Source organism: Bos indicus, chromosome 15 (assembly GCF_029378745.1).
Source record: "Bos indicus isolate NIAB-ARS_2022 breed Sahiwal x Tharparkar chromosome 15, NIAB-ARS_B.indTharparkar_mat_pri_1.0, whole genome shotgun sequence".
NCBI lineage: Eukaryota > Metazoa > Chordata > Mammalia > Artiodactyla > Bovidae > Bos > Bos indicus.
The window spans coordinates 49,609,620-49,681,708 of record NC_091774.1 but is presented as its reverse complement, the minus strand read 5'-3'; the positions used below and the strand labels follow the sequence as shown (position 1 = coordinate 49,681,708).

Here is a 72,089-nt window from a genome sequence, read left to right as displayed (position 1 = left end):
GATGTTCCTTTGAAAACATTTTAAACTTATCATAAATCTTTTAAACACATTGAATTTTAGACAACTTACATGTAAAATGTGCTCTTCTTCAAAGGTGTTTTTTAAAAATATTAAGTGTAATTTTTGCAGAGTCTTACAAATAGTAGGAGCACCTCAATAATTGGTAGTTGATATTGCTATTTTCACTATTATCCATACCTTATTTTATAATATTCATGACTAAATACTAATGAATGAATCCATTTAATTTTTAAAGTAATTTTTAATATTTTGTTATAAATTTTGATGAATCCATATGCTTTTTGAAATGTTATTATCCATCCTGTGTATTAAGCCTTGTGTTGCCATTCAATCAAGTGGAATTCATGTCCATAACTGTATTTAGTGGAGAAGGCAATGGCATCCCACTCCATTACTCTTGCCTGGAAAATCCCATGGATGGAGGAGCCTGGTAGGCTGCAGTCCATGGGGATGCTAAGTTGGAAATGACTGAGCAACTTCACTTTCACCTTTCGCTTTCATGCATTGGAGAAGGAAATGGCAACCCACTCCAGTGTTCTTGCCTGGAGAATCCCAGGGTCAGGGGAGCCTGGTGGACTGCCGTCTATGGGGTAGCACAGAGTCAGACAAGACTGAATTGACTTAGCATAGCATAACTGTATTTAGAGATTGCAGAATTTTTAAATGGTCAAAATGAGGGTTGTCTGTTGGTGATGACTGTGATAATGAGAGAAGGTAGCTAATGAAGTATTCTTATACTACCTTTAGGTCGTCAAAGCTACAGAAAACTATCTGGTGGCCTATAGACTGTGTGAGTCTACAGTTCTGAAGACATATGCATTGTCCAGCAGGATGTCCCCTCCCAATGATACCCAGTTTCACCCCTCCTTCTTCTTGTTGCTGGGAATCCCAGGACTGGAAACTCTCCATATCTGGATTGGCTTCCCCTTCTGTGCTGTGTACCTGACAGCACTGATAGGGAATTTCACTATCCTATTTGTGATCCAGGCTGAGAGCAGTCTACACCAGCCTATGTTCTACTTCCTGGCCATGTTGGCTACCATTGACTTGGGTCTCTCCACAGCTACCATCCCTAAGATGCTTGGGATCTTCTGGTTTTGTCTCAAGGAGATCCTCTTTGAAGCATGTCTCTCCCAGATGTTTTTCATTCACAGCTTCACACTTATGGAGTCAGCAGTCCTCTTGGCAATGGCTTTTGACCGCTATGTAGCCATCTGCAACCCCCTCCAATATAGCAGCATCCTCACCAACAGGGTTGTTTCTGAGATTGGCCTTGCTGTTTTAGGGAGGGCATTTATTTTTGTGATTCCATTTGTATTTCTCATTTTGCGATTACCATTCTGTGGGAGTTATGTCATCCCTCATACATATTGTGAACACATGGGTCTTGCTCGCCTATCTTGTGCCAGTATCAAGATCAATATTATTTATGGCTTATGTGCAATTTGTAATCTAGTGTTTGACATCACAGCCATTGCCCTTTCTTATGTTCAGATACTCCGTGCTGTTTTTCGTCTTCCTTCCCATGAAGCCAGACTCAAGTCCCTCAGCACCTGTGGTTCTCACGTTTTTGTGATTCTTGCTTTCTATACACCAGCCCTCTTTTCCTTCATGACACATCGCTTTGGACAAAATGTTCCCCGCTATATCCATATACTCCTGGCCAATCTTTATGTCATAGTACCTCCAGTGCTCAACCCTGTCATATATGGAGTCAGAACTAAGCAGATCTATGACCATGTAAAGAAAATATTAAAGCTGAAACAAAGAAAAAAGAATGACATCTAAATCTTATGAAGCTAAATATGCAATTTCATGAGATGTAGAAAAATAATTTTTTCATAAAAATTATGCTAAATATGCATCTATATTGGGTCTCTTTTGTAAATATTTAACTGCCATGAAATTAAAAGATGCTTGTTTCTTCGAAGAAAAGCTATGACCAATCTAGACAACATACCAAAAAGCAGAGAAGTTACTTTGCCTATAAAGGTCCATCTAGTCAAAGCTATGGTTTTTCCAGGAATCATGTATGGATGAGAGAGCTGGACTATAAAGAAAGCTGAGCACAGAAGAATTGATGCTTTTGAACTGTGGTGTTGGAGAGGACTCTTGAGCGTCCCTTGTACAGGGAGGAGATCAAACCAGTCAATCCTAAAGGAAATCAGACCTGAATATTCACTGGAAGAACTGATGCTGAAGCTGAAGCTCCAATATTTTGGCCACCTGATGTGAAGAACTGACTCTTTGGAAAAGACCCTGATGCTGGGAAGATTGAGGGCAGGAGGAGAAGGGGATGACAGAGGATAAGATGGTTGGATGGCACCACTGACTCGATGAACATGCGTTTGAGTAAGCTCCAGGCGTTGGTGATGGACAGGGAAGCCTGGCATGCTTCAGTCCGTGGGGTCACAAAGAGTCGGACACGACTGAGTGACTGAACTAAACTGAACTGAATTGCGTTTAATTTCCATCAGCTCTTCAGACCACTCATCAGCATTCAGTGCTGCATGTTCTTTGTCCCTTGTAGTTGCATCAAGTAGATTATATCATTTTTCTTTATTTTTCTCAATATCTGGTTGATATGTTTATGTCAGAAGTTTTTAATGTATCCATTTTTGGTGGGCCATTTGGTGTTTTACTGAGCTTCTTTCTTCTCTCAATATAATTATAATCACTTTGCGTGTCTATTTTCATAACTACCGGGAATAAAATGGTGACTGTGTCACTTTCTATGACTGTGGAACTTGTAGAGTTTAAAATTAGTCATAAAAACTCATTTAGTCATCCTTTTTCTTTCAGCCTTTTAATGTCCTGATAATTGTTTCATTTTTCACACATGAAACAATTTATATTTAAACCAGTCTGGCAATTTTAGTATCTTAAGTATGCTACTATTTCAAGCACATTTGACACAATTACAGCTATTTGTTTTGTTAAATTATTATCTTATGTTTGCTATTATTACTTCAACCTGAACTATAAATCTTTCACAGCAAAACTTTTGCTCTCTGAATTATGTTTATTACTATCGTAAGTCTCATTTGTATTTATTTTGTAAATAACTTTAAAATTACTTTAGCCATTGCCCTACAAATGCCCAAATAACTTATCAAATCTTAATATAAATGAATAATCTTATCACTTTCTGTTTAGTAAATGATCTTAGAAAAAATTTAGTCCATGTATGTGCTTTCTGACATATACTATTGTTGGTTTAAGTTACTTCTTATAAAATTTAAAATTCATATACATATAAGTAGGTAGGACAGTAAATTTCCATTTAAATGTTCCCAATATCTACTGTTTCTACTGGTATGTGTTCCTTCTTACATAAACTTAGGCCTTATTTCCTTTATGCAGTTCTGTTGGTGGTGAGTTTTTGTTTTTCTTTGCTAAAAATAATTTTACCCCACTTTATTTTTAAGGCTATCTGGAGGATATCAAATTCTAAATTAACTCAGGCTATCCAGCTTTATGAAAGTATGCTTGAAAAATAAAAATTGTCTGTATTTAGCTTATACAATGTGATTTTTATATGTATGCATGTGATGATATTATATATGTACACATTGTGAATGATTACCAAAGTCAAGTAAATTAGCACATTCATCAGTTTGTATTGATGTTGTTCAGTCGCTCAGTCATGTCCATCTCTTTGTGATCTCATGGACTGCAGCACTACAGGTTTCCCTGTCCTTCACTGTCTCCTGGAGTTTGCTCAAACTCATGTCCATTAAGTCTTTAATGCCATCCAACCACTTCATCCTCTGTTGCCCCTTCTCCTCCTGCCCTCAATATTTCCCAGCATCAGGGTCTTTTCCTATGATTCAGCTCTTCACATCAGGTAGCCAAAGCATTGGAGCTTCAGCTTCAACATCAGTTCTTCCAATGAATATTCAGGGATGATTCCTTTAGGATTGACTGGTTTGATCTTCTTGAAGTCCAAGGGAGTCTTCACTAGCACCACAGTTTGAAACATCAATTCTTCGGCACCTAGCCTTTTTCTTTATGTTCCAACTCTCACATCTGTACATGATTGTTGAAAAAACCATAGCTTTGATTATATGAACCTTTGTCAGCAAAGTGATGTCTCTGCTTTTTAATATGCTATCTAGATTAATCATAGCTTTTCTTCCAAGGAGCAAGTGTCTTTTCATTTCATGGTTGCAGTCACCATCCTAAGTGATTTTGGAGCCCAGGAAAATCAAGTCTCTTACTGTTTCCATTGTTTCCCCTTTTATTTGCCAAGAAATAATGGGAGTGGGTGCCATGATCTTCATTTTTCTGAATGTTGAGTTTTAAGCCAACTTTAAGCGTCTTTCACCTTCATCGAGAGGCTCTGTTTTTCCTCTTTCACTTTCTGCCATTAGGGTGGTGTTGATATCTGAGGTTGTTGATATTTCTCCCAGCAATCTTGATCCCAGCTTGAGCTTCATCCAGCCTGGCATTTCACATGATGTACTCTGCACATAAGTTAAATAAGCAGGATGACAATAGACAGGCTTGATGAACTCCTTCACCAATTTTAAACTAGTTCATTGTTCCATGTCTAGTTCTAACTGTTGTTTCTTGAACTGCACACAGGTTTCTCTGGAGGCAGGTAAGGTGGTCTGGTATTCCCATCTCTTTAAGAATTTTCCACAGTTTGTTGTGATCTACATAATCAAAGACTTTAGTGTAGTCAATGAAGCAGAAATAGATGTTTTTCTGGAATTCCTTTGCTTTTTATGTGATCCAGTGGATGTTGGCAATTTGATCTTTGATTCCTCTGCCTTTTCTAAATCTAGCTTCAACATCTACAAGTTCTCAGTTCAGGTACTGTTGAAGCCCGGCTTGGAGAATTTTGAGCATTACTTGGCTAGCATGTGAAATGAGATAAACTGTATAAGAAATATTTTAATGAGATGGATATGTATTTAATTTTAAACATACAGAATTTCTAGTATTTATAGAAGTGAATTTTTCATTTACTTGACTGCTTTCCTTTACTTATACTTCCTGTGTCTAATTACTCTACTAACCCAATTAGTCAACTACTCATTAAAACCAATAAGAAAAAAGTTGTTTGTACTTTGAGTGTAAATGAAATGGAGAACTAAATTAGGTTAGGAAGAGGTGGGTAAGGCAGAGAGAGAGAGAGAGCTATAGTAAGACATATTGAAAAAGGCTGAAGAAAATTTTCACACTCTTCATGGTGTTCTCAAGGCAAGAAGAGGTTTGCCATTGCCTCAGCATTCAAAAAACTAAAATTATGGCATCTGGTCCCATTACTGCATGGCAAATAGATAGGGAAACACCAGAAACAGTGACAGACTTTATTTTGAGGGGCTCTAAAATCACTGCAGACGGTGACTGCAGTTATGAAATTAAGACACTTGCTCCTTGGAAGAAAAACTATGACCAACCTAGACAGCATATTAAAAAGCAGACACATTATTCTGCCAACAAAGGTCCATCTAGTAAAAGCTGTTGTTTTTCCAGTAGTCATGTATGGATGTGAGAGTTGGACCATAAAGAAGACTGGGCGCCGAACTGTGTTGAACTGTGTTGAACTATGTTGTTGGTGGAGACTCTTGAGAGTCCCTTGAACAGGGAGGAGATCAAACCAATCAATCCTATAAGAAATCAGTCCTGAATATTCTTTGCAAGGACTGATGTTGAAGCTGAAATTCCAATACTTTGGCCACCTGATGTGAAGAACTGACTCATTGAAAGAGACTCTGATGCTGGGAAAGATTTAAGGTAAGAGAGAAGGAGACAACAGAGGATGAGATGGTTGGATGGCATCACCGACTCAGTGGACGTGAGTTTGAGCAAGCCCCGGGAGTTGGTGATGGACAGGGAAGCCTGGTGTGCTGCAGTCCATGCGGTTGCAAAGAGTTGGACAAAACTCAGTGACTGAACTGAACTGACTGACAGAAATTTGGACAATAGAGGAAAACAGTAAAGATGAGCATCAGAAGAAGGAAGAGGAGAAAGAAAAGAAGAAAGAGAATAAAGAGCAAGCTAGACTGAGGTAAAGCAAAATCTTTTTTTTTTTTTCTTCAAATTCTGACATTGGGGACAGTGAAATTGTTTATAGCTTCCACAATTAATTCAAAACACCTCTTAAAATTTCATCCTGTATCTAGAAAAAATTTTGCTTTTCCAATCAGGAACTTTAGTTTCATAAAAAGAACCAGGAAGTGAAAATGATGTATAAAGGTTTTTTTCAAACTTCTCAACCCAGAGTTTATGTCCCAATCATCATGATGCTGAAAGACTTCAGAAATATGTGACTCTGTGTTTAAATCAAGTACCTGACCTCAGAAAGATGAGTGATCAAACCTACTTACCATATGATTATTAGGGCAACTAGTTTAAAAAGAAATTACAAGGTCAGTTGACCCAAGGATGAGCAGTATTTTTGCTCAGTCACTTCAGTCATGTCCAACTCTTTGTGACCTATGGACTGTAGCCCACCATGCTTCTCTGTCCATGGGATTCTCCAGGCAAGATTACTGGAGTGGGTCTCTATGCTCTCCTTCAGGGGATCTTTCCAACCCAGGAATTGAACCTATATCTCTGATGTCTTTAGCCACCTGGGAATCCCATTAGCACAGCAAGACCCCCTAAACCTTGTTCTTTCATTAGCTCATGGTATCAGAATATGGAGAGGCAAGCCTACAGATCTGTCTCCTGACTACCTTCATGAGGCATGTAAACTGGTCTGTTATCAACTGCACATGCCTCCTGAATGCATGGTTCCTCCAGCACTGCCAAGCCCCTTAAACTGCGGCTGTAACTGACATATGCAGTAAGCAAGGGCACCAGTATAAAGACAAACACTAATTGAATAGTGTCGGAGCAGCATGTCACATACTCCCATCAAGTACAGGATATGAAGTGAAGAACAGCACCAGGAGAAATCATGTCCTACAGCAGGGCTGGTAGTGTCCTATGCACTAGCAGGAAGCCAAGAGAAGCACTCCATATCATGTTTCTACCAAGAAATGGGAAGAATGGGGTCTGACAGCAAAATATTCTATCCCTAAATAAAAGCAGAGCATAGTTCATGGACTCTGAATGCACATTAATGGCATAAAAGAATTTCAATTCTCTGTTTTCATAAAACAAAAATCTCAAGTCTTCATGATTGAGATTCACATTAACTGGCAGTATTATTATTGAGCTTCAAATCCCAGCTAATAATCATAACCTTGTAGTTAAGTTAGTGTTTGGGAAACGGCATGCTCTTGCAGAATGTCAAAACTTTTAGGGTATAAATAGTTGTGAGTATACTATCTTTCATCTTTGATTCCTTAACCTTTTGTTCTTAGAGTATTTGTCTTCAGGGCTGGGTTAAGAATTTTAGAAGATCCAAATACTAAAGTGATTAGGATGGCAACCCCATATGTAATTTATTTTTTTTCTTTTATTTTTTTAAATATTATTTTATTTTTAAACTTTACAATATTGTGTTAGTTTTGCCAAATATTGAAATGAATCTGCCACAGGTATACATGTGTTCCCCATCCTGAACCCTCCTCCCTCCTCCCTCACCATACCATCCCTCTGGGTCCTCCCAGTGCACCAGCCCCAAGCATCCAGTATCATGCATCGAACCTGGAATGGCAACTCGTTTCACACATGATATTCTACATGTTTCAATGCCATTCTCCCAAATCTTCCCACCCTCTCCCTCTCCCACAGAGTCCATAAGACTGTTCCATACATCAGTGTCTCTTTTGCTGTCTCATACACAGGGTTATTGTTACCATCTTTCTAAATTCCATATATATGCATTAGTATACTGTACTGGTGTTTTTCCTTCTGGCTTACTTCACTCTGTATAATAGGCTCCAGTTTCATCCACCTCATTAGAACTGATTCAAATGTATTCTTTTTAATGGCTGAGTAATACTCCATTGTGTATATGTACCACTGCTTTCTTATCCATTCATCTGCTGATGGGCATCTAGGTTGCTTCCATGTCCTGGCTATTATAAACAGTGCTGCGATGAACATTGGGGTACACATGTCCCTTCGCCTTCTGGTTTCCTCAGTGTGTATGCCCAGCAGTGGGATTGCTGGATTATAAGGCAGTTCTATTTCCAGTTTTTTAAGGAATCTCCACACTGTTCTCCATAGTGGCTGTACTAGTTTGCATTCCCACCAACAGTGTAAGAGGGTTCCCTTTTCTCTACACCCTGTCCAGAATTTATTGCTTGTAGACTTTTGGATCACAGCCATTCTGACTGGTGTGAAACAGTACCTCATAGTGGTTTTGATTTGCATTTCTCTGATAATGAGTGCTGTTGAGCATCTTTTCATGTGTTTGTTAGCCCTCTGTATGTCTTCTTTGGAGAAATGTCTATTTAGTTCTTTGGCCCATTTTTTGATTGGGTCATTTATTTTTCTGGAGTTGAACTGTAGGAGTTGCTTATATATTTTTGAGATTATTTATTTGTCAGTTGCTTCATTTGCTATTATTTTCTCCCATTCTGAAGGCTGCCTTTTCACCTTGCTAATATTTTCTTTTGATGTGCAGAAGCTTTTAAGTTTAATTAGGTCCCATTTGTTTATTTTTGCTTTTATTTCCAATATTCTGGGAGGTGGGTCATAGAGGATCCTGCTGTGATATATGTCAGAGAGTGTTTTGCCTATGTTCTCCTCTAGGAGTTTTATAGTTTCTGGTCTTAGGTTTAGATCTTTAATCCATTTTGAGTTTATTTTTGTGTATGGTGTTAGAAAGTGTTCTAGTTTCATTCTTTTACAAGTGTTTGACCAGATTTCCCAGCACCACTTGTTAAAGAGATTGTCTTTAATGCATTGTATATTCTTGCCTCCTTTGTCAAAGATAAGGTGTCCATATGTGCGTGGATTTATCTCTGGGCTTTCTATTTTGTTCCATTGATCTATATTTCTGTCTTTGTGCCAGTACCATACTGTCTTGAAAACTGTGGCTTTGTAGTAGAGCCTGAAGTCAGGTAGGTTGATTCTTCCAGTTCCATTCTTCTTTCTCAAGATAGCTTTGGCTATTCGAGGTTTTTTGTATTTCCATACAAATTGTGAAATTATTTGTTCTAGCTCTGTGAAGAATACCGTTGGTAGCTTGATAGGGATTGCACTGAATCTATAAATTGCTTTGGGTAGTATACTCATTTTCACTATATTGATTCTTCCACTCCACGAACATGGTATATTTCTCCATCTATTAGTGTCCTCTTTGATTTCTTTCACCAGTGTTTTATAGTTTTCTATATATAGGTCTTTAGTTTCTTTAGGTAGATATATTCCTAAGTATTTTATTTTTTCCGTTGCAATGGTGAATGGAATTCTTTCCTTAATTTCTCTTTCAGTTTTCTCATTATTAGTGTATAGGAATGCAAGGGATTTCTGTGTGTTGATTTTATATCCTGCAACTTTACTATAATCATTGATTAGTTCTAGTAATTTTCTGGTGGAGTCTTTAGGGTTTTCTATGTAGAGGATCATGTCATCTGCAAATAGTGAGAGTTTTACTTCTTCTTTTCCAATTTGGATTCCTTTTATTTTTTTTCCTGCTCTGATTGCTATGGCCAAAACTTCCAAACTATGTTGAATAGTAATGGTGAAAGTGGGCACCCTTGTCTTGTTCCTGACTTTAGAGGAAATGCTTTTAATTTTTCACCATTGAGGATAATGTTTGCTGTGGGTTTGTCATACATAGCTTTTATTATGTTGAGGTATGTTCCTTCTTTTCCTGCTTTCTTAAGAGTTTTTATCAGATAAAATAGACTTTAAAACAAAGGCTGTGAAAAGAGACAAAGATGGTCTCTACATAATGATCAAAGGATCAATCCAAGAAGAAGATATAACAATTATAAATATATATGCACCCAACACAGAAGCACTGCAATATGTGAGACAAATGCTAACAAGTATGAAAGGAGAAATTAACAATAACACAATAATGGTGGGAGACTTTAATACCCCACTCACACTATGGATAGATCAACTAAACAGAAAATTAACAAGGAAACACAAACTTTACATGATACAATAGACCAGTTAGACCTAATTGATATCTATAGGACATTTCATCCCAAAACAATGAATTTCACCTTTTTCTCAAGCGCACATGGAACCTTCTCCAGGATAGATCATATCCTGGGCCATAAATCTAGCCTTGGTAAATTCAAAAAAAATTAAATCATTCCAAGCATCTTTTCTGACCACAATGCAGTAAGATTAGATCTCAATTACAAGAGAAAAACTATTAAAAATTCCAACATATGGAGGCTGAACAACACGCTGCTGAATAACCAACAAATCACAGAAGAAATCAAAAAAGAAATCAAAATTTGCATATAAATGAATGAAAATGAAAACACAACAACCCAAAACCTGTGGGACATGGTAAAAGCAGTCCTAAGGGGAAAGTTCATAGCAATACAGGCATACCTAAAGAAACAAGAAAAAAGTCAAATAAATAACCTAACTCTACACCTAAAGCAACTAGAAAAGGAAGACATGAAGAACCCCAGGGTTAGTAGAAGGAAAGAAATCTTAAAAATTAGAGCAGAAATAAATGCAAAAGAAACAAAAGAGACCATAGCAAAAATCAACAAAGCCAAAAGCTGGTTCTTTGAAAGGATAAATAAAATTGACAAACCATTAGCCAGACTCATCAAGAAACAAAGGGAGAAAAATCAAATCAATAAAATTAGAAATGAAAATGGAGAGATCACAACAGACAACACAGAAATATAAAGGATCATAAAAGACTACTATCAACAATTATATGCCAATAAAATGGACAACATGGAAGAAATGGACAAATTCTTAGAAAAGTACAACTTCCAAAACTCAACCAGGAAGAAATCGAAAATCTTAACAGACCCATCACAAGCACGGAAATTGAAACTGTAATCAAAAATCTTCCAGAAAACAAAAGCCCCGGTCCAGACGGCTTCACAGCTGAATTCTACCAAAAATTTAGAGAAGAGCTAACACCTATCCTGCTCAAACTCTTCCAGAAAATTGCAGAGGAAGGTAAACTTCCAAACTCATTCTATGAGGCCACCATCACCGTAATACAAAGAACTGACAAAGATCCCACAAAAAAAGAAAACTTCAGGCCAATATCACTGATGAACATAGATGCAAAAATCCTTAACAAAATTCTAGCAATCAGAATCCAACAACACATTAAAAAGATCATACACCATGACCAAGTGGGCTTTATCCCAGGGATGCAAGGATTCTTCAATATCTGCAAATCAATCAATGTAATACACCACATTAACAAATTGAAAAATAAAAGCCATATGATTATCTCAATAGATGCAGAGAAAGCCTTTGACAAAATTCAACATCCATATGTAATTTAAAAGAAAATTTATTTTTTCAAGAGGTCATAAACTCACTTGAATACTTAAATTAAAATGACTTTTTCTAGGGAAAAAAAAGAGGTAGAGAGAAAAAGGAAGAGGAGAGGAAGAGGAATACCTGGTACCCATAGTGAAAATAGAAAAATATCTTCTGTTATTTGACCTAGTCACAAAAGACATGATGTATATCTTGGAAAACATGAACATATCTCTCTTGTCCACCTTCCAATAATCATATAGAATGTTCACTCACTCACACTATTTAGAATTCAAAGGTTATTGTCTCACTCCCTAAATAGATGAGATCCACATTTAAAAGACATCCTTTCCAGTAAGTAATCATGGCTGCACCTATTTGCCATTTTCAAGGCCTCTCTTCATTTCTCAGATGTATACATGTTAACATTTAATCTTTTGGACCAAAACTGGAGGTATTCATTTGCTATTTATTTTGGGATGAATATTCTGAGCACTCTTTCATGAATCTGCTTGGTCCTAACTCCATAGATGACAGGGTTAAGCATTGATGGAATAACCACATAGAGATTGGCCAGAAGAATATGGATGTATCAGGGAACATTTCAGCCAAACCAATGTGTCATAAAAGAGAAGAGGGTTGGGGTACAAAAGGTTAGACTTATGCATACATGGGAACCACGGGTGCTGAGAGACTTGAGTCTTACCTCACAGGAGGAGAGATGGAAAACAGCATGAAGAATTTGAACATAGGAGAGAGCAATGGCCATTATGTCAAATCCCAGGAGACCAATGGTCCCCAGACCATATATGGTGTTGACCCTGATCCTTGCACAGGCCAGATGAACAAGACCCATGTGCTCACAGTACATGTGGGGGATGACTTGGTGTCCACAAAAGGGCAGTTGCAAGATGAGGAATACAAAAGGAAATACACAGAGGACTGACCTCCCTATCACCCCCAAACCAATAAGAGATACTATCATGTTAGTAAGGATTGTGCTGTAATGAACAAGTGAACAAGTGAAGGTGCTCAGTCATGTCCGACTATTTGCAACCCCATGGACCAGAGTCTACCAGTCTCCTCCATCCATGGAATTTTCCAGGCAAGAGTACTGGAGTGGGTTGCCATTTCCTTCTCCAGGGGATCTTCCCAACCCAGGGATTGAACCCAGGTCTCCTGCATTATAGGCAGATGCTTTACTGACTGAGCCACCAGGGAAGACCAGTCAGAAATGGTGTAATGAAGGTTACAAATAGCTACATAACGACCATAAGTCATGGCAAGAAGGACTCCATGTCAGTAAAGATGTGAATGAAAAACTTTTGAGTGAGGCAGACATCAAAAATTATCTCCCTGCAGCTGAACCAGAATATGCCCAGCATCTTAGGGATGGTGGCTGTGGACAGCCACACGTCAATGGTAGCCAGAATAGCCAGGAAGCAGCACATAGGCTGGTGATTGTTGTGCTCAGTCTGAATGACAAACAGGATGGTGAAGTTGCCTATGAGTGTGATCAGATACACAGCACAAAAAGGAAAGCCAATCCAGATGTGAATGTTTCTCAGTCCTGGGATTCCCAGCAACAGGAAGGAGGAGGGGTGAAACTCGGTGCCATTGGAAAGAGGTATCTTGCTTGTGGTTTCATATAATGCGTTCATTGCAAATGTATGCTGATCCATGTTGGGAGGTCCCAGTCTGTTACCATGATGTTTACCAGTACTGGAAAGAAGCAATTATCTGTTTATCCCAAAAAAAAAAAAACTCTTCAGTAAACTTTTTGTTGTTGCTATTGTTTTACCAGATTGACTGAAATCTTCTACTTTAAGAAAACTTATATTAAAGATTTAAACGTAAGACCAGAAACTATAAAACTCCTAGAGGAGAACATAGGCAAAACACTCTCTGACATACATCACAGCAGGATCCTCTATGATCCACCTCCCAGAATATTGGAAATAAAAGCAAAAATAAACAAATGGGAACTAATTAACCTTAAAAGCTTCTGCACATCAAAGGAAACTATTAGCAAGTTGAAAAGACAGCCTTCAGAATGGGAGAAAATAATAGCAAATGAAGCAACTGACAAACAACTAATCTCAAAAATATACAAGCAACTCCTACAGCTCAACTCTAGAAAAATAAATGACCCAATCAAAAAATGGGCCAAAGAACTAAATAGACATTTCTCCAAAGAAGACATACAGATGGCTAACAAACACATGAAAAGATGCTCAACATCACTCATTATCAGAGAAATGCAAATCAAAACCACTATGAGGTACCATTTCACACCAGTCAGAATGGCTGTGATCCAAAAGTCTACAAGCAATAAATTCTGGAGAGGGTGTGGAGAAAAGGGAACCCTCTTACACTGTTGGTGGGAATGCAAACTAGTACAGCCACTATGGAGAACAGGGTGGAGATTCCTTAAAAAACTGGAAATAGAACTGCCTTATGATCTAGCAATCCCAGTGCTGGGCATACACACTGAGGAAACCAGAAGGGAAAGAGACACGTGTACCCCAATGTTCATCGCAGCACTGTTTATAATAGCCAGGACATGGAAGCAACCTAGATGCCCATCAGCAGATGAATGGATAAGAAAGCAGTGGTACATATACATAATGGAGTATTACTCAGCCATTAAAAAGAATTCATTTGAATCAGTTCTAATGAGGTGGATGAAACTGGAACCTATTATACAGAGTGAAGTAAGCCAGAAAGAAAAACACCAATACAGTATACTAACGCATATATATGGAATTTAGAAAGATGGTAACAACAACCCTGTGTATGAGACAGCAAAAGAGACACTGATGTATGGAACAGTCTTATGGACTCTGTGGGAGAGGGAGAGGGTGGGAAGATTTGGGAGAATGGCATTGAAACATGTAGAATATCATGTGTGAAATGAGATGCCTGTCCAGGTTCGATGCACGATACTGGATGCTTGGGGCTAGTGCACTGGGAGGACCCAGAGGGATGGTATGGGGAGGGAGGAAGGAGGAGGGTTCAGGGTGGGGAACACATGTATATCTGTGGTGGATTCATTTTGATATTTGGCAAAACTAATACAATTATGTAAAGTTAAAAATAAAATTAAATTTAAAAAAAAGAAAACTTATAATTGGAGTTTAAAGAAAACTGAATTTTATTACTCTAAATCTTTGTTTCATAGAAACAAGAGAGGGAGGGAAGGAAGACGAGACTGAAAAGTAGGATATTGAATAATCTTGAGAATAATTCTACTAGAATTTCTTCTTTGTGACACATCATTGATTATGCCCCATGGCTTTAAAATGTGTGCTTTCTGCCAAGAGCATGGAGAGCTAAGAAAGGAGGCTGGAGGACTAAAAATGCAATCATTGTTGGGCAGAAAAAGTTACGGGAGTGGCAACCAAACATTGTTTCTTATCAAATAACTCCTTGTTTAGTCTCAAATATCTTCTTTATAACTGAATAGATATGTATGCAGAAGTTATATGATGTTGTAAACAGTGAGATCTTCCAATTTTCTCTCTCAATATGTGTGTATATATATAAATAGAAGCAACTTAATGTGTTTAAAACTATCCTGTACCCACACAACCATTGTTTTTCACTTTCAGTTTAGTATTCAATAAATTATATAAGATATTCAACATATTGTTACAAAAAACACTTTGTCTTAGATGATTTTGTCCAACTGTAGGCTAATGTAACTGTGTGCTGAGTTGGTTTAAGGTAGGCTAAGCCCCACTATGATGTTTGGTAGGTTAGATGTATTAAATGCATTTTTGACTTATGATGGATTTATCGAGAGGTATGGCTAGCTGAAGATTTGTATATATACATATATATATGAAATACATAACTGTATAACAGTATACATAAATATATATATATAATTATATAACACTCTTTCTCTCTCTATGTAGATAGATACATATGTATACACAGCTAACTATATTTGACCCTTGAACAATGCATATGTTAGGGGCACTGACTCCCATGCAGTCAAAATTCCATATGTGACACATAGCACTCTGCAGTCAACCATATGTATCTTTGATTCTGCACCTGTGAATTCATAGGTGGTGTAGTACTATAGCACATATGTATTGAAAACTATCCAGAAATAAGTGACCGTGTTGAAATCCATGTTGTTCAAGGGTCAACTATATGCACTCATAGACAAACACATATATGCTGTGGTAAAATTTACTTACATTTGCAAATGGTAAAATAAATACAAATAGTTTTTACATAAATTATTGTTAAGGAATATTTTTTCTGATGTTTAAGGAAAATCTGTATTAGTCTAAATTCTGGGGAATAATAAACGACAGCAAAAGTGAATCTCCCATCTCTCATAGATATGGTCTAGAGCGGTTTACAATAATTTTTTTAAAGGTAAGAGAAAAGTAATTCAGAAAGATTCAGAAGTAGATTTAGGTAAATAGAAAAAAAGGAGTAAATATCTTATAAATTCAGAGAGACAGGAAGAGATACAGTACTGAGCCTGGCATATGGGTTAGTGAATTTTAAATACATATTTTAAGGAATTTTTTTGAATGGTGAACTTAAAGTGCAATTTAGGAATTATTTTAATTGAGATTTTTGTATTCTGTTGTTTAAATAAGTAATAAACAAAATATAAGTACTCTATAAGATTTCTTTGATAAAAAGAAAGATATACCTTTAATATTTAGTTTCCTGAAAGAGTTTTAAGTTTTGAGTGACGGAGATAATTATGAAGTAGACCCAAGGTTTACTGCCTGTTTCAGGAATTTTAACTCATGTGGGGAATTCCTTATGATTTCAGGAAATCATTAGTTTTCTGATATACAATACCTGCCCGTCCAAGGAACTAGAACATGAAAACTCTGGACCCCAGTAGTGTCAAAAGCCAAGAGTGTACAGGGAAATACATTAGCAAAACCTTATGACTTTGGAGACATAATTTTTGTTTGTTGTTTTTCCCCTCTAGTATCCATACATGCTGGGAACTGTTTATACAGCACAATATTCTTTGAATATGGGGTTGATCCTTCATTTGCCTGGCACATGGCAGTGATCAGAAAGAAATGCACCAGACTATTTCTCTATTTCTACTGTTGAGTTATATATGTGTGTGTGTGTGTGTGTGTGTGTATATATATAGAGAGAGAGAGAGACACACACACACACGAGTGAGTGAGTGACTGAGTGAAAGTCACTCTGCTGCTGCTGCTGCTAAGTCGCTTCAGTTGTGTCCGACTCTGTGAAACCCCATAGACGGCAGCCCACCAGGCTCCCCCGTCCCTGGGATTCTCCAGGCAAGAACACTGGAGTGGGTTGCCATTTCCTTCTCCAAATAACCCAGCATAGAAGACCTCATTTTCAGCCCTAGCTCTCTCTGGCCTCCTTCACTGACCAGGTGTTTTGGGTTCATTGAATGCTTAGCTTCAGGGATTCCAATCTGTGGGTCTTTGCTCCCACTATCTTCTGTCCATGACTGCTTTCTTTTTACAGTGATCCATATGTATATCACAAAGGCCATAGAGAAGTGGTAAAAACAGTCAATCCTGAACTGACCTGACTCACTTCAAATACTGGACTTCCCATGTACCAGCTATATCACCATGAGTGATTTATTAGTTATATCTTAGTTTTCTCAACTGTATAATTAGGGATGATAATAATACCAATTGCCTAGAGGTATTTTGAAGAGTAAATTAAGTAGTAGATATCAGATATCAGGCATTTAGTATAATACCTAGCTTGTTTTTTAATTAATTAATTAATTTTTGGCTGCACTGGATCTTCCTTACTGCACTGGCTTTCTCTAGTTGCAGCGAGCAGAGGCTGCTTTCTAACTGAAGCACATGAGCTCAGTACTTGTGGGGTCCAGGCTTTGTTGCCCTGCAGCATGTAGAATCTTCCTGCACCAGTTATTGAATCCAAGTCCCTGCGTTGGTAGGCAGATTTCCAACCAATGAACCGCCTGGGAAGTCTGATACCTGGCATATTTTAAATGATTAATTAAAATAAGAGCTAGCTCACAAAACCACCTTCATAAACTTGGACCTATATAAACTATACTGAGAAATCGCTCATGCCACAAAATCTGTTACATTTGATCTGACAGTTTTCATTTATTTTAAACAATTTTTCATTAGTTTTGAATTGAATGTACACATAGTTATTATTCTCACTGGAATACATTTATTTTGAGTGCAAAAATTATATCTCTTTACGTTTAAGGAGACATTTTTGATAATATTTAAGAAAAAAACATCAGGCTTAAGATATAAAGCAGATGATATAAAGGCTGCAAATATAAAGCATGGAATTAAATATTTCTTTTGATTCTTATCTTTCCAGTTATATCATGCAAACCTTAAAGTTGACTGTTATGAAATTTAAAATTTCATACATAATATGAAGTGTAAAAATATTCACTCAGTTGTGTCCAACTCTTTGCAGCCTCATGAACTGTAGCCCATCAAGCTCCTCTCTCCAAGGAATTCTCCAGGCAAGAATATTGGAGTAGGTAGTCATTTCCTTCTCCAGGGCATCTTCTTGACCCAGGGATCTAAACCAGGTCTCCTTCATTGCAAGCAGATTCTTTACCATCTGAGCCACCAGGGAACTCTCTCTCTCTCTCTCTCTCTCTCTCTCTCTCTCTCTATATATATATATATATATATATATATATGTATGTATATGTGTGTATATATCTCTATAAATATATGTTCTAAAATAGTTTAGTATGTGTATATTCAAACATAGCATTTTCTTTGAGATCATGGGCATGTAACTGATAAGTTCAGTCCCAATTACTCTTTGAACATAAGCTGAGGAATATTAGGGAAGTTCATACCCCTTTTTCTGCTAGTTGGGAATGAAGAAGCATCTATTTTGAGGAGTTGCTGGTTAGATGTTTTAGAATCATGACAAGAGCAACCTTAGACATAAGCGAGTCACAGAATGTCAGCTCTGAAATACTTTAAAAAATGTATTGCCTAGTTATCAAAAAATATCAGAACAACATCTTCTTGGTGACAAGGAACTCAGACCAATATTTTTATTGTACTTTGTTTTAAGGTGAGAGAAAAATTTCCCTTAATATTTAAGTAAGTTAAGTAAGATTAGTGGGGGTTTTGTTTGTTTTTTTTTTTTTTTTACTTATAATTCAAAATTATGTAAAGATACATACTTAAGTATTTTTTTTAGTACCAATAAGTTTTTATTCATATTATACATGTTTCAATGCCATTCTCCCAAATCATCCCACCCTCACCCTCTCCCACAGAGTCCAAAAGACTATTCTATACATCTATGTCTCTTTTGTTGTTTCACATACAGGGTTATCGTTACCATCTTTCTAAATTCCATATATATGCGTTAGTATACTGTATTGGTGTTTTTCTTTCTGGCTTACTTCACTCTGCATAATAGGCTCCAGTTTCATCCACCTCATTAGAACTGATTCAAATGTATTCTTTTTAATGGCTGAGTAATACTCCATTGTGTATAAGTACCACGGCTTTCTTATCCATTCATCTGCTGATGGACATCTAGGTTGCTTCCATGTCCTGGCTATCATAAACAGTGCTGCAGTGAACATTGGGGTACACATATTTCTTTCAGTTCTGGTTTCCTTGGTGTGTATGCCCAGCAGTGGGATTGTTGGGTCATATGGCAGTTCTATTTCCAGTTTTTTAAGGAATCTCTACACTGTTCTCCACAGTGGCTGTATTAGTTTGCATTCTCACCAACAGTGTAAGAGGGTTCCCTTTTCTCCACACCCTCTCCAGCATTTATTGCTTGTAGACTTTTGGATCGCAGCCATTCTGACTGGTGTGAAATGGTACCTCATTGTGGTTTTGATTTGCATTTCTCTGATAATGAGTGATGTTGAGCATCTTTTCATGTGTTAGCCATCTGTATGTCTTCTCTGGAGAAATGTCTGTTTAGGTCTTTGGCCCATTTTTTGATTGGGTTGTTTATTTTTCTGGAATTGAGCTGCAGGAGTTGCTTGTATATTTTTGAAATTAATTCTCTGTCAGTTGCTTCACTTGCTATTATTTTCTCCCATTCTGAAGGCTGTCTTTTCACCTTGCTTATAATTTCCTTTGATGTGCAGAAGCTTTTAAGGTTAATTAGGTCCCATTTGTTTATTTTTGCTTTTATTTCCAATATTCTGGGAGGTGGGTCATAGAGGATCCTGCTGTGATTTATGTCAGAGAGTGTTTTGCCTATGTTCTCCTCTAGTAGTTTTATAGTTTCTGGTCTTACATTTAGATCTTAATCCATTTTGAGTTTGTTTTTGTGTATGGTGTTAGAAAGTGTTCTAGTTTCCTTCTTTTACAAGTGGTTGACCAGTTTTCCCAGCACCACTTGTTAAAGAGATTGTCTTTTCTCCATCGTATATTCTTGCCTACTTTGTCAAAGATAAGGTGTCCATAGGTGTGTAGATTTATCTCTGGGCTTTCTATTTTGTTCCATTGATCATACTTAAGTATTTTTTCCCCCATGAGACCTTTCTATTTGAAACCTTTATCACAGTGTTATAGTTAGCACTGATATTACTTAATGTGGTTTTAGGTAAGAGATATTTTCAAAGTGTATTTTACTTTCTTAGTGTCTTTAGTCTTTGAAACAACCCTACAACATAGATCAGATCAGATCAGTCGCTCAGTCATGTCAGACTCTGTCTGACAGAATCGCAGCATGCCAGGCCTCCCTGTCCATCACCAACTCCCGGAGTTCACTCAGACTCACCTCCATCGAGTCGGTGATGCCATCCAGACATCTCATCCTCTGTCGTCCCCTTCTCTTCCTGCCCCCAATCCCTCCCAGCATCAGAGTCCTTTCCAATGAGTCAACTCTTCTCATGAGGTGGCTAAAGTACTGGAGTTTCAGCTTCAGCATCATTCCTTCCAAAGAAATCCCAGGGCTGATCGCCTTCAGAATGGACTGGTTGGATCTCCTTGCAGTCCAAGGGACTCTCAAGAGTCTTCTCCAACACCACAGTTCAAAAGCATCAATTCTTCGGCGCTCAGCCTTCTTCACAGTCCAACTCTCACACCCATACATGACCACAGGAAAAACCATAGCCTTGACTAGACGAACCTTTGTTGGAAAAGTAATGTCTCCACTTTTGAATATGCTATCTAGGTTGGTCATAACTTTCCTTCCAAGGAGTAAGGGTCTTTTAATTTCATGGCTGCAGTCACCATCTGCACTGATTTTGGAGCCCAGAAAAATAAAGTCTGACACTGTTTCCACTGATACCATGTTTATTTCCATTATCCATATGGAAAACTTGAGCTATATAATTTTAGCAACAACAAAGAATTTGAACCCAAATGTGTTATTCAAAAATCTATATTATTATTCAATATATTATACTGCCTTCTTTCTCTGTATTTAGATCTTGAGCTTATTTCATGTCTCAATAAGCATGTTAAAGTTTACTGAAGTGTATTATAAGGTCTTCACTTATACCTTTGCATCTAACTACATACACGGACTTCCCTGTGGCTCAGATAGTAAAGCGTCTGTCTACAGTGCGGGAGTCCAGGGTTCAATCCCTGGGATGGGAAGATCCCCTGGAGAAGGAAATGGCAATCCACTCCAGTACTAACACCTGAAAATACATATATGAGGGGTAGGAAGTGCTTCTTCAGAATGCCTACTAAGAACACACCTCATACCTACCTTTCATTTCAGTGTATGGGTCTCTCTAACCATAAGAATAATCTTGGTTTCTAATTTTTAGATATAGCTGCCAGGCTGAGGAGTTGATATCCACAAAATCAATTTGTTTGCATGGTTCTGCTTTAAGCTGATATCTGACTCGTGATGTGTGGGTATCTCTTTTTCATGTTCTCACTTATTGGGTACAGAAGACAATTCCAGGCTTTTTACTCTGATACTACCTGAAGTCAAGCCACCTTGTTCTATACTGCCACCACTTCTTATTTAGAATAGGAACATCTGGAACTTGTGGCAAAGTATTATGGAAAAATGAATGAGAATTACTTATATAGTGATAACTAAAATTTCTCACTTGAAAAAATTGATGGAATGTCCATGTTAAGTGAAGTGTTATTTTTTCAACCAGCCAAACCTTCTGATTCTCACTCTGGCTTTACTACTGAGATCAAATGCTAGACTGAAGACAGTGCTGCTTCTAGGTCAGGAAAGGAGTTCCAAGGGAGTCCAATGCACTATGCTAACCTGCTGGAATGACAATTCCTAAAGTCAAACCACGGGAAAAAATCAAAGAAGCCTAACATTTTTGTTTTGTTTAGAGTAGGGTGAATGTGAGAGTTGGACTGTGAAGAAAGCTGAGCACCGAAGAATTGATGCTTTTGAACTGTGGTGTTGGAGAAGACTCTTGAGAGTCCCTTGGACTGCAAGGAGATCCAACCACTCCATTCTGAAGGAGATCGGTCCTGGGTGTTCTTTGGAAGGAATGATGCTGAAGCTGAAACTCCAGTACTTTGGCCACCTCATGCGAAGAGTTGACTCATTGGAAAAGACTCTGATGCTGGGAGGGATTGAGGGCAGGAGGAGAAGGGGACGACAGAGGATGAGATGTCTGGATGGCATCACGGACTCGATGGAGGTGAGTTTGAGTGAACTCCGGGAGTTGGTGATGGACAGGGAGGCCTGGCGTGCTGCAATTCATGGAGTTGCAAAGAGACGGACACAACTGAGCAACTGAACTGAACTGAACTGAACTACAAACCATTGTACTTAGAAAATGAATGCTTAATTAACTAATCTTTGGAAAGTTAAATCAGAAAGCATAAAAATGTGAAAAAAAGAAAGTATTGAAAATGTGAAATTTTTAAAAAGTGATCAAAAGCAAAGATCAAGAAAGCAGAATTATGTTATAATTGATTACAATCCTTCTACCCAATAATTTTATACTAAATTATACAACCTGGATAAATGATCTAAAAATGTACCAAGAAGAAAATGAAAGCATAGGTAGTATATTTCTACTTAAAAATGAATATCATTATCTATTCATAGAGGAATATGTAAATAAAATCAATGCTACTTAAAAAATACATAGTAAGGTTTCTAACTAAATTAACATGATCTAACTAAAATAGTGTAATTGGTTATAAAGCAAAAAATTCACATACTGTAATGTCAAAAAACACACCATAAAATTTGCCTCTGGAAAAATAGGAGAGATCTATTGGAACAGTGTTAAAGATGATTTAAACTTTAATTTAATAAGTATTACCTTTGAGATTACTGCAGTGTTAAAATTCATTAATTCATGAGTTGTAGGAAGAAAATATATTTATTATATTTTTACTTTAATTTTTTTAAAGTCTGAAGAAGAAAATAATTTGTTAACGATAGAAAATAATGTGACAAGTCGGATGCTGCAAAACCCCATTGTTTGGTCTAAGGAAATCTTATTGTAGAATCGTTGAAAGTCCTTGGTCATGACGACGTTGAGTAATCATCGATTGATTGGATAACTTGAATGTTAATCAGGAAGGCACTAGAAATAGATCATGGGTTTAAGATGAGAAGTCTTGGACTTGAGGATGGAGTATTTTATGATGAAGTGTAGACTGAGAGAACAGCCAGTGAAGTGATAAAGACCAGCATGTATCACATAGATAGAAATGCTATGTGTAATTTAACTACAATACCACCCTTATATTATGGGTCTGAGTATAGACAGAAGTTCACTGAAATGACATGGATGGTATTAGTGAGAAAACTGTTGAAATTTTATGTTTGTTTTGGCTACCAATTCTCTGAATCTTACATAGTTGGCTGACCTGTCCACTTCAGCTACAAATTTAGTAATGATTTTATTTTGAACTGGACAGAGCATATGCGATCAGTAGTCCTGGCCACGTGCAGTATGAGTCAGTCATCCTCTGGTGATCACCTCTCTCCTTCCTTAGCTCATAGGTTGCCAAAGCCCATGAACTTGGCTTTTTTTAAGGGCGCAAGAGAATGCAAGCTCCATAAGAACAGACGTTCATTTTATTTTGGTTCATTTATCATCCTTAATGATAAGAATCATGGAATCAGTGGACATGAACTTGGGAAAACTCTGGGAGATAGTGAGGGACAAGGAGGCCTGGCATGATGCAGTCTATAGGGTCACAAAGAGTCGGACACAACTTGGCGACTGAACAACAATGATAAGAATGATTCAATACATACAATAAACATAAAATGAATGTAAATTAAGAGAATAAAAAATATGAATGAGTGAGTGAATGGACACAGGCTACTGGGTCAAAGTCCCAGTACCACATTTCTCTAATTAAAGAGCTAAAAACACACCATTTATACATTCTTTGCCTAGAAAAGAAGTAGTTTCATGCTATCAAGAACAAAGTACAATGACATACAAATAGAGACCACAACAGCTTCCTTTCAAGTTAGCCTATTAACCTTTGAACTGAAGCTCCAATAAAGTTTCCACAAGTCCTAGAACCCATTAGTCAGCAGTTAGGAATAAATCAACTTGTGTTGCAATCTGGCAGCAATAGATCAGGACCAGGAGATATTTGTTAAAGCAAGAATACGCATATCTTCCTTGAGAGATCAAAATCCTTAATAAAACAATATGGTAAGTGTCTTATTTTTTAATAAAGGCACGGAGCACAGGCTCCCATATCTGTTTGGTCTTTATACCATAAATGATGGGGTTGAGTGAGGGTGGGATAATCAAATAGAGGTTGGCAACAAGAATATGAATATAGCGAGGTATTTTGTGTCCAAATCGGTGGGTAAGGAAGGAGAAGACTGAAGGGATACAGAAAATACATATGACCCCAATATGGGACACACATGTGCTTAGGGCTTTTAGTCGTGCATCTTGGGATGGGAGACAGAAGACAGCCCTGAGAATATAAACATAGGAGATGCCAATAAGGACTAGGTTTAGGAAAAAGAAGGAAACAACAAAAAGTCCATAGATATCATTAATTCGGATATTTCCACAGGACAGTTTTGCAATTCCCATGTGTTCACAGTAGGAATGAGGTATTATATAAGCCTGGCAAAATGGTAGGCGATAGACGAGATAAATCATGGGAAGTGTAAGCAGAACTGGACGAATTACAATGCACATGCTGATGCCCATGAGCACCCGGGATGTCAAAATGGTCGTGTAGTGGAGTGGAGCACAGATCGCCACATAGCGGTCAAAGGCCATCGCCAGCAAGACTTCAGCTTCCATGCCAGTAAAAGCATGGATCAGGAACATCTGGGCCACACAAGCTCCAAAACTAATCTCGTGAGCATCAAACCAGAAGATACCCAGCATACGGGGTACTGAGGTTGTTGAAAGGGCCAAATCAATTGTTGAAAGGATGGCCAGGAAGTAGAACATGGGCTCCTGGAGGGTCTTCTCTGTCTTGATGACCAGCAAAATTGTGACATTTCCCAGTAAAGCCACAAGGTAAACAGAGCAGAAAGGCAGGGAGATCCAGCCATGGACCTCTTCCAGACCTGGGATTCCAATGAGGAAAAATGTGGTTGGGTGAAAAATGCTACTATTGTGATAAAACATCCCTCCAAGTCACAGAGTAGAAGAAGTTGTCACTCCTAGAGGGAGGAAGAAAAAAAGAAATTTCAGTAAGAACTGGTTATGAAAATGATTAGCTTAGTGTTTCAATATATTGTGAAATGAAAACTTTTGCTTTGGAGGATCTATTAATTCTTTTTCATATTCTAAATCAAGTCATACTCGTTTGAATGGTCCAGTCTCAAAATAGGTAATCCTTATAAACACTTAATCCTGTTTTGTTTTTTTTGTTTTTTTTTTTATCATCTAAGGTTTATCATCAAGCCCTGGGCAGAATAGAAAACATAAATCATAGCATGAAGTATGGAATCATTTAATATTCTCTGTATCTTTTTTGAAATCCCATACTGAAAAGGGACACATGAAAAGCCAAGGATACACATATGAGAATGCAGACATAACCCAAAAAGAGAGAGGCAGATGAGAAAGTAGTCATAGGCATGAATGCACACAACACTTCCATAATTAGAAAAGGCAGAATTTCTCTAAAGATTTATTTATCATTTTGACATACAGAAAATTCCAAGATCAAACAGTTTTCTGTAAAATGACAGAAGCAAAATATCAGAGATATATATTATTATAAGAAAAAAAAAAATACAGACATTCTGAGATACCTGGCCAAGAGCAGACTCGGGTGGATACATACCTCTGTACTTGAAAGATCCCTGAAAGAAAGATAATAATAAAAAGATAATAAACTTCTGTAGATTTTCATTGATGTCTCTATTTTCTCAGTCATTTCATTTAATAGTGTTCATTTTCGATTGTTATGAATATATTGGTTTCTAGTTGTATGTGACAAATTCTGCATTCACTGTTCACTCTACATCAGCTCCTCTGAGAAAACCTGATAATTTTATCACTGCTTCAGAACTGGCATGTACTCTATTCACTCCTTCTGCCTGGCTAAAACATTGGAAGTGTGGGTAGAGTACAGCCTGAAAGGCTTCAGGTCGTTATGGATCTGTGGAAGGTATTTTTGAGCATCACAAAAAGTCTGGAACAACAAAATCTAATAGAAGAGAGAATTGCTTTTCATCATTGTCTAAAGGAAATAGGAGCACTTTTGCAATGCCTTGAAGCAATCAGGAGAAACCCTGTAAACTCAAATAATGAAGCTAAGACACTTTCTCTGGGTTCCCAACTTGAGGCAGAGTTCTTTAAGTTCAAGATAAAGTAGCATAGACCCTGTTTTTAACCTTAGTATAACTCCATATTTCCATGGGAAATATATCAGGTTGAATGAATAAAATAAATGTTGTATACATTCTGAAGTTGGTGTGTGTCTTTGTGAGAGAAAGAAAAAAAGATGGAGAGATAGAGAACAGCTGTATTTTGCAATGCTCCTTTATGTGTGTGTGTGTGTGTGTGTGTGTGTGTGTGTGTGTGTTTTAAATGGAAACTTCCAGTAATTGCCAGTGGCCCCTGTCAGGGTACAGGTGAAGAGCAAAACTTCTAGATATTGTGATGCCTACTTAGGGTTTATCTCTATAAATAAATGCTCAATAACATGCCACTGTTCACCTCAGACTTTCATCCTGCTTCATAAATGCATTTCATTCGATCCCTATAACCTATTCCAGATGCAGAAATTTTACTTTATCAACCAACTAAATAACCAGTCTTGTAAGTTGATCTTTTAAATATTTTTAAAGATACCCAATCTCTATTTAAAAGTTGCAAGATTTCCCACCTGAAATGGATTACTGCATCAAGCATATCATATCAAAGTAGTAGTTCTCAACCACGTTGGATGGGTCATGCCTCTTTCCTTTGAGTTCAGTACACACTTAAATAAAAAAGAAAATTCATGCATGATGCTTCATTTTTCCTTAGAAAGAGAGACACATGATAAATATCAAACAGTAAAACTTTATGTATGTTTTTTCATACAGTCTAGAGAGAGAAGTTTTATATTAAGGATGTAGCTGCTTATAGGTTTGGAAAAAAATGAGTTAATTCAGCTTTCTCTTATAAATAGGGCTCTGAGATTAACTCCTCTGAGATTGCTGACAAAACCCTCAGACTATGATTTAGAAAAAGAGAAACCCAAGAGAAAGTAACATGGTTAGGGATTTATAGAAAGTTATGAATGTGGGACAAAAACACAGATATTATCATTTGTATATGCCATAGAAAGAAGTATTCTCTCTAGGGAATATACATGTTCCTCTAGGGAAGATTCTGTTGTCGAATTCTATGGGTTGCTGTTTTCTAGACAAAATGGCACCTAATGCATATTCTAAGTTCAAGCATAATATGCTAGCATTGAAGACTCCATTTTCAGCCTTAGCTCTCCCTGTCTCCCTTCACTGACCAGGTATCTTAGTTCATTGAATGCTTAGTTTTAGGGGTCTTTGGACCCACTATCCTCTGTCCATGATTGTTCCCCTTTTACAGTTGTTCATATATATGTCACAGAGGCCATAGAGACAAATGGTTAAAATAGCCAACCCTGGGATTGATCTGACTCAGTTCAAACACTGGACTCCCATGTATGGCTATATCACCATGAGTGATTTACTAATTATCTCTATGTCTCAGTTTCCTCAACTGGAAAATTAGGGATGATAATTGGATCAAGAGCATAAGGCATTTTAAAGATAAATTAAGTACTAGATATCAGGCACTTGGTATAATTCCTGGCATATGCTCACAGCACCACCTTTGTAAACACTGGACCTATGTAAACTATACTGAGAAATCTCTTATGCCACCAGTCTGTAACATTTGGTGAAAGTTCTAATTTATTGTAACATTTATCCATTAGTGCTGAGTCAAATGTACATATAGTTCTTATTCTGATGGAATGTATTTGAGTGCAAAAATTGAATCTCTTTAGATTTAAGCAGATATCTTAGATAATACTTTAAAAAGAGCATGATCAGGTTTAAGATATAAAGAATAGACTATGAAGAATTTTTTTTAAGTTAAATGTGTCTTTTAACTCTTGTCTTTCAGTTATATCATACAAATCTTAAAGTTAAATCTCTGGAAATATAAAACTTCATACATGATATGAAGTGCAAACATATATATGTATCTGCATGTGCATACTTAAGTATATATATATGTCTACATATATATATATATATTCTAAGTCACTTTCATATACATAACTTAACTTATACTCAGGGTACATTATGTGAAATGCTGGGCTGGAAGAAGCACAAGCTGGAATCAAGATTGCCGGGAGAAATATCAATAACCTCAGATATGCAGATGACACCACCTGTATGGCAGAAAGAGGAACTAAAAAGCCTCTTGATGAAGGTGAAAGAGGAGAGTGAAAAAGTTGGCTTAAAACTCAGCATTCAGAAAACTAAGATCATGGCATCTGGTCCCATCACTTCATGGGAAATAGATGGGAAAACAGTGGAAACAGTGTCAGACTTTATTTTTTTGGGCTCCAAAATCACTGCAGATGGTGATTGCAGCCATGAAATTAAAAGATGCTTACTCCTTGGAAGAAAAGTTATGACCAACATAAATACATATTCAAAAGCAGAGACATTACTTTGCCAACAAACGTCCGTCTAGTCAAGGCTATGGACCTCTTCCAGATCTGGGATTCCAATGAGGAAAAATGTGATTGGATGAAAAGTGCTCCCATTGTGATATGTCATCGTGTCACTTGTCGAAGAAAGTGAATCTGGTTCTCTGGCTCCTGTCGACAGAAAAAGTGAGAGAGGGGGAGAGAGAGAGATCAGAGGGAGAATGATCTGTTTCATCAATTCCTAGCTCAGTGTGTCAGCACAGAGTTTATGTCATGTTTACTAGGTAAGTAGGCCTGTTACTGAATCACATGTATGGAGTCATTCCCCCTAGCATTTAATATACCAGGTCAGAGTCATATTCAGTTTTTATTCTGCCTGCTGATTGAGCTCTAATTCCAAATGTGAAGGCTTACAGCAAGCTCAGTGCAGAGTGCCAATAATTAGACCATGCCATTCACTTTGAGAGAGAATTGGATGTGATTCTATTTGGGGAAATCCACTCTGGTAAGTGACTCTATAAAAATCAAGACTACACAAGAGAACAAGTTAATGCATTACAGAGGCATTCAAAAATGCCTTCAAGGGGTCCATAATGAAAATAAATTATAGATATAGGTGTATAGGAGCTTGTACAATTCAAGCCTGAATTCTTCTGATTCCCCATTATTCACATAGAGACGTACATGGGAAAATTCTGACCCAAGCCCAGTAGCCTCTCACAGACACCAAATCAGATCATAAAAGACACAGCTACATGTTCTCAGACAAATTACTGACTCCTTGAGATGCCTGGCCAGGAGCAGAGGCAACCATTGTTCATGAGTTACAGACTGCACAGAGTATCATTTGGAGAAGGGGAGTGTTTTCTAGTGTCATTTACACTCTTCTCTGTCCATAGCTTATCAGGTACTCTCAGAATAGCTGTTAATTTTACTTGAGTTAATTTTACCACTGCTGTTGAGCCAACACTTGCTTGGTTACTCCTCCTACCAGTTCAATACACTGGAAGTAGATAGAAAAATCTGAAAGCCTAAAAAGATCATTTTTGTACTAGAGGAGGTATTTTTGGTAGCTCTCTGGGATATCTGAGTCTCAATAGAGAAGAATCTACCTCGGCAGTGAACTAAAGATGTGGAGAAAGATACTAGAGAAATGCTTTCAAAATACAGCAGAATGTTGAACATCTTGTGATGTGTTTGTTGGCTATCTGTACATCTGCCTTAGAGAAATGTCTATTTAGGACTTCTGCCCAATTTTTATTTGGGTTTTTTGTTTTGATATTGAGCTACAAGAATTGTTTACATATTTTGGAGATTAATCCTATGTCAGTTGCTTCATTTACAAATATTTTCTCCCATTCTTCACGCTGTCTTTTTGCTTTGTTTATGGTTTCCTTTGCTGTGCAAAAACTTTTCAGCTTAATTAGGTACCATTTGTTTATTTTTGTTTTTATTGTCATAACTCTAGAAGATAGGTCAAAAAAGATCTTGCTGTGATTTATCACAAAGAGTGTTCTGACTGTTTTCCTCTAAAAGTTTTTCAGTGCCCAGCCTTACATTTAAGTATTGAATCCATTTTGACTTTATTTTTGTATATGGTGTTCAGTTCAGTTCAGTCGCTCAGTCGTATCTGACTCTTTGCGACCCCATGAATCGCAGCACCCCAGGCCTCCCTGTCCATCACCAACTCCCAGAGTTTACCCAAACTCATGTCCATCAAGTTGGTGATGCCATCCAGCCATCTCATCCTCTGTTGTCCCCTTCTCCTCCTGCCCCCAATCCCTCCCAGCATCAGGGTCTTTTCCAATGAGTCAACTCTTCACATGAGGTGGCCAAAGTATTGGAGTTAGGGAGTCTCTAATTTCACTCTTTTTACATGTAGCTGCCCAATTTTCTCAACACCACTTATTGAAGAGACTATCTTTTCTCCACTGTGTATTCTTGCCTCCTTTGTTATAGGTTAGGTAACCGTAGTTGTGTGGGTTTATCTCTGGGCTTTCTGGCCTGCTCCATCGATCTATATTTCTGTTTTTGTGCCAGTACCATACTATCGTGACTGAGAAATGCAAATCAAAACTACAATAAAATATCACCTCACACTGGTCAGAATGGGCCCCTACCGGGGTGCAGCCCCGGCTGATCCAGGGTATTCGAAGGAGAGACGGCATAGGTGACCTATTTATTTAAATATTTATCAAAGATATAAAGAGTAATAGGATGAGGATAGCTCAGTGAGGAAATTTCAGTGAAGAAAAGAGGCTGAAATAAGGATAGCTCAGTGAGGAAATTTAGTGGAGAAAAGAGGCTGAATAATTCAGCCAGAAGGTGAGAGAAAGAACGACATGGGGAGACCAAGTTTCGGTGAACAAGGCCCACACTTTATTTTCCAAAGTAGTTTTTATACCTTAAGTTATGCACAGAGGATAATGGGGGAAGGGGTAGAGTCATGCAGCAAGCCAGGCTTTCTTCCTGCAAACTTATCATATGCAAAAGCTTAGGTGATTTGCATCATCTTCTGGCCTGGAGGCCTGTTAACATTTTAAGACCCTTTCTTCAGAAAACTTATTTTTCTCTAAAGGTAATTGGTCAGGAGCCACCCTCCAAAAGCATTAGATAAAGTTGCATTCCTACAGAGCAAAGGTGTGCTGGGCTATAACAAGAAAAAGAATTAACTCAAGGGTCCCAGGTTACAAACATTAAAGCTACTACTTACACCAATTATATTAATCAATACACTGCCAGGGACACAGCAGGTAAGGGATATGGAAACTTAGCAGCAAACATTGGCCCAACAAGTGAAAATCCCTTCACCAATACAATTTCTAATCAATCTTTTAACTAATCAAAAGAATCTGTGTTTAGACAGTTTAGAACATCTCCTTCCTTTTCACAGTTGGGAGGCTCTGAACAATCACATGTGGCTGGAAAAACCTATTCAGGCAGGCTAGAGGATTTCCAAAGGAGTTTGTAGGTTAAACACTGTCACACCCAGGAATTATTAACTGGAGCTGTAAGCTAACTCTTTTTTCAGAGAGAGGTAGTGGGGGACAGCCCCCCGTAAAGTCAGAGGTGTAGGTGAAAGCACAAAGCAGAAAGTAGGCAGACTCTGGTTTTGGGGGTAGATGGGGGACTCCTGAGGCTTGATCCCGCCTTTGCGTATGCCAAGCCTCCTTCCTCATGACCTTTGTCATGGGTGGAGTTCCTCACGCTGGCTCCTGGCAGTGATAGAATTCCAGTTGAGCTATTCCAGATCCTGAAAGATGATGCTGTGGAAAGTGCTGCACTCAATATGCAATATGCACTCAATATGCAATATGCTGGCTCCCGGCAGGCCCCATCAAAAAATTTACAAAAAATAATGCTTAACAGGGTGTGGAAAAAAGAGAACCTTCTTAAACTGTTAAAGTGGGAAGGAAATCCAAAAAAGAGGGGATATGTGTAAACATATGGCTCATTCACTTTGCTGTACAATAGGAACTGACACAGAAGTGTAAAACAACTACACTTTAAAAAAATAAAGCTACAGAATTAATCAAACCACTCAAAATACTCAAAATGAGGTAAAGAAAGTTGCCCCAGGGTTGTGTTACAGCAGTTGTAATTCAAAATAAGGCATAGAGATCCTTCCTTTTTGTCCTTGTCATTGTTTAACTTTATTACATTTTTAATTTATTCTCTTTTGATATAGAAAACATACCATGGTGAAAAAAACAAACTTTCCTTTTTTTGTGAATTCAGTCTAACAGAGACAGAACTATTGCTGCCGAGTGCACTGACTCTTGTTTGTGATCTATAAATACATAAGCAAACTGGGCAATTAAAATGCCACTGCCCAGTAGAAAAGTGATGGCCATGGCCAAGTCCAAGGCTATAGAGTCCCTGTTGCTTATTTTGTAGCAACTCTAGGAGTCCACCTTCAACAGTGGATCACCACTAGCTTCAATCCTTCCTACTGCCAGAGAAATATATCTTATATGTAGTGTGATTGACAAGATGATATTTCATGCCTTGGGTCTTTCTGAGCATTTTAAAGAATAAGCTTGAAAGTGAAAGTAAAGTCACTTAGTCATATCCAACTCTTTGTGACCCCATGGACTGTACACCACCAGGCTCCTCCATCCATAGAATTTTCTAAGCAAGAGTACTGGAGTGGGTTGCCATTTCCTTCTCCAAAGAATAAGCTTATCACCATTTAAAAACATATTATTTTTTCCTACCTAGTGCAGTCTGGCAACATGATCCATTCTCAGCCTGTTCTGCCCGTGTGTCTCTCCATTTACTAGAGAGATCTATTCACCAGAAATCAGCAGCTGATTCACCTTTTTCATTTGTGCAGGGGTCTTATGCACAGCATCAAGCGGCACAGTACTTACCCCTCACTCTGAAAAGGGCATGGAGGGCACATTTATATTAGAGGTTGAGTATTCAAGAGATATTTCTAAGAAAAGACCGAAACTTTGCACAGAGCTCTGGGACTGAGTCCCCAGGGACGGCTCACAAACTTCAAGATTCTACTCTAGAGGCCCAAAACTCCAAAGGATATAGAAGCAGACTGAAGTGTATGTAAATAAAAGTTAAAAAGTGGAGATAAAACAGTTAGTTCATCTATACTTGACATATGTGAAAAGATATATATTATTGTATCTTCATGTGAATATATGGCCCAATTCTATGTGTTACCAACATTCTACACAGAGAATAAACTAATTTAATTTAAAATGTTTTAAAAAATATGAAAAGTTTTTTTTTTTTTCTTTTGCTTTAGATTTTACTCTTTCTCTTCACTGATAGTTTGTTTCTTTCCAACCTCATAACTGAGAGAGTCAATTCCTAGGCAGGTTGGTAAGTCTGGGATACCCAAGGAAGAGATAGAGGTCTGGAGTTCTCAAGAAGGAGAAAGGGTAAACTTCTTTTATTTTTTATATTTTCCTCTCTGTCTCTCTGTAAGCCCAGAGCTAATGATTATACAACAAAACAACTCTTCTTGCTCAAGGATATGTTTTTCCCTTAAGTTCAGTTAAGTTCAATTTAGTCGCTCAGTTGTGTCCGACTCTTTGCGACCCCATGAATCACAATACGCCAGGCCTCCCTGTCCATCACCAACTCCCAGAGTTCATTCAGACTCACGCCCATCGAGTCAGTGATACCATCCAGCCATCTCATCCTCTGTCATCCCCTTCTTCTCCTGCCCCCAATCCCTCCCAGCATCAGAGTCTTTTCCAATGAGTCAACTCTTCGCATGAGGTGGCCAAAGTACTGGAGTTTCAGATTTAGCACCATTCCTTCCAAAGAAATCCCAGGGCTGATCTCCTTCAGAATGGACTGGTTGGATCTCCTTGCAGTCCAAGGGACTTTCAAGAGTCTTCTCCAACACCACAGTTCAAAAGCATCATGTAATCATTGGTACAGAATTTAAGGGAAAAACATATTCTTGAGCAGGATGAGTTGTTTTGTTATGTAATCATTAACTCTGGGCTTAGAGAAAAAAAAAGTTTGTCCTTTTCTCCTCCTTGAAAGCTCCAGACTCTTTCTCCTCCTCTTCCTCCTCCTTACCACCTGAACATAGTCTTATTTAAAAAAAATAAAAATCTTAGTTCACAATACATAAAAACTAACTTTAAGTGAGTCAAATGTATTAGTGAAAGAGATAAAGCTGTAAAATTCTTATAATAAAAAATAGAGTAAAATTTTAATGATCTCAGATTTGGCAGAGTATTATTAGGACACCAGAAGCATGAGCTACAAAAGTAAAAAAAAAAAAAAAAAAAAAAATAGACTTCATTAAAATTAACTAATTTTATGCTTCAAAGGATATCACCAAGAAATGAAATTATAACACCAAAATTGGGAGGAAATATCTATAATCATCTATATGATAAGAGCCTTATGTCTAAAATAATAGAAAGACACACACACACACAAAAACAGTTAAAAATAACTGAGAGATCTGAATAGACATTTCTTAATCACACAAATAGCCAATACGAATATGAACAAATGCTTGTCATTAGTGAAATGATAGTCAGAGCCACAATGAAATATCATTTCATACTCACTAAAACAGTTAGAATTAAAAAATGAAACAAGTGTTGTTGAGAAGGTGGAGAAACTAGAATCCTCATACACTACTGTGAGAATATAAAATTTGAAGCTATTTTGGAAAAGTCTGGCAAAATTCTTTAAGCAGTTAAGCTTAGAGTTCCTGTATAATCCAAGAATTCCATTCTAAAATAAATATCCAAACGAAGGGAAAATGTGTCCATACAAAAATATATACAAGAATATACATACCAGCATTATATGTAATCAGTTATAATTCAGGTCAGTTGTTCAGTCGTGTCCAACTCCCTGTGACCCCATGGACACAATCACCAGTCCCCGGAGCCCACTCAAACTCTTGTCCATCGAGTCAGTGATGCCATCCAACCATCTCATCCTCTGTCATCCCCTTCAAACTTTCCCAGCATCCAGGTCTTTTCAAATGAATCAGCTCTTTGCATCAGGTGGCCAAAGTATTGGAGTTTCAGTTTAACATCAGTCCTTCCAATGAAGATTCAGGACTGATTTCCTTAGGATGGACTGGTTGGATTTCCTTGCAGTCCATGGGACTCTCAAGAGTCTTCAACACAGTTCAAAAGCATCAACTCTTTAGCACTCAGCATTCTTTACAGTCCAACTCTCACATCCATACATGACTACTGGAAAAACCATAGTCTTCACTAGATGGACCTTTGTTGGCAAATTACATTCATCAGTTCAGTTCAGTTCAGTTGCTCAGTCATGTCCGACTCTTTGCAACCCAATGAACTGCAGCACGCCAGGCCTCCCTGTCCATCACCAACTCCTGGAGTTCACCCAAACTCATGTCCATCGAGTGAGTGATGCCATCCAGCCATCTCATCCCCTGTCGTCCCCTTCTCCTCCTGCCCCCAATCCCTGCCAGCATCAGAGTCTTTTCCAATGAGTCAACTCTTCGCATGAGGTGGCCAACGTACTGGAGTTTCAGATTTAGCATCAGTCCTTCCAAAGAACACCCAGCACTGATCTCCTTTAGAAGGGACTGGTTGGATCTCCTTGCAGTCCAAGGGACTCTCAAGAGTCTTTTCCAACAACACAGATCAAAGGCATCAATTCTTTGGTGCTCATCTTTCTTCACAGTCCAACTTTCACCTCCATACATGACCACAGGAAAAACCATAGCCTTGACTAGACAGACCTTTGTTGGCAAAGTAATGTCTCTGCTTTTGAATATGCTATCTAGGCTGGTCATAACTTTCTTTCCAAGGAGTAAGCATCTTTTAATTTCATGGCTGCAGTCACCATCTGCAGTGATTTTGGAGCCCCAAAAAATAAAGTCTGACACTGTTTCCACTGTTTCCCCATCTATTTCCCATGAAGTCATGGGACCAGATGCCATGATCTTAGTTTTCTGAATGTTAAGCTTTAAGCCAACTTTTTCACTCTCCTCTTTCACTTTCATCAAGAGGCTTTTTAGTTCCTCTTCACTTTCTGCCATAAGGTTGGTGTCATCTGCATATCTGAGGTTATTGATATTTCTCCCAGCAGTCTTGATTCCAGCTTGTGCTTCCTCCAGCCCAGCATTTCTCATGATGTACTCTGCATAGAAGTTAAATAAGCAGGGTGACAATATACAGCCTTGACGTACTCCTTTTCCTATTTGGAACCAGTCTGTTGTTCCATGTCCAGTTCTAACTGTTGCTTCCTGAACTGCCTATAGGTTTCTCAAGAGGCAGGTCAGGTGGTCTGGTATTCCTATCTCTTCCAGAATTTTCCACAGGTTATTGTGATCCACACAGTCAAAGCCTTTGGCATAGTCAATAAAGCAGAAATAGATGTTTTTCTAGAACTCTCTTCCTTTTTCCATGATCCAACGGATGTTGGCAATTTGGTCTCTGGTTCTTCTGCCTTTTCTAAAACCAGCTTGAACATCTGGAAGTTCACAGTTTATGTATTGCTGCCTGGGTTGGAGAATTTTGAGCATTACTTTACTAGTGTGTGAGATGAGTGCAATTGTGCCATAGTTTGAGCATTATTTGGTATTGCCTTTCTTTGGGATTGGAATGAAAACTGACCTTTTCCAGCCCTGTGGCCACTGTTGAGTTTTCCACATTTGCTGGCATATTGAGTGTAGCACTTTCACAGCATCATCTTACAGGATTTGAAATAGCTCTACTGGAATTCCATCACTTTCACTAGCTTTGTTTGTAGGTGTGCTTTCTAAGGCCCACCTGACTTCACATTCCATGATGTCTGACTCTAGGTGAGTGATCACACCATTTTGATTATCTTGGTCATGAAGATCCTTTTTTGTACAGTTCTTCTGTGTATTCTTGCCACCTCCTCTTAATATCTTCAACAGAATGGGAAAGACTAAAGATGGGCTCGATAAAGGACAGAATTACATTTGTAGGAAAATCGAAAATAGGGACATTTGTTAGACCAGAAACTAAATTAGTGGTTCCTTGGGACATATTCTTTTTCAGATTAATTTTCATTGTAGGTTATTTTAAAGTATTAAAAATAGTTCCTGTGCTATACTTTGGGGCTTCCCAGGTACCACTAGTGGTAAAGGCCCTGCCTGCCAATGCAGAAGATTTATAAAAGGCATGGTTTCAATCCCTGAATTGCGAAGATCCCCTGGAGAAGGGCACGGCAATCCATTCCAGTATTCTTGCCTGGAGAATCCTGTGGATAGAGGAGCCTATCGGGTTACAGTCCATCGAGTCACATAGAGTTGAACACAACTGAAGCAAGTGGTCCTTACTGGTTATCTGTTTTATATATAGTAGCATTTATCTGTTAATCCCAGATTCCTAATTTATCCCTCCACCTTGCTTTCCCCTTTGGTAACCCTAAGTTTTTTTCTATATCTATGAGTCTATTTCTGTTTTGTAAATAAGTTCCTTTGTATCATTTTTTTTCTAAATTCCATATACAAGTGATATCATATGATGCTTGTCTCTTTCTGTCTGATTTATTTCACTTAGTATGATAATCACAGTCTCTAGGTCCATCCATGTTGCTACACATGGCATGATTTCATTCTTTTTTATGACTTAGTGTATATATATATATATATATATATATATATATATATATATATATAATGTCACACATCTTCTTTATCCATTCTTCTATGGACATTTAAGTTGCTTTCACGTCATGGCTATTGTAAATAGTGCTGTTATGAACACTGAGATGCATGAATCTTCTTGAATTAGAGTTTTCATCTTTTCCAGATATATGCCCAGGATTGAGATTGCTGGATCATCTGGTAACTCTATTTTTAGTTTTTTAAAAAACCTCCATACTAAAGGCATACATTTTTTAAAGTAAAGAAGTGGAGAAAGATATGCAATGCTATTGTTAATCCAAAGAAAATGGGATAAGCTATATTAATTTCAGAAAATGAGAAAAAGTATCAGGGATATTACATTTTGATAAAATAATTTCAAAGATAATAAATCTTAATATCTATGCACCAGACAACAAAGCACTAAATTCTGAGGTAAAACTGATAGAATGACAAGGAGAAATAAAGAAATCCACTATGATATTTGGAAACTTTAAGATATTTTTTTCAATAACTAATAGGTCAAAAACAAGCAGAAAACAGATGAAAATCTGGGTCTCAGAAGTATCTATACCACTCAGTGAAGAAAGGCCTTCCTGGTTCCTACACACAGAACCTATGGTTTCTGGATTATTTGAGAGCTAACCAAATCAGTTCAATTATTTTGGCCCAAGTTTTCTTTCTTTTATGTTTATGAAAGTGTGCTATATTCATTCAGTTATAATTTTCTATTAAAAAGAAGTCTTTTCTGATGGTAATGTTTTTTTTTCTCTCTTGAACAAAGACTTTTAAAATACTTTAAAATATTTTTTCTTTTTTTAAATTATTTATTTTTTACTTTACAGTATTGTATTGGTTTTGCCATACATCAACATGTATCCAACACAGGTTTTTATATTAAGGTCAATTTTGTGGGAAATAGTGTTGATCTAGACTATAGAGTCTATATTATACTTGAATTGAAAGTTGCTCAGTTGTGTCTGATTCTTTGCGACCCCATGGACTTAGTCCATGGAATTATCCAGGCCAGAGTACTAGAGTGGGTAGCCTTTTCCTTCTCCAGAGGATCTTCCCAACCCAGAGATCAAACCCTCGTCTCCCACATTGCAGGCAGATTCTTTACCAGCTGAGCCACAAAGGAAGCCCAAGAATACTAGAGTGGGTAGCCTATCCCTTCTCCAGTAGATCTTCCCAACCCAGGAATCAAACCAGGGTCTCCTGCATTGCAGGTGGATTCTTACTCAACTGAGCTATGAGGCAAGCCCCTATATTATACTTGAAGTCATCTTGAAATCCAAATCCTTTTCATAAATTAAGGACCTCACAAGTTATAACTAATAACTTCACTAGAATGTTGTCTTGATGACCCTTTTAGTCTCATAAACATTTACTGCTAATTATTAAAATCATAGTTCTCTTAAGAATAGTCTAACCTGGATTTAGTGAGCATATTCTCTAGTATGTCAATATGAATATAAATCAAAATCATGTTTTTATTCTGTATAGTGAAAAAACACAGGTTACTATTATTGTATTATCATACTACTATAATACTATTGGACTTCCCAGGTGATGCAGTGGTAAAAAATCCACCTGGCAATGAAAGAGATGCAGGAGATGTGGTTTTGATCCCTGGGTCAAGGAAATACCCTTGAGTAGGAAAAGGCAAGTTGAAAGTGAAGGTGACAGTTGCTCAATTGTGTCTGACTCTTTGCAGCCCTGTGGGCTATACAGTTCATGGAATTCTCCAGGCCAGAATACTGGAGTGGGTAGATTTTCCCTTCTCCAGGGCATCTTCCCAACCCAGGGATTGAACCCAGGTCTCCCGCATTGCAGGCAGATTCTTTACCAGCTGAGCCACAAGGGAAGTCCAAGAATACTGGAGTGTGTAGCCTATCTCTTGGAGTGGGTAGCCTATCCCTTCTCCAGCAGACCTTCATGACCCAGGAATTGAACCAAGATCTCCTGCATTGCAGGCTGATTCTTTACCAACTGAGCTATCAGGGAAACCCAGTAAATGGCAATCCACTCTGGTATTCTTTCCTGGATAATATCATTGACAGATGAGCCTGGATGACTACAGACCATGGGATGGCAGAGTCAGACCCATTTGAGCATGCACTCATGTAATACTACTATTATCTTAAAAACAAAATATCAATTTTAATATTTAAAATCAAATATCTACATTAATATGAAATCATTAACATAAAGAGGGGAAAGAGAAAGGTGTGTTTTAGAGTTTCTTTCAAACTTTCTGTTGGTTGAATTTCTTGAGGATTCTGTCACGAATCTGCTTGGTCTTGACACTATAGACAATGGGGTTCATGAGGGGTGGCACCAGCAAATAGACATTGGCCATGAACACATGGACAAATGGGGAAGCATTCTGCCCATAGCGATGGATCATAGATAGTCCAATCATTGGTGTATAGAAAGTGAGTACAGCACAGATATGAGAGATGCAGGTATTAAGAGCTTTCACTCTCTCTGTCCTGGAGGCTATACTCAAAACTGTGCCAAGGATGAGAATATAGGAAAGGAGGAGGAGGACTGAATCAAGTCCCATGGAGCAGATGACCACCATGAGGCCATAGATGCTGCTGACCCGACGGCTGGATACAGTTGTCTTGATGAGGTCTTGGTGCAGGCAGAAGGGGTAGGAGAGAATATTGACAGGACGATATTGAAGCCTTTTTAATAGGAAGGAAGCTGGAAAGACCAGAGCCAAGGCCCTTCCAGTGATTGCCAAAGCAATCCCAATGATTACATCATTGGTTAAAATGGCTGCATAACGCAGGGGTGCTCGGATTGCTACCAAGCGGTCAAAGGCCATAGCCAAAAGCACAGCTGACTCAATAATTGAGAAAACATGAATGAAGTACATCTGGACCAGACAACCATTGAAAGAGATCTCCCGGGCATGGAACCAGAAAACGCTGAACATGGTAGGCAAAGTTGTAGTGGATAGGCCCAGATCAGTAAACGCCAGCATTGATAGAAAGTAGTACATTGGTTGGTGGAGAGAAGGCTCAGTTCTGATGATAAATAGAATGGTAATGTTCCCTGCAACTGAGGTGGCATAAACCAAAAAAATAGGGAGGGAAATTAAGCCATATCTGCTTTCCAGGCCTGAGAAGCCTGTCAGGAGGAAGCAGGGGTATAGGACAGAGTCATTGAAGACAGACATTGTGCTGATGGAGGCACCTTCAGTCTAGGTGGGGAGACAAAAACACAGAACAATTAGGGTGAAATGCACAAAGAAACAACGCTCTGATGCATTTTGCTCTGTTTACTATTTTCAATCACTCCTATGCTCATTATGTATAATTACCACCTGTATTTCTTATTTTACAACTTATTTAATTTTCTTCATTGTGCATTTATTGAGAACATATTCTATTAAAGGAAATCTGGGTAAGCTAAAATATAGAGAAATATATTGGTCTGGCGAAATTGTTCATTCAGATTTTTCCCTAACATCTTGCAGAATAACCCAAATGAACCTTTTGACCAACCTAATATGAGAAATGCCTTCAGATACTTACAATCTAGTGGATAGAGAGAGCTAAAATTAAAATAAAGTGTTAGTTTAATGCAAGGCCCTTTAAAATACAGAAAGAGGAAACTAACAATGCAGAGAGGTCAGAGAAGATTTGCTAAAAGTAATTCTTGCATTAGGTCTCAAATTACAAACATGAGTTAGATGGAAACAAAGGACTGTGTTGGGTGGTCTATGCTGATCGACACACATGTAAATGCAGAGAGGTATTAATATAATTGAAGGTAAGAGAGGTAAGTGACTATAATTGAATAAAGCTATAGATTAGGGACAGAAGTCCCCTGTGGCTCAGAAGTAAAGAATCTGTCTGCAATGAAGGAACCTCAGGACATGCAGATTCAATCCCTGGTCTGGGAAGATCCTCTGGAGGAGGGCATGCAAACCCACTCCAGTATTGTTACCTGTAGAATCCATGGATAGAGGACTCTGGCAGACTACAGTCCATAGAGTCACAAAGAGCTGGACAGGACTGAAGTGACTTAACACACATGCATAGGGTATGTAGGCTTTTCAGATGGTTATTGGAATTAAGACTGCATATATGGACCAAAATTTCAGAAGGAATTTATGCATAAATATAAAGATCTTGGACATAATCTTAGAAGACATAAGAAAGACATTTTAACAAAAAGTGAAAAATTCAACCATATTTGTACTATATTGATGTCATATGACCCCCGATCTACCCTGTTGCACTAATTCAATTACACTTTATAGTTTCCTCTGACACACTTAAAAAAAAAAAAGTAAGTAAATAATTTCTTCTCTCTCTATAGAGATCAAAGGAAATTTTCTCTCTGATACCATTTTCCTTCCTTTGTAGGAACAGATTCAACTAGAATAATTGCTTTATATATTCTTGTCCTGTGGTTTATATACTATGCTAATCATAGCATATTAGGTAATACTGGTCTTTTACATCTCCCTTTATTTCCTAGCTTTTTATATCACAAATTTCTCCTGATCTCTTTTATCATCACTGAACGATAATTGTCATCCCTTTGAGTCTTACACACACTTATTTTCTTTGTCCTTGATACCCTTCCTCAAATCTTTGAATACCTTCAGAAATTCCATCCTGCCTACATATTCCAGGTCTTCCCTCTAAGATCACTTTCTTCTACTTTGTAGAAAAGTCTCTGACTTGGTATATTCCTAGTCCATTTTCCATAGAGGAGTCTGTCTGATACAGACGTAAGCAGTCAGCTCCCAGTGGCTGTTTCTCCAGAGTAACAGAAAGTCTGGAGATAATTGGCATTCACTGGTTCTGTCACTTTGGAAGATTAAGAAAATTTTTGAGCATAAAATTGGGAACTGTATAACTTTATATAATATTTAAAAGATTTAAGAAAATATATCTGAAATTTTGGCAAAGTTTCCAAGACCTAGGAGACACTTGGGGCTTAAGTGAAGCAAAATGGTAATGGAAATGCTGAAGTAGCCACAATCTTAAGCATATCAGCCTGTGCACCAGTAACCAAAATCAGGTGTAACCTGGAGTGCCCAAGTTATCACTTATAAGATGTTACTCCTCAGGGCTTTTCTTCAGAATCATTTTGCTTAATTCTCTTTTTGGCTTGTATTTTAAGAGCTTATGGAAAAACTTAAATGATCTTTTTGGCCAACCCAATAATATTGCTAAGTGTGCATGATTTTAGAGAAGGAAATGGCACCCACTCTAGTACTCTTGCCTGGAAAATCCCATGAATGGAGGAGCCTGGTAGGCTGCAGTCCATGGGGTTGCAAAGAGTTGGACATGACTGAGCAACTTCACTTTCACTTTTCACTTTCATGCAGTGGAGAAGGAAATGGCAACCCACTCCAGTGTTCTTGCCTGGAGAATCCCAGGGATGGGGGAGCCTGGTACGTTGCCATCTATGGGGTCGCACAGAGTCGGACACGACTGAAACAACTTAGCAGCAGCAGCAGTGCATGATTTACTTGAGAATGAGATAGGGGGGATACTCAAATCGTCATTGTTGTCATTTTTTAACATTATCGTTTTTAGTTAATATCAGATAGCAGTGTTTTCAGAAACCAGAGGTTTTAGTACATGGGTCCCCATCATATGTTCTATCTATGCCTGGACATGAGTTAATAATACCATCCCAGAGCTCTTCTGAAAAGCTTCAGAGGACAATTGCTTGGGACAATTGTCCCTTTCAGGGACATGACAATCTGTACCTCTGACCTATCCCAAAACAGTCATTTCACAAAGCTATGGTCTCCTATCACTTGACTTCTCTGTCTACTTTCTAAATTCTTCAAATATATTAGATATTAATTCATTACCCATTTTTTCACCTTTGAAGACTTCTTTCAGGTATAGACAGGTTGGCTGGATCTCCAGTCTGCCAAGCATGGGAATTACTTACAGGTAGAGAAAGCCACTGAATATGGGCATAAGAGAATAATAAAAATACAGTGGATCTTGATGCAGATAGTTCTTCAGGGAATCATAGGTGTCCTGAGCAGGGCATTTGCAACTCCAGAGCCAAGATAGCATATTTTTGTGTTCAAGGTTCTTGGCTCTGCCCAGCGAGGTGCTTGATCAGCACACTTTGGTGCTTTTAAATACTCTAAAAGGAATGTCCCCCTTTGACTAGTCCATTCCCTCAGGACTAATTTTTTTTTTTTTTTCCTTTAATGTGAACTCCAAGGAAGGTAAATGATGTCACTGCCATTGAAAGACTGTCTTCTGCTCTGGAAAAGGAGATGATCATGCCAAATTCCCAATCTGGGAGTCCAGGCTCAGAAGCAACTGAGAACAACTGGTGGAGTAGGAAACCTGAGCTGTCACTGATAGAGTGTTAGGGACTCAGAGTGAACGAGTCTGAGAGTTAAAAAAACCCCACGGGAACCCTGTAATAGGGGTTCCCTAAAATATTGTGATATTTACCTTCAGGAGTTTTTCTAAGTTTCCATAGTAAATGTGAGAAAAATTCCCTTGTGCTCCCTGTAGAGAGAAGGGGAAAGGGACCATTTTGAAGTATGCCAGAGCACTTGTTCTTTTCAAGAAGGCCAGTCGTAGGGAGAAACTAGTTAATCAGAGGCTAAACTGCCGGGGCATTATCAGCTCCTAACTGTCCTGGAGGAAGGAATACCCAACTCCAGCCTGCACTAGCCTTCCTATTCCATGTAAGGGAGAGAATTAAAAAATAAAAGAGAAACACTTGTGAAGTTCTCAGTCCAGGGGCTCTGTGAACTCTTTAGACTCACTAAAAGACTGAGACACAATCACAGGACTACAGGATGCTTTCCCTCCCCCATGCCTTACCACACATTAACAAGGGTCTATTTAAAGCTGTTCCTTTTATCTGGTACATAATGTCCAGCTATCAAGAAAAAAATACAGAGTCCTTTCTCTTCTGGAGTAATGTATGTGAGAGAGGTTTTGTTTTGCTTTTTTTTTAGCTTTTTATTTTGCACTGGAGTATAGCCAGTTAACAGTGCTATAATAGTTTCATATGGACAGCAAAGGGACTCAATCAAACATATACATGTATCCATTCTCCCCCAAACTTCCCTCCCATCCAGACCACCACATAATATTGAGCAGAGCTCCATGTGCTATACAGTAGGTTCTTGTTGATTATCCATTTTAAATATAACAGTGTGTACATGTCCATCCCAAACTCTCTATCACTTTCCTCCATCATTCCCTCCCTCCTGCTCCTGCCTTGGCAACCATAAGTTTGTCCTCTAAATCTGTGAGTTTGCTTCTGTTTCAGTTTAATGAACTTAATAAACATATTAAGTTCATTTGTATCATGTCTTTTTAGATTACCCATATAAGGGATTTCCTTCTCTCTCTGACTTACTTCACTCAGTATGATACTCTCTAGGTCCATCCCGCATTGCAGGTGGTCTCCCACATTGCAAGTGGCTTCTTTACCAGCTGAGCCACCGGGAAAGCCCAAGAATACTGAAGTGGGTAGTCTATCCTTTCTCCAGTGAATCTTCCTGACCCAGGAGTTGAACCAGGGTCTCCTGCATTATTGGCCGATTCTTTACCAGCTGAGCTACCAGGGAAGCTAAGCTCCATCCATGTTGCTGCAAATGGCATTATTTCATTTATTTCAATGGCTGAGTAATATATTCCATTGTATGTATGTATATATACCACATCTTCTGGGCTTCCCTCATGGCTCAGATGGTAAAGAATCCACTTGCAGTGCAGGAGATCTGAGTTCAATTCCTGAGTTGGGAAGATCCCCTGGAGGAAGGCATGGCAACCCACTCCAGTATTCTTGCCTGAAGAATCCCCATGGACAGAGAAGCCTGATGGGCTACAATCCATGGGGTCACAAAGAGCCAGACATGACTGAGCAACTAAGCACATACATACCAAATCTTCTTAATCCATTCCTCTGTTGATAGACATTTTGGTTGTCTCTATGTCTTAGCTATTGTAAGCAGTGCTGCAATGAACACTGGGGTGCATGTATCCTTTTGGATCATGTTTTTCTCTGGATATATGCCCAGGAGTGGGATTTCAGGGTCAAATGGTAGCTCTATTGTAAGTTTTTGAAGGAACTTCCATACTGTTCTCTGTAGTGGCTGCACCAAGTCTTAAACTTCTCCTGGAAGTTGGAGAATGTTATTAACACATGCTCTTTTTATTCTTCATTCTGCCTCTTCTTCTTGGAATACCTTGTCCAGTGGTGTGCTAGTAAACACTTGATGACTTAACCAGTCATTAAGAGTAAAATACAAAGTACTTTGTTTTCTAGAGTAATGTACGTGAGATTGTTTGTTTTTGTTTTTTCCTTTTTTATCTTTTTAGTTTTCACTGGAGTATAGCCAATCAACAGTGCTGTAATAGTTTCAGGCGAACTGCAAAGGGACTGTCATTCTCTGGGAGAGTTTTGAAAAGCCCTGATGTGTAGTGTCTGTCAGTTTCTGTTGTGGAAATACTCCCATCATGACCAATCATGACCAACTTCAAACTACCAATGTGACATTACAGAACGTGCAGTTGAAATGAGATATGCATGGTTAGCTTTCATAAGGCAAAACCAGCCAGCTTAAGCATACCAATTTCTTTCACACTTTATTCAGGAGGTAGGACTGAATTTGACCCATGAGGCACTGCTGAGTGTCAACTACCACAATACCTGATTCCTTAACCCTTAAGTAAAATTGGCCACTCTTTAATAACAATGTTTCAATGACTTCTGTTGATTTTTCTAAGCTTTCTACATGTATACCTCTATTAAATATTAATTTCTTAACATTTAGATCATCCATTCCACTTTTTATATATCCACACTATTGAAAGCAGTAATTGCTACGACATATGTTTCATGTTTCTCAGTGTATATTTATTGGGAGCATGAAAAGACAGTAGTGTTAATATAAACAAATATTTTATGAACATTCATGCTGATTGGGGAATACTAGCACCATGGTGACATGTTATTATACTAGTAATGACCCCATGATAAAAAAAAAAATTGCAATACAGCTAAAAAGAAACTGAATATATAGGAATAACAAAATATCACTGATGAAACCATATGTATGTCATTTTAACGAAAAAAAAAGTAGCAAATTATCTACAATAAGGGAACTGAGAATGACACTAATATTAGCAATCCACACAGACATGAAGAAGAGGAAAGAATACTATTAAAAAATGAGAGTGATTATCACACGCCAATCCCAATACACTCATGGATTTAGACATGGAATTCTGAGCTATAGTACTGAACAGGAAAACTACACATTTGCCCATGTATTTAAACATGTGCTATCAGGATTTATTGGGCAACTCCATGTGTCTGTCCCAGCATTTGATGGCAAGTTGAAGGAGCAGATAGACCTACAATGGGGTTGGGAGAAAGAACCCATCTTTCTCCCAGTGCCAGCAACACTGAGGCCTCCAGGAATGTGAATGTGTGGATGAAGAAGAGCTGGACATAGCAAGCACTTGCCTGGATCTCCCAAACATTCTCCAAACATAGCACAGCAAGCATGATGGGAAGTGTGGATAGGCACATACTTAGGTCAGTTGGTGCCAACCAATGATGAGGTGAGGACTTATTTCATAGCCAACAGTGACTGTAGCAGTTCAAATTCCTCCCAGGAAGACAAGTTCCAAACCTACCCCAAAAGTCAGAAATATTTTTGTTACAATATTGTGACATTTTGGCATGAGAAGCAAAATAAAATGGAGAAAGAGAGATTGATCCTGAATTTTAGATCATAAACATGAGAAACTTATGAACTTAGTTATATTACATAATGAAAGTTATTATAATCATTAATAAAAATTTAATAATATTAACAAATAGTAAACTTTTTCAAAATAATCTCTTTTACATAGTCTATCGTATATCTCATAATTACCTTGGGGATAGAAAAGGTCATACTTACAATTTTGCTATGAAAAATATGAATTTCATAAGGGTTAGTGATTATCTGAAATCATGTATATAGGAAGGGAAAGAATTAGGAATTTAACAGATTGACCAGGCTTCAGTAATGTACTTCTCATCTACTTGAGAAGCTGCCTTGTGATTTTCAGTGGGAAAACCAAAGGTTAGAGGTACTTAAAACCTCCTCCTTATCCCAAACTTGCAGAGAATTCCTAGACGAATCTGCTTTGTCCTGATGCTGTAGACAACAGGGTTAAGCACTGGGGGAAGAAGCAGGTATATGTCCGCCATAAGGATGTGGATTATGGGAGACAAATGCTTCCCAAAGCGATGGACCATTGATACCCCAATAACTGGCACAAAGAAGATGAGCACCACACACATATGAGACACACATGTGTTGAGTGCCTTTAGCTGCTCCTCATGAGAGGCGATGCCCAGCACAGCCTTCAGAATCAGGACATAAGAAAGAAGTATAAAGACAGAATCCACGCCCAGTGTGGCAATAACTACACTCAGTCCATAAACACTGCTGATCCTGGCACCTGAACAGGATAACTTCAGAACATCCTGGTGCAAACAGAAGGCATGGGAGAGGGCACTGGCATGGCAGCAGTGATAGTGTCTCAGCAGCAAAGGTGTGGGTAGTACAACTCCCATGCTTCTCAGCAAGCAGGCCAAACCAACCTTGCCTATTACACTGTTGGTGAGGATGGTGGTGTAGTGCAGTGGATGGCAAATAGCAACAAAGCGGTCGAAGGCCATGGCCAGCAGCACTGAGGACTCCAGGAATGTGAATGTGTGGATGAAGAAGAGCTGGGCATAGCAAGCACTTGCCTGGATCTCCCGAACATCCAAACACAATACAGCAAGCATGGTGGGCAGTGTGGACAAGGACATACCTAGGTCAGTTAGTGCCAACATAGAGAGAAAGTAATACATGGGCTGGTGGAGTGAGGACTCTGTCCAAATAACAGAGAGGACGGTAGCATTACCAATAAATGCTAACACATATGCAAGACAGAATGGGATGGAGAGATGTGAATGAACATACTCCAGTCCAGGAAAACCCCTCAGAATAAATATAGGTTCCATAGTATCACTGTTATTCCAGACCACCATGGTGACTCTTGACAAACAGGAATATTTTCTGTTTTCCTGCTTTATTACTCAAAGTTACCCCTGATGAACATAAGCAGAACCATCAGTATATGATACACCTTTCCTCTAATCTCATAGAGGAGATTACCTCTTACAGTTCTTATGTAAGAAACATTTCCCAGTAGTCAAAGGCATCAAATTCTAGAACAACAGTGTGTACCCCACAAGTCTGGTCATCTCTGACAAGAGCTTTGATGGATTTTCATTGAAGACACTAAAAAATTAAACAGCAAAAGAACAGAGAAAGAAATATTTACTATATATTATACAATAAAAATAGAGAAAATTCAGAGTAAATATCTATGGATTTTCATAAGCTTCCTTTCAGTAATGTTCTTGAATTAATTTATTGTTTCTAGGCTATCTTTTAATCCCTGACAGCTGATTTGGCCCTAAAGGCTCACCATTAATTTAACTTCATATTTATTTAATAATGTATAATATTTTAAATTGAAAATATGCAATATTTTAATAGTAAAATAAGCATGCATTATATGGAAAGAAGGAATGGAAAAGGGTACATATGTATATTCATTCCCTCTTTTATTCCCTCTTTCCATATATATATATATATATATATATGTAAGATGGAATATATATGTATATATACATAAAATAAAGTGAAAGTGAAGTTGCTCAGTCGTGTCCAACTCTTTGCAACCCCATGGACTGTAGTCCACCAGGCTCCCCCTTTCATGGGATTCTCCAGGCAAGAATACTGAAGTGGGTTGCCATTTCCTTGTCCAGGGGATCTTCCCCACCCAGGGATCAAACCCAGGTCTCCCACATTGCAGGCAGATGCTTTAATCTCTGAGCCACCAGGGAAGCCCCCAGTACATAAAATAAGGTCACTGTTATTTTTGAAGCTCTTTCCATATGCCTTCCCACAAAACAATATTAAAATACATTTACTTCAGACATCTAGTACCTGTCATGTGTATTTAATTAGTAATAATTTGCAATATATCCTCTTCATTTCTATGTATCATTTCTTGCTTGTTTTTTTTTTCTCTAAATGTGGTTTCTACATAATCACATTTTGCAAAATATTCTATCAAATATTACTGGATAATGAAGGTGTAGTACATATGTACAATGGCATATCACTCAGCCATAAAAAAGAACAAAATAATGCAACATGCATGGACTTAGAGACTATCATACTTGGTGAAGTAAATTAGACACAAAGACAAATATACTACCGTACCTCTTATAAGTAGAATCTGAGGGAAAAAAAAAAAAGGTACAAATGAACTTATTTATAAAACAGAAGTAGAGGCAGGGATATAGAAAAAAACATGGTTACCACGGGATAAGTGAGGGGAAGGGATATATTGAGAGATTGGGATTGACATATACACAATACTATGTATAAAATAGATAGCTAATAAGAACCTGCTGTATAGCACAGGGAACTTTGCTCAATATCCTGTAATAATCTATATGGCAAAAGAATCTTTAAAAAAGAAAAAAAAGAGTGGATATATATATGTGTAATTGAGTCACTTTGCTGCACATTTGAAATTAAACAACACTGTAATTCAACTATACATCCATAAAACATTTTTAGAAAATAGTAACTGTTTTCCTAATTTTATGATGCTTTGGCACCTATCTCTGAGAGCCCATAGCAAACCCATCAATGCAGCCCAAGGCATTTACCATCAGTGGCTTTGGCTTTCACTAACAAACAAGTTCTTTTTCCCTTTTGAAAATGCAATTTTAACATCTGGTTTTACTTTCCCTGAACAGTCTCCATTGTGCTTGCCTCTACTAATGCTGTGTATGCGATACCCTTGACTGATGGCGTTGGGCACAGAAGCTAGGCCCTATGGGATAACCAGCCCCTTCTGTTCTCTGTTTTATTTTAGCCCTGTCTAAGCCTATTGACTGTCCTTGTGAAGATTCTTCACTTGCCTCATCCTTTGAGTCTAGATATTGTCAACTTCATACATCTTCTCTACAATGTCTCAGCTTCTCCCTCATGCTTCTTTGTAGACCCTTAGTGTCTGACAGCTTAAAAACTGAAAGTTCTCAGGCTCAACAGTCTGTAATTCCAAAGAGAACTTTGGCCTGGCATCTATAATGAGGAACAGAAGGAAATACCAAGCAAACTTTCTCTTCCTGGAATAAGAAAGATTTGTCACTTTTCCGCCGATGCAGCCATCTCTGTCCTCTTAGAGTAGGACATCTCTCTGCTACTATTTTCCAGCCCCAAGCAGTTTACACTGAACCTTCGCTAGCTCTGTTGTCTAAGATGAAGCAGTCAGCCACTCACCATGTTCTGCATTTACCAGACAGGATAATTGTTCAACACATTTATTTTTGTTTACCTTCAAACAACACTTTTTGCTTAATCTGCAAAATCTATTAAAATATCTCATTGAATTTCTTTATTCTTCTTCCTTATTCAGAAATTTTGCTTTAATTTCTATTTAAATCTCAACTTATCAAAAGGCTCTAGATATTAACATAGAAGTACAAATATAGAATGCATACATACAAAGATTATATTGTGGTCATATTAGAAGGTGATTTATTTTCCCCATGCCAAAAATTATTCTATGCATTTTCCTTTTATTCTTCTAACCTTAATATAAATCACATTTTCTTTAATTCTCAGAGAAGTTACAAAAAGTAAGGTGAATCATTGTTCTTTTTAAAATATTTTTCTCCATGCTCTAGATCCTCTTAGTGCAAACTGCAGCTTTAGAAAACTTCAGTGATTGGCCAGTCCATAGATTTAATTTTGGGACAGGCGAGAATATCCCTATTTACACTCTATTTTTCCTGCCCTTTTCTCCTACTGACTCGCCTATGACGTGTTTCAGTTTTTCTCAGTCCCTTCATTATTGCCCTTTCTCTGTATATTTTCTTCTGCCATTCAATACATTTCATTAAACATAATTCTTTGGGTCATTTTGTTTACTTTAATGCAATTTAATCACAGTAAGGTGGAAAATAAATAGTAGAAAGAGACTGGACCAATGACAAGATTGTTTCAAAGGACAGAAAAGACTCATGGAATACAGTTACCTATTCCAAACAGTTAAGGGAGAACCACGGAGGATAAGAAAACCATTTTATTATAGCCTGTCTAGCATCTTGCCTACAGTCTTCAATTACTTGTTCACTGACCAACCTATCTTAAAATTGTTGATAAATATTGAAGTAGGATTTAAGATATGTCATATACTTCAAAATTGTTTACCTCTAAAGACAATGAAACTCCTGTTTTCATTCTTCATAAATTACACGTTGTTCTTTCAATGATTTTTGTTCTCTTTTATCTTTGTATCTTAAACTGTGCCAAAATCTACCCACTATTTATTTGTAATTAAAAATTTTTTAATTTACAAATAAGCCAATTATATCAATATGAATCCCTAATCATACAACCAGTAACTCATTTCCCAATGTTTCAGTTCCATACTGCTTTTCTCTGCCTAAACTTTCCTCCACTACAGGTAAAGTCACATTCTATTTTGGTTGCTTTCTCTATTTTTTTTCAGCCTTGCTATTATCTTTATATTTCTTCTCATTTCTCTTTGTATTTCTGTGCTTTTATTTTTTGCTCTCTTTGCTTTATTTCTCACCCAAGAAGACTTTTCATCTCTGTCTGAAGATCAAACTTGAATGGATTCCAGAGGCTATAATTTTGATTCTCCACATACCTGAGGTCTTGAAAACCTTTGATTCTGTAAATAGTGAGGCTTAAATGTTTATACCATCTCTATATATATTCCTGGTTTCACCTGAGATAGAAGCTTAGGGATTGGTTTCAGAGCCAAATGGATCCCTAGAGATGAAATGAATATAAACAGCCCTTAACTGTATTAAAAGCATGTGATCCTGAAATTTGTAAAAATGTGTCACTACGTTTATCCACATACCTCTCCCAGTCCTTTCAAATCTAGTTTTCACTTTTATAACAAGCATATGAGAAAAAATTCATGATAATACTCTAACCCCCTTCTGTTATAAGGTATTTCCTGCTTCTCACTGAACAGAGTTTTTCATTAGCTATGTGTTTCATAATCATACATTAAGCCTTAAGAGGATTCAAGTCTCCACATTAAGCTCTGTAAAGGCAAATTCCATTCTCTGGTTCATTACAATTTCCATAGTGTTTAGCATGGAGCAGTTTTCCAATCCATTCTTTTTCTTAGCTTATATCTTGGTTATCTACCTCTTTAAATGTATTTATAGATTTTAGAAACAAGATCAATTTACACAAGATATATATGGGGACATTTACTGAAATGTATTAAATCTATAAACCAATTTTGGAAGAATCGAAATTTGAATCCAAGAAATAGACCTCAATTAATTAAAGTTTTTATTTTTTTTCAGTGCTGTTTTATAGTTTTCTGCTATATAAAAATTTTACTACAGAAAACTCAATTAAATAGAGTTGGGAGACCAGAGTGGGGAGCTTTCCTGCCATAAAATGATATGAGAGCCCAAGAGGAAGAAGAAAAACTACTCTTCTTCCCTGACAAGGACTTAGCTAATGAAAAGTCATGGACTCTTTGTTTCCAATAGCTTTCCCATTTTCCTTTTTCTCTCTTGTAAAAGCTTTTTTCTTCCCTTGCCATATGGAAACTAGCATATGGCTCACCATGGTTGAAGACCCTGAATCACAATTTTCTGCTCATCCTTAACAAACTCATTTTGGCTGGAAAAATACTTGTCAGATCATTTATTTCAGGTCAACATTAAAAAGATAATATATATCTTATATTGTGCAAGTGCATGCCCAGTCACTTCAGTCATGTCCTACTCTTTGCGGTGTTATGGACTGTAGCCCGCCAGGCTCCACTGTCCACGGGATTCTCCAGGCAAGAATACTGCAGTGGGTTGCATTTCCTCCTTCAAGGGATCTTCCTGACCCAGGGATTGAACCTGCGTCCCTTTTGTCTCCTGCATTGGCAGGCAGGGTTCTTTACCATTAGCACCACCTCTTATATTAGATTTATTATTAAGTGTTCGTACTAATTTATCCTTATCTGAAGAGCATTTAAAATCATCTTTTTCTAAATCTTTGGTACTTATATATAAAAGTAAAATCAATTCATATTTGGTCTTTTTATGAAAAATTATTGTTTATTTTTATTTCTAATGAATAGTTTATATAACACTTAGGCCTTATTTTGTACCAATCACACTTTCATAAGTAATGCTAGCTTTTTTATCCCTTATTTCCAAACATTGTGTCTTTTACTATATTTATTGATGTTTTGTGACAGTCTCAGACTATTGATAAGCAGTGTTGTTTCAGACTGGCCCTTGTGATTCCTAATATAATTGCAAAGCACCCTCAACAAGAAACATCAGGCATAGTAATAATTATCAAAATGATAACTGCAATAGTAAGAGCAGCCACATTTACCAGTCTTTAAGTGTCACAAGCCAGTTGCATGAGTTCTTGTATTTTTCTTCATTTTATAGATTATGGAATTAAAACTCAGAGTTAAATCATTTGTCCAAAGTTGGGAAGCTTTAACTATTAGAGCATGAAGTTTTTACCTGTAATACATATATAGACACAAAAGAACACAAATAAATTTTATAAAAATTGCATGTGCTTAAGAAAACATGGATCTGACTACAGACCCGAAAGCAGCCACCATGATATAGCTCCAGCTCTGTCTAACCATTCTGCTTCATGGAATAAGGAAGCCTTGTAGGGCATTAACCATAAATGGCTCATGCATATGCATAATGGGAATTCCGTTGACCTCTCTGTGAATTAACTCATTTCAAGACTTACCTGTGGACTTTTCAGTCTCTGGGTACTGTTTCCTGATTTATCATTCCCAGAGGCCTCAGTTCTACTAAAAAGGTCACAGCATAGGAGAATTAGAATCATACTGTCATGATCAACCCTTGTGCCTAACAACTGGGACTGAAGTAGCTTCATCCTAAATTCATCTCTTGTTTTACCCTGATATGTAAGTATCTGAAAACTGTCATGTTCAAATTACGAATCTTATCAATGAAGAACATGAAGATGTGTATCTTATTCCTAATAAGCTGTTATGCTTTTACTGTTTAATAGCTGCTTCAGTCTCAGGATATACTCAAGACCTGAAACAGTCTGGGTAATACTACCATCCTGACTATACACATATCACTCTACTTTTAATACAAAGATCAAACAGTCTCATTTAGTAACTCCCATATAAATAGTGAACTTTATTCTAAATTTAAAGCCATTCTGTATGTGTTACTTAAACTACATTTTTCACATTTTTGAAAACAATAGAATTGGGTTGTTTAGGCTCTTCTGAAAGGAAAACATACTGGAAAAGTATCTGTGCTGTTTTCTGCTTTCCTCTAAAGTCTCTTAAAAAATAATAAAATAGCTTTTATAGAGAGATATAGTATTATCTAAAGAGAGTCATACTTTTTTTTTTTTTATAATTCAGGACAAGTAGAGGTTGATAATGATGAGTGTATTATGTGCTTTTGGAAATTTTCTTATTATTTTGTTTTCTCTTCATTAATCAGTAATCAAGTAGTTTTTAATTATGTTAAGAAAACTGATATGAGCAGAGTTATTTATAGGATATGGTATAGAAGGATTTATAACTCAAAATTCAAAGTGTTTAAATTGATTTGCTAGATAACATGTGGAAGAAAATTGAAAGAGGATCAGAGTCTCCATTTAGCCAAAAAGGAACAACTTAACAGTGTGGGGAGAGGCATTAGCAAGGAAGGCTGATGTTAGAGACTGAACCAGGTGAGGTTGACAGACAAACCAGACAAAAGAGGGGCCCCAGGCAGCAAAGAAACATTCTCTTTCAACAGCTCACTTAGCTTTCATAGTGTGACACATCTGTCCTGGAGACAGAACTTCCAATTTCTACTTAACAGCATGATTACACAGACCAAACAAGCTTGCATTCTTGCACAATATCTGTTGGAATAAAACTTTTTGTTTCCTTGAACATTTATCTCAATCCTTTCAGATTAGTGTCATGAGCAAATTTTGGGAATTGGAAGACCAAGTCTAACAAATAGCTCTCTGCTAGTAGTTCTATGACTTGACACAACTGGACTAGCGTTTAGGCAGACAAATATCACAACGGTATTAAGTCACTGTAACAAGTTTATTCATCGCCTTACTATGAATGAGTCTTCCAACATCTAAGGTGAGCAATATTCAAACACCTGCCAGGTCTTTTTAATGGATGTAATTTAAATTATCAAATCTGGGAACTCCTAAGTGTTTCTTTCTAATTGTCTTTCTCCTTGACATCTAAACCTTAAGGGGAATAACTATCACTAAAATGTTATAGACAGCCTAGAAATAGTAGTTTGGATAGAGGGAAATAATTATAGCAAGTTGGAGGTGGAGTCCAATCCAGATAATCCAGTTCATGGAGCAGCTGCAACAACTCAGAAACAATTGAAGATGGATTGCAATCATTAGAATTTGAGATTGCCAAAAAGAATAATAACAGAAAAGAAATAGTTAAGAAAGGGAACATGACCTTTTAAGAATTCTCCATCATGACAACAGGATTATAGTAACACAATGGCTGAAGATGTAATTAAAGATAAGAAGAGTAGTACCTAAGAACTGCCTGAATATTTCAAATCTGAGGAATATTATCAAATCCCTCATAACAAGGATTGATGATAAACTTGCAATTAGCTCTATTGTATTTTTGGACAAATTTGTACCTTAATTCATTATTTTCCAAAGAGCACATGAACAAGTAATTCTCAACAAAATTAATTTTTCCCAAACATAAGCATTAACAAATTATATTTCTAAAATTGTATCTAACGTTTCATGGTGAATTTTACTCAGTGTGGTGAGCTGAATCATATATGTAAATTTCCACTACACATGAAAACATATAGCAAAAATAGATATAATAAAAATACATTGTTTTGCTCCTTAGGTCAGACAACAAATATAAAACACATTATAGATAGATAGATAGGTAGATATTTTGAGATGCAATATAAAAACATATAATTGTGTTGAAACTGAATCCACAAACCCACTTGACTCCTGCTATAGAGACACATTGGTGGTTGGCAGCTCAGCACCTATATGAGACTCAGTGCCTATAGTGCCTTGTGTTTGACAAGGAATCAGTTCAAAGTACCAAGTTAGTAACCCACATGGAGGGTAGAAATACCTGTTGTCACAACATGAGTGTGCTCCCAATAACCAGCTAGGTCTTGAGATTGTTGGGGAAAAATGGGCAACACTGCACTTAATTCTCCTTTGAAATAAGATCCCTTACCCATTATAAAAAGACATTACAATTTACAAACTTTAGGAAGTCAGAAGAGCCAACTACTACATCTAATCATGGAAAAGGAACAAAATAAATCAAGACAGAAACAAGGAAATTTCCACTCAAGATGGGATTATAAGTAGAATTGCAAAACAAAGATGAAGACTAATACTGACAAAGATATTCTACAATTTCAATAATAAGAATACTTACCCATGAGAAAAGAAATAAATCAAACTAGAGATGAATTTTGAAATTAGGCAACCTTACTATTCTCAAAAAATTAAAGACCATAATAACAATACAAATAAATGAAAAATTATTGGGGGAATTGGTATCTATAAATTAAAATTGAGGATTATTAAAATAACTTTTATTTAAAAAGAAAAATAGAATAAATGAAATAAAACTCAATAGTTGTTAGAGACCAGACACAGATAAAGACAGAATTAGTAAATTAGACGGTAGTACTAAAGAATGCACCAAAATGCAACATAAATAAAGGAAGAGTTTGAAAATATGAAGCAATCTAACTAGTAAGTTAGCTGGAAAATTTTGAACTTTTTCAAAACTGTTCTAAAACTGATTGTAGAGATGACTGTGAGACTCAGTAAATATACTAAAAGCCACTGGATTTTACACTTTAATTGAGTGAAATGTATAGTATGTGAATTATAACTCAATAAAACTGTTATTAAAAAAAGTTATTACTAGACAATGTTGAAAGTTATAATGGCAGAGGACATTCAAAACTGAAAAATCAGGTTGAAAATATCAATCTCCAAGTAGAAGATATTAATTGTAAATCTCTACCCATGTGTTTTATATTGAACTGCAGAAGATCAATGATAAAGAGAACATTGTAAGGACTAAAAAGAGGAAGAACACTCCAACTAAAAGGAACATAAGACTATGTGCCAGCAACAAATAGATGTCCATAAAGAATCGATTCAGGAATGTTTTTTGAAGGATTTCTTTACAGAGGTGTATACAGGGTAGGAGCTTCTCGGGTGGCGCTAGTGGTAAAGAACGCACCTGCCAATGTAGGAGGCTTAGAAGACAGTTTGATCCTTGGGTCAGGAAGATCCCCTGGAGGAGGGCATGGCAACCCACTCCAATATTCTTGCTGGGAAACTTCCATGGACAGAGGAGCCTGACAGGCTACGGCCCATAGTGCTGCAAAAAGTCAGACACGGCTGAAGTAACTTAGCCTGCAGACTTGCATAAAGGATCAAGGGGAAGAAAGATGATGAAGGAACATTCAGAACTGTGGTAGGAGGAGAAAATACAAAAATAATCAATATAGTCTGATAATGGTCTTCTATGACAACAATTTATGGTATTTTTCTATATGACTGCTGTGTGTGTTAGTTGCTTAGTCGTGTCCGACTCTTCGCAACCCCATAGACCACAGCCCACCAGGCCTCTCTGTCCATGGGATTCTCCAGGCAAGAACACTGGGGTGGGTTGCCATTTCCTTCTCCAAAAGGAACTACAGAAAGAAAGAAAGTGAAGTTGCTCCGACTCTTTGCGACCCCATGGACCATAGCCTACCAGGCTCCCCCATCCATGGAATTTTCCAGGCAAAAATACTGGAGTAATCATTAAGAAAGAGAGAATAGTGATAGACAGTAAATGATTCTATAAATAATAACAACAATGTAAAATCTAAAAATAAATTTTGCAAAAGATATAAAATTCTCTGTGGAGAAAAGGACCAAATTTTTTGAGAGAACTAAAAAAACTCAAGGAAAAGAAAATGAAACCCTTGTTTTATATAAGAAGACTTGGGAAAATACATTGTCTCTGAATTTTATGTAAATTCATTGATGTTTTAATGACGTCCTTAACAGTGGCTGCTGCTGCTGCTGCTGCCTCTAAGTCACTTTAGTCGTGTCCGACTCTGTGCGACCCCATAGACCGCAGCCCACCAAGGTCCCCCGTCCCTGGGATTCTCTAGGCAAGAACACTGGAGTGGGTTTCCATTTCCTTCTCCAGTGCATGAAAGTGAAAAGTGAAAGTGAAATCGCTCAGTCCTGTCTGACTCTTCGCGACCCCATGGACTGCAGCCTACCAGGCTCCTCCGTCCATGGGATTTCCCAGGCAAGAGTACTGGAGTGGAGTGTCATCACCTTCTCCACCTGAACAGTGGAGAGTTTATATTTACATAAGAAAAGCAAAAATCTCAAATTCTTTATTTGGAAAATAGATAACTATATGTAACTATATTCGTTTGTATAAAATATTTTCTGTATGACTATTTAGTTGAACTATCAGTCCTTGTGTTGAATGTATGTCTGTTATAAACTATATCTCTTGTAGGTTTCAATTTGTTTTCCCTTTTCTCAGTTTTCATCTTTAGTTGGATATTGACATCTAACTCTATATGTATCTATTTTTATCCATTTAGGTTTATACTTGAGAACTATATGAATAGCACTTGGATTCACAGGACCTTAAATGATGGCAATAGGCTAGAGTCAGGCATTTGAGCCAATCTGTTTTCATCACTGCAGAAAGTGTTTCCTGGGCCTCTCATCTTGATTTCCTCATATTCTGGTATGTCTATCTTCAACACCTCTGAAACTGATATCGCTACCTTCTTCCTCATTGGAATCCCAGGGCTGGAGTCTGCCAACATTTGGGTCTCCATTCCCATCTGTCTCATGCACATTGTTGCCATCATGGGGAACTGCACCATCCTCTTTTTCATAAAAATGGAGCCTTCTCTGCATGAACCCATGTATTATTTTCTATCTATGTTGGCTGTCTCTGACCTGGGACTGTCCTTCTCCTCTCTCCCTACCATGCTAAGAATATTCTTGTTCAATGCTCCAGGAATTTCCCCCAATGCCTGTATTGCCCAAGAGTTTTTCATTCATGGATTTTCAGCTATGGAATCATCAGTACTTCTCATCATGTCTTTTGATCGCTTTATTGCCATCTGCAATCCTCTGAGATACGCTTCTATCCTAACCAGTACCAGAGTCATAAAAATAGGCCTTGTCTTTTCTCTCAAAAATGTTTTGTTGATCCTTCCTTTCCCTTTCACTCTGAAACATCTAAGATACTGTAAGAAGAATCTCCTTTCCCATTCTTACTGCCTCCATCAGGATGTCATGAAGCTGGCTTGCTCTGACAACAAGATTAATGTCATTTATGGCTTGTTTGTGGCTCTCACAGGCATCCTAGACATAACATGTATTTTCATGTCCTACATGCTGATACTTAAAGCAGTGTTGGGCATAGCATCACAGAATGAAAGGCTCAAAGTCCTCAATACATGTGTTTCCCACATCATTGCTGTGCTCATCTTCTATGTTCCCATTATCTCCCTATCTGTCATCTACCGGTTTGCCAAATACAGTTCCCCAATGGTTAAAATCCTCATGGCTGATGTATTCCTGCTGGTACCTCCATTGATGAACCCCGTTATATACTGTGTGAAGAACCAGCAGATAAGAAATTTGATTTTAATGAAACTGTGTCAAAAATACAGCTGACAGGGGTTCTTAACCACAATGTAAATCCAGTCAGTACAGGACATGGAGCAGCATAGTTAATCAATCACACCATATATTAACCACTTTACAATATACAATATCTTCTCTCAATGTGTTTATTAAGACTGAAGACTCAGCCTTCCTGGTTAAGGATTTAGGATTGAGTTCTTATGTAAACATAAAATGTTCTAAGCTCTCTTTTCACTCAGCTTTCCTTACTAGCCTTTTGAACACAATATACACTTGCCATTTTGATCATGTTTAATGTAATATTCTATATGTGTATACAAATGTCTAGTAATTAGAAGTGACAGAGGATTGAGTCATTTAAAATATCCCTTTTCAATACACAGTTTTTCACTTTTATGATGTATACCTGTGCTCTCAGGAACTGAAATTGAGAAGGGCAATTACAGTGCACACATGGAGCCAATAAGACAAACAAGTATGCATGTATGCAGAGTTTACAAGAATACTTTAATTCATTTATTTTGTTTTACTATGTCTTCGATGAGCATTAAGATATCATTTTCTAAGTTATATAAGGCAGAAAGTTTTCTGTATTCCAGGTTTTACCTAAGGCCATAGCTCATTTTACATTATATAATTTGTTTTTTCTCTTATGCAAGAATATAAACCTTGAGAAGGATTAATTTTCATAAAATAACAGCTCTCACAAAGAAATAAAATAACATCTATTAAAGATATCATTTAACTCATTTTTAATGAAAGACCAGGCAAATGATACACTCAGTACAAAGGAGACCAAATATAAAAGATACATTTATGAATAAAAAATTTACATTAATTTGCAAATGAGTTGAAATATGAATTATTCCATCATATAGGACACATGACAATTGACTCTCCACCAGATAATTTATGTGAATGTCTACCAACATGAATTATTTTGACTACTATTAGTAGCTACAAGTTGCAGAGTTGAAAAATAGATCACAGACAATGAAAACTCCATGTCCCCACATGATGAGAAGTAAATAACCCATCAGAGTGGACTGTGAACAATGAAGAATTTTCCATTGAAGAATACCTTTTTTTTCATATAGCCTTTCCCATTTTCATGAACTATTTCAAATAAAAATCATTTCAAATAAAAAGCCAAGAAAAGGCTCTCCTCATTAGATTGGGCTTCATTATTTATGCAGATGAAGAAAGAATGTTAATTTATCAGATAGGACTTCCTAAGTCTGCAGTGCTGGAAATTTCCACATAGAATCTCGGATAGGATGTTTTAAAACTGCTATTGTATTCTGTCAAAAGAGGAAAGAGAGGAAGCTATAACCAAAAAAAAAAAAAAAAATCCTTGATCAGATTACTTCTCAGGTATCCAAAAATATGGGTAGTATTTTATTTTATTGCACTCTGAAACACATCCCACCATTCTGACCTGCCATTCTGGTCTCTTTTACCATCTCTACAGCTACCTATAAGTCAAGTAACAGGCTAATTTACTTAGGTGGGCTTTGTCAGAATAAACTTTGCAAAGTCACCCTTTGTTCCCTAAAAGTGACTGGTCAGACCTGATTAAATGAGTAACATTTTCAGTGTTGCATAATCAACTTTTCAAATTATGCTATGTTTAAAAGGAGGACAGGTTCTTATTATACCTATAAAAGTAATACATTTTACTGAAAACTGCTGCTGCGGCGGCTGCTGCTGCTAAGTCACTTCAGTCGTGTCCGACTCTGTGCGACCCCATAGACTGCAGCCCACCAGGCTCCACCGTCCCTGGGATTCTCCAGGCAAGAACACTGGAGTGGGTTGCCATTTCCTTCTCCAATGCATGAAAGTGAAAAGTGAAAATGAAGTCGCTCATTCGTGTCCGACTCTTAGCGACCCCATGGATTGTAGCCCACCAGGCTTCTCCATCCATGGGATTTTCCAGGCAAGAGTACTGGAGTGGGGTGCCATTGCCTAAAGACCCTCAATAAGAGTTTCTTGAACTCAGAGGATTCAGTGAGAATCAGCTATGACTTCATAATGTTTCACTCAATTTGTAAAAGCAGAGTCTACTAGATTATTATAACTTAAGAGAATGAGATAAAGCCTCATTATATATTCAGAAAATAGAGCATAAATCACATCAACAGTATTCCAAACAAACACAATAAAATGTTATTCATCAGTTCATCCATGGCTATGCTATTTATTCTTGTTCCACTCGATCTTGTTTTAGCAGTCTCATTAACTTCTATTTGTCTATTGACTGAAAAGAGTTATGGAAATCATGATTCAGCCCACTGGAACAGCCTGAAAGTTACCCAGGAGTTGAGTCATAAGAGGTTGAAGTCATTGATTCAGTCCTTTTTCACTGGTTCTGGCAGGTTCCTTTTGTGTTGAAGGCATAACTCCAGCCTTATTGCTGATTGCAGAGCTTTCATGAATGCGTATAAGAGTTAAACAAATATTATCTATTATTTTGAAAGAGTTAAGCTAACTTAAGATGGTTAAATTTATCTTTAAGTGGTCATTGTTAATGTATTACTTATGCTTTCAAATGTAAAAAGTCAGATGAGAGTTGAGAACACAAATAATGCAACTGACAAGTAGATCTGGTTGTTTCCATGGCATGCAAAACAAGATAATAAAGCTATTACAAAAAAAAAAGATTTCAAGCAAAATGTCTCTAAGGGTAATTATATAGACTAAGTGCAGTACTGTTATAATGATATACAAAAATAACTAGCCTAGTTTTTACCATGGAAACAACATTGATACATAACATGATAATCATGGGAAATAATATACATAATATACAAAGAAAATACCAAAACTAGCAAGAATACCAAATAAAGAGATTAAGTGAATCTAGAGTAAGCCTAGATAACTGCAATTTTATAAAACTCCATAAGGAATTCTTATGTACATCCCAGGTTGAAAACTGTCCTTGAAGATGCTGGATAAAAATTAAATTTTCAAGTCCTTCTGAATTTCTAGAAGAAGACATATAACATCACGAGATTAAACTTTAGAGGAGACACACATAAACACATGCATATACACTTAAATTTTCTTTTTTAAAAATTTTACTGAAAAAAAATTTTAAAAAAATAAAATTTTTACTGAAGATAGTTGATAGACAATGTTGTGTTACTTTCTGCTGCACCACAAAGTGGTTCCATTATAAGCATGTATATTCTTTTTCATATTCTCTTCCATTATGGTTTATCACAGGATATTCAATGTAGTTCCCTGTGCTATACAGTAGGACTGTGTAGTTTATCCATTGGATATATATAATACGTTGCATCTGCTAACCCCAAACTCGCAATCCTTCCTCCCCCCACCACCTCATCTCTCCCCCTTGGCCTTCACAAGTCTGTTCTCTATGTCTGTGAGTCTGTTTCAAGTTCATTTGTGCCATATTTTAGATTCTGCATACAAGTGATATGGTATTTGTCTTTCTCTTTCTGACTTCACTTAGAAAGCATGGCTATCATACCCTTTGAAACTGCTCTAAGATAATTCACATGATGCTGTCAATCAAAGTAAAGAGGAGCATTAATTCTGCCAGAGGGATCTGAGGAGGCTTAGGAGATGTTTTCCTCAATGAATTAATTCCTCCAGTTTACAGGAGGTTGGATGACTCTCCTTGGTTCCAGTCCCATTGAGTTTCACCTACAGGGAGTTTTCTTTTTCTTTGAGTGTGGCCTGCTGACCTGCAATCCCCAAAGTATTCTGGGTCAGTAAGAAAGCATCAGGGAGGCAGGACTAGATTCTGCAGGTCAGGATAAGTGGTTCTGACTACAAAGCAGTGAAATTCTGGTCATTCCTTGCCACCTCCATTTCCTCTTTACTCGGACGTGTGGCCCAAAGACTTAACAACTTACTGTAAGTTTCCTGATGTTCATAGCTGCTGTGGCTGCTGCTGCTAAGTCGGTTCAGTCGTGTCCGACTCTGTGCGACCCCATAGACTGCAGCCCACCAGGCTCCACCGTCCCTGGGATTCTCCAGGCAAGAACACTGGAGTGGGTTGCCATTTCCTTCTCCAATGCAGGAAAGTGAAAAGTGAAAGGGAAGTCACTCAGTTGTGTCCGACTCTTTGCGACCCCATGGACTGCAGCCCACCAGGCTCCTCTGTCCATGGGATTTTCCAGGCAAGAATGCTACAGTGGAGTGCCATTGCCTTCTCCATGTTCATACCTACCACATGCCTTTGTACCATCTCAAGCAGAATAATTTGCATAGTATTTGACTGATTTTATTCACTAAGTGATTAGAAATGAATGGCATTACCCTGATCTTCTGAGAACTCCAACAATTCTGTAAATGCACAATAGAAGGCCAGAGTTAAACAAATCTAGGCCAGAATCACTGAGTGAGCATGGAAAGAAATTCAAAGCCAGGTACTCAGACCTGACTCTTGGGTGACATGTTTTTTGGTTTTTTTAAATTCAATTTAATTAATTTATTTTATTTATTTTAATTTTATTTTTAAAATTTACAATATTGTATTAGTTTTGCCCAACATCGAAATGAATCCGCCACAGGTATACCCATGCTCCCCATCCTGAACCCTCCTCCCTCCTCCCTCCCCATACCCTCCCTCTGGGCTGTCCCAGTGCACCAGCCCCAAGCATCCAGCATCGTGCATCGAACCTGGACTGGCGACTCATCTCATACATGATATTACACATATTTCAATGCCATTCTCCCAAATCTCCCCACCCTCTCCCTCTCCCACAGAGTCCACAAGACTGATCTATACATCAGTGTCTCTTTTGCTGTCTTGTACACAGGGTTAGTGTTACCATCTTTCTAAATTCCATATATATGCATTAGTATACTGTATTGGTGTTTTTCTTTCTGGCTTACTTCACTCTGTATAATAGGTTCCAGTTTCATCCACCTCATTAAAACTGATTCAATGTATTCTTTTTAATGGCTGAGTAATACTCCATTGTGTAAATGTACCACAGCTTTCTTATCCATTCATCTGCTGATGGGCATCTAGGTTGCTTCCATGTCCTGGCTATTATAAACAGTGCTGCGATGAACATTGGGGTACATGTGTCTCTTTCCCTTCTGGTTTTCTCAGTGTGTATGTCCAGCAGTGGGATTGCTGGATCATAAGGCAGTTCTATTTCCAGTTTTTTAAGGAATCTCCACACTGTTCTCCATAGTGGCTGTACTAGTTTGCATTCCCACCAACAGTGTAAGAGGGTTCCCTTTTCTCCACACCCTCTCCAGCATTTATTGCTTGTAGACTTTTGGATCACAGCCATTCTAACTGGCATGAAATGGTACCTCATAGTGGTTTTGATTTGCATTTCTCTGATAATGAGTGATGTTGAGCATCTTTTCATGTGTTTGTTAGCCATCTGTATGTCTTCTTTGGAGAAATATCTATTTAATTCTTTGGCCCATTTTTTGATTGGGTCATTTATTTTTCTGGAGTTGAGCTGTAGGAGTTGCTTGTATATTTTTGAGATTAGTTGTTTGTCAGTTGCTTCATTTGCTATTATTTTCTCCCATTCTGAAGGCTGTCTTTTCACCTTGCTAATAGTTTCCTTTGTTGTGCAGAAGCTTTTAATGGTAGTTATCAACATACACGTTACTATGCATTGTTTCTGGATGAAGATATGTGAGACCACTGAGTTTGCAGTGAACATCAGTGAGAAAGCAAGAGTGACTACTAGGAGATTTTTTTTTTTTTTTTTTTGCCATTGTTATTGTTCAGTCACTAAGTCATGTCAGACTCTTTGAAACCCCATGAACTGCAGCATGCCAGGCTCCTCTGTCCATCACTATCTCCTGGAGTTTGCTAAGTTCATGTCCACTGAGTGGGTGATGCTATCTAAATACCTCATCTTCTCCTTTTGCCTTCAACCTTTCCCAGCATCAGGGTCTTTTCCAGTGAGTCAGCTCTTTGCATCAAGTTGCCAAAGAATTGGAGCTTCAGCTTCAGCATCAGTCCTTCCAATGAATATTCAAGGTTGATTTTTAGGATTGACTGATTTGATCTCCTTGCAGTCCAAGGGACTTTCAAGAGTCTTTTCCAGCTCCACAATTGGAAAGCATCAATTCTTCAGCACTCAGTCTTCTTTACGGTCCAACTCTCACATCCATACATGACTACTGGAAAAATCATAGCTTTGATTATATGAACCATTTCCTTCAAGGTGATGCCTCTGCTTTTTAATATGCTGTCTAGATTTGTCATAGCTTTCCTTCCAAGGAGCAAGCATCTTTTAATTTTGTGGCTACAGTCACCATCTGCAGTATTTTAGGAGCTCAAGAAAATAAAACCCATCACTGCTTCCAGTTTATTTTGAATCGGAGGCAGACAGAAATCTCAGAAAAGGATGGCAAAGGACATTATAACTAACCAAACGTTTGAACAAATAAAAGTCAAGACAAAGGAGAGCATTTTTACTGTTTGCAAAAGGAAAAGACTTGAAAAAGCACAGTATTGCAGAAATTAAAAGGTAGCTGGAACATAATCAGGGGAGTTGAGCACAGAGAGGGAGGAGGATGGTAATTAATGTCCTTTTGTGGCCAGAATTACACTGTGATCACTACTAAGAATGATTAATTTCATACTTTATTTGCTTATGTTCACTACATGAAAAAAATATTCACTTTATGTATTTTCCTGCTGGAATTCAACAATTCATTTCAGGAAAAGTAACATTTCTCTTGATCTAGAATGGTGATGCCCTTACTATATCATAAGGGCTATTCTGTAGTTTGAATATGAATTTTAAGTTTCCTTTGTGACCCCCTTAACAATGATTATGGAACACATTGTATTCAGCACTTTGACAGTAAATACAATCAAACAAATATAAAATAATAACTGTGGTTCTTCTATAACTTTAAATTTTTTTTTTTTTAATCTAGCTGATTCATAAAATCAGTGGAGGCATGAAACTCTTTGACTAGTCTTGTCATAGCATAGCTTCGGGCTTTTCAGGTTTTGTAGATGTTTAAAGCTCCTTATTTCTCTTTAGGGTACCTGTTCAGTCTTCGTTGTCTTCCCTGCTGAGTGTTGTCAGTGCTGCTCTCCTTCGACCTGTGTTTCTCTTTTAGTCCTCCCCTCGTATCCTCATTGCTTTGACAGGATCTCTTTTAAAATGACCCCAAGTTGGCACTCGTATATTTTATTCCACATTTGGTACCTAAATTCACGTGCCTTTTAGCCTAAAGAGGCTAGCTAGCCATTTCAGTTATCCTCAAAATTTCCTGGGTAGCAGTCAGACAAATGTACTTTTTATTCAGTTATACAAAATCTGCATCAAGTGTTCCAAGTAGGTTTTCTTGGTAAGAGAAAAAAGACCATGTCCATATAAGAGAAACAGTAAAGTAAGTATTTGGGATGTAGTTTCATTTTCTTATATTAACAGCTCCATTGAGATACTGTTGTTATATCATAATATTCAAAAACTATTAAAATGATTTCCAAAGTTGGTGAACCATTTTAAAATCCTTCTAGAAATATAGAAGAGTTCAACTTTCTGAGGGGAATTGTGGCGCAGACAGTGAAGAAACTGCTTGCAATGTGGGAGGCCCGGGTTTGATCCCTGGGTCGGGAAGAGCTCCTGGAAAAGAGAATGGCAATCCACACCAATATTCTTGCTTGGAGAATTCCATGGACAGAGGAGCCTGGCAAGCTATAGTCCACGGGGTTGCAAAGAGCAGCCAACAACATGACTGAGCAGCCAACAACACTTTTAACTTTCTCCCCATTCTTGCCAACAGTTAAAATTGTCTTTTTTTATTTTAGTTCATCTGTGTAAATGAATTGCTATCTGATTTTGATTTTGACTTGCATTTTCCTAATGACTAATGATAGTAAGGTCAGTTTTCATTCCAATACCAAAGAAAGGCAATACCAAAGAATGCTCAAACTACCACACAATTGAACTAATCTCACATGCTAGTAAAGTAATGCTCAAAATTCTCCAAGCCAGGCTTCAGCAATATATGAAACATGAACTTCCTGATGTTCAAGCTGGTTTTAGAAAAGGCAGAGGAACCAGAGATCAAATTGCCAACATCTGCTGGATCCTCAAAAAAGCAAAAGAGTTCCAGAAAAACATCTATTTCTGCTTTATTGACTATGCCAAAGCCTTTGACTGTGTGGATCACAATAAACTGTGGAAAATTCTGACATATGGGAATACCAGACCACCTGACCTGCCTCTTGAGAAATCTGTATGCAGGTCAGGAAGCAACAGTTAGAAATGGACATGGAACAATAGACTTGTTCCAAATAGGAAAGGAGTACGTCAAGGCTGGATATTGTCACCCTGCTTATTTAACTTATATGCAGAGTACATCATGAGAAACGCTGGACTGGAAGAAGCCCAAGCTGCAATCAAGACTGCAGGGAGAAATATCAATAACCTCAGATATGCAGATGACACCACCCTTATGGCAGAAAGTGAAGAGGAAATCAAAAGCCTCTTGATGAAAGTGAAAGTGGAGAGTAAAAAAGTTGGCTTAAAGCTCAACATTCAGAAAACGAAGATCATGGCATCTGGTCCCATCACATCATGGGAAATAGATGGGGAAACAGTGGAAACAGTGGCAGACTTTATTTTTGGAGGGCTCCACAATCACTGCAGATGGTGACTGCAGCCATGAAATTAAAAGACGCTTACTCCTTGGAAGAAAAGTTATAACCAACCTAGATAGCATATTCAAAAGCAGAGACATTACTTTGCCAACAAAGGTCCGTCTAGTCAAGGCTATGGTTTTTCCAGTGGTCATGTATGGATGGGAGAGTTGGACTGTGAAGAAAGCTGAGCACCGAAGAATTGATGCTTTTGAACTGTGGTGTTGGAGAAGACACTTGCGAGTCCCTTGGACTGCAAGGACATCCAACCAGTCCATTCTGAAGGAGATCAGTCCTAGGATTTCTTTGGAAGGAATGATGCTAAAGCTGAAACGCCAGTACTTTGGCCACCTCATGTGAAGTGTTGACTCATTGGAAAAGACTCTGATGCTGGGAGGGATTGGGGGCAGGAGCAGAAGGGGACGACAGAGGATAAGATGGCTGGATAGTATCACTGACTCGATGTACGTGAGTCTGAGTGAACTCCAGGAGTTGGTAATGGACTGGGAGGCCTGGCGTGCTGCGATTCATGGGGTCACAAAGAGTCAGACACGACTGAGCAACTGAACTCAACTGAACTGAATGATCTTAAGGATCTTCTTATCTTCATTGTAGAGTTGTAATAGTCCTTCGTATACTCTGGATACAAATCCAGATATATTATTTGCAAATATTTTTATTCTGTGGGTTGTTTTTCTCACTTTCCTGTTGATGTCGTTCGAATATTTTTTACTGTTGATGAATTGTTTTTTACATATGTGCATATTTATGTAACAAATTTCATATTTAGCTTTCTGTTTGTGCCTTTGATGTCATATACATTGTTTAATTCCAGGTCACAAAAATTCATTATCTATGTTTCCTTCTAATACCTTTAGTGCTTTAGCTCTTGAACTTATGTCTGTGGTATATTTTAAGAGAATATTTGTGTAAGGTGTGAAATAGGGGTCTAATGTCATTATTTTGTGTGTGCATATCCAGTTGTCCTAGCCCTATTTTTTTTTAAGAATACTGTTTCTTAAAGTTAAATATTCTTCAGCAACTCCAAATGCAATGCAATTGTGGTAAGTGATGCCCTTCTATGATCCTATATTTATCCATACATTGTTCCAACTAAAGGCCATCACTATCTAAAAACAATGGTATAGTAAATAGAACTTGTGAAATTTACTGCTTCTTTTATGTATGCTAAATCTAAGGGGGAAAAAGTTTGTAGCTAACTGTTGGTGGTTACTTGTTTAAGTTTCTCTTGATATCCTACTTATATGCATGGGTCCTGATACTATTTGTATTTACATATTATGAAATATTATCTTCATACTGTGAGTTACAGGAAAATAGCTGCAGTCCCAAGATTAGTACCAAGCAGTTGACTAAAGCATGTACATTTGAACTAATCTATTTCTTCCATTGCAGGAAGGTCTTTGCAAGATCTGCACTGTGATTCCTTTATACTCCTGCAATATCTATCTTTAACATTTCTGAAGGGGAAATCCCTGCCTTCTTCGTGATTGGGATCCCCGGGATGGAGCATGTGCACATTTGGGTCTCTGTCCCCATCTGCCTTATATACCTTTTTGCTATCCTGGGGAACTGCACCATCCTCTTTCTCATAATAACAGAGACCTCTCTGCATGAGCCCATGTATTATTTCCTCTCCTTGTTGGCCTTCTCTGATTTAGGATTATCCATCTCCTCTCCTCCTACCATGCTGAGAATCTTCTTGTTCAATGCCACTGGAATTTCCCCTGATGCCTGTTTTGCCCAAGAGTTTTTCATTCATGGATTCTCAGCTATGGAGTCATCAGTTCTTTTTATCATGTCCATAGATCACCTTATGGCCATCCACAACCCTCTGAGACACTTTTCAATTCTGACCAGTGCCAGAGTCATTAAAGTTGGCTTTGTATTCACAGCATTATGGTTTTGTTTGTCCTTGTTTTCCCCTTTATTGTAAAAAGGCTGAAATTCGTAAGAAAAGCCTTCTATCCCACACCTACTGTGTCCACCAGGGTGTTACGAAGCTGACCTGTACTGACAGCAGGGTCAGTATCACCTCAGATTGTTTATGGCTCTTCCTTTTTTATTATATTTGTTGTGCATTTCTGCACCTTACTTGCTAATCCTAAAAATTGTTCTGAGCATCACCTCACACAAAGGCAGTCTCAAGGTCCTCAACACTTGCATCTCCCACATCTGGGCAGTGCTCGTCTTCTAGGTGCCTACTGTCACCTTGGCTGCCCTTCACCACTTTGCCAAAAATGCTTCTCCAGTTATTAGTGTCACCATAGCCGATATCTTCCTTCTGGTTCCCCCTCTAATGAATCCCGTCGTGTACTCTGTGAAAAGTCAGCAGATTAGAAATCGAATCCTGGTGAAATTATGTGAGAAACGAAGTTGATGGGCAATTACAGCTGCAGTGGAAGCTCCCCTACTTGGCAATTCCTGAGCAACTGTTGAAATCTGAAGATGGTGATGAAAGAATAGAAACTGAATACAAGGATGCATGGTACATACTTGGTGGGCCCATCAAATATCACGTTGTTTACTTATCTAAGCATTAACAGCAATCTAGAGTAGATGTTTTAGGAGTTAGGCTTGGAATTATAATCTTTTTATAACTAAGTTTTCCACCTCTTCGCTGGTTTTTATCTCTACAGGCAGCCAGCTGTATATCAACCTTAACCACAGCAATATAGTCTCAATTAAGACTAAATAGATTTTCAAAGTATTATTCTAAACAAAAAGAGAAAAACAGTAAAATAACATGTTCCTTTGCAGAATAAAAAAGAAGCCAATTATAGCTCTAATGAACTCAGGCATGGTTAGCAGTATCTGAAGTGTGCTGTGAGATTAACCAAACATATCCCCACACAAACAAAGCATCTCTTACTTGTATGTGTATGCATGTTGGTCATTAGCAATTCAAATAAACTATTAAAAATTCCCCTCTCCTAAAGTACTATGAAATGTGTTTAGAGATAAAAGGCTCATATACATAAAATAATTTAAATGAAATGCAAAAAATAATAGATAAGCAAGTATTCATTTATATTTTCAATTGTTTGCAACAGATTTCATAAATTATCTCCTTTAAATGTACATTGAGTTATCTATTCTTTATCCAAGTATGTGCAA

General features: G+C 37.6%; 5 protein-coding genes and 2 pseudogenes across 5 annotated transcripts; 3 read left to right on the top strand and 4 right to left on the bottom strand.

Moving 5' to 3' along the window:
- Positions 1–852: 852 nt before the first annotated feature.
- LOC109568924 (olfactory receptor 52E2-like) lies at positions 853–1,809 on the top strand. Its single transcript, XM_019974283.2, has one exon. It carries the CDS (start codon positions 853–855, stop codon positions 1,807–1,809), a length of 957 nt encoding a protein of 318 aa, XP_019829842.2.
- Positions 1,810–11,824: 10,015 nt separating this feature from the next.
- Positions 11,825–13,037, bottom strand: LOC109568925 (olfactory receptor 52E2-like; annotated as a pseudogene).
- Positions 13,038–23,959: 10,922 nt separating this feature from the next.
- Positions 23,960–24,895, bottom strand: LOC109569384 (olfactory receptor 52J3-like). The gene has a single exon (XM_019974731.2). It carries the CDS (start codon positions 24,893–24,895, stop codon positions 23,960–23,962), a length of 936 nt encoding a protein of 311 aa, XP_019830290.2.
- A 14,856-nt stretch (positions 24,896–39,751) lies between these two features.
- LOC109569515 (olfactory receptor 51G2-like) lies at positions 39,752–40,693 on the bottom strand. The gene has a single exon (XM_019974926.2). The coding sequence runs from the start codon at positions 40,691–40,693 to the stop codon at positions 39,752–39,754; it is 942 nt and encodes a 313-aa protein (XP_019830485.1).
- Positions 40,694–47,619: 6,926 nt separating this feature from the next.
- Positions 47,620–48,567, bottom strand: LOC109569479 (olfactory receptor 51L1). Its single transcript, XM_019974839.2, has one exon. The coding sequence runs from the start codon at positions 48,565–48,567 to the stop codon at positions 47,620–47,622; it is 948 nt and encodes a 315-aa protein (XP_019830398.2).
- A 10,463-nt stretch (positions 48,568–59,030) lies between these two features.
- On the top strand, positions 59,031–60,427 carry LOC109568928 (olfactory receptor 51A4-like). The gene has a single exon (XM_019974285.2). The coding sequence runs from the start codon at positions 59,429–59,431 to the stop codon at positions 60,368–60,370; it is 942 nt and encodes a 313-aa protein (XP_019829844.2). The 5' UTR covers positions 59,031–59,428; the 3' UTR covers positions 60,371–60,427.
- Positions 60,428–70,358: 9,931 nt separating this feature from the next.
- LOC109568929 (olfactory receptor 51A7-like) lies at positions 70,359–71,370 on the top strand (annotated as a pseudogene).
- The last annotated feature ends 719 nt before the right edge of the window (positions 71,371–72,089 follow it).

What these genes read in the sequence shown, in the direction of transcription:
- LOC109568924 (XM_019974283.2), top strand. Translation starts at nt 853, where the DNA reads ATGTCCCCTCCCAATGATACCCAGTTTCACCCCTCCTTCTTCTTGTTG.
- LOC109569384 (XM_019974731.2), bottom strand. Translation starts at nt 24,895, where the DNA reads ATGTTTTATCACAATAGTAGCATTTTTCACCCAACCACATTTTTCCTC.
- LOC109569515 (XM_019974926.2), bottom strand. Translation starts at nt 40,693, where the DNA reads ATGTCTGTCTTCAATGACTCTGTCCTATACCCCTGCTTCCTCCTGACA.
- LOC109569479 (XM_019974839.2), bottom strand. Translation starts at nt 48,567, where the DNA reads ATGGTGGTCTGGAATAACAGTGATACTATGGAACCTATATTTATTCTG.
- LOC109568928 (XM_019974285.2), top strand. Translation starts at nt 59,429, where the DNA reads ATGTCTATCTTCAACACCTCTGAAACTGATATCGCTACCTTCTTCCTC.